The sequence below is a fragment of the Giraffa tippelskirchi genome, chromosome 7, assembly GCF_054371585.1.
Source record: "Giraffa tippelskirchi isolate mGirTip1 chromosome 7, T2T-mGirTip1v1.2.pri, whole genome shotgun sequence".
Classification (NCBI taxonomy): Eukaryota; Metazoa; Chordata; class Mammalia; order Artiodactyla; family Giraffidae; genus Giraffa; species Giraffa tippelskirchi.
Genome location: NC_137281.1, coordinates 65,135,334 through 65,197,413, shown reverse-complemented (window position 1 = coordinate 65,197,413; position 62,080 = coordinate 65,135,334). Strand labels below are relative to the sequence as shown.

The following is a 62,080-nucleotide window of genomic DNA, read 5'->3' as shown; positions in this document are numbered from 1 at the left end:
TTGGAGAGTTCTCATTTGTATGTCATTTGAACTAGCCTTTGATAGCTGAAAGGACGGTGTACGTCCTTTCAAGATATCATGTGCCAAACGAAGCCCTTTTGGCAAATGCCATCATTATCTCCAGGCAGGCATTGCTGTTTGAAGGGTGACATCTCAGCCAGAAGGCAGAGGCTGAGCTCCTCTTGTTGCACCAGCTCCCAAAAGAAGCCAAGAAAGGGAGCTGGAACAACAAACCACCCCAACGCCCAGGAAAGCGTTCTTCACGACAGAAGGCTAGAAAATGACCCAACAACCTTGTGGCCCAGAACCCCTCTAAAAAATCACTGTTCCATAAAAAAGAGAAACACATGGGAAGTTCCAAGGAGAGGCAATGCCCATGGCCAGTGTACTTTAGAGACGGCCTGACCGCTCCGGGGAAGACACGCACCGACGGAACCCCTTGGGAAACAGCAGTGATAGTCCTCACCGTCGTAAGGGTTTCCTCTGGGGACAACCTGCCCTGGGCACCACATGAGGGAGCAGACCGGCTTCTCTTCCTCTGCCCCCACACCATTCACTCATGAAGGCAGCTCAGGTGTTCTCATGCCCTGCCTGCCTGCCTGCCTGCCTGGCTCATCCGTGAGCTGTGCCCACCTCCAGGGCAGGACTCCACCTTCTCCTCTCTGTGTACCGTGAATCTGCACACAGTGGGCTTTCAGAACCTTAGGAGACTTGAGCCATTCCCACTGGAGCCAGAACCCTCCCCAGGAAGGAAAACAGCTCTGGAGTCATTTTGGCCCCAGCACTGGTTCCCAAACCCTGGCGGCTCCTACAGCCTCTACGGTGTGAAGAGGGAGGTCCCTTTTGACAGAGCTTTCCGGCTGTCAGATCTAAGCTGTTGTTTCCCTGTCAGCTGTGTCTCTTCCGTTGCAGCCAGGTGGGCCACGCTGCTCCAAAGGAGCTCACAAGCTGAGTTGCAAGGGAGGTATTGAGAGGACAGGGATGGCTACAACGTGCTGCAAACTGAGTGAGGGTCCCCACAATCCTCAGCAAAGGTCTGTGGTGTGCAAGTGGGGAGTAGAGGGCCCCCAAGTTCCAAAGGAAGGGAGGTACTCGGGAGCTGAAGCCCTTGGCTGCTGTGGTAGCAGCTGCAGATGGCAGCTCGTCCACAGTGCACTTCGAATGAGGTCATATGAGCGGGACTCTGGAAATGGCTCCGAAATCCAGAGAAAGGGGTCAGGGTATGTGGGAATCCGGCGGGGGTGGGGGGTGGATGAAGGAAGGTGTCCTTCCCCTCTCCAGTGCAATTTGGTTTGGTGAGTCTCAAAGCTACCAGATGGCACTTCCCAAGTCAGGCCCCCGCAGGAATCAGGGTGGGCTGCGTGCCTCGGCCCCTGCCACAGGGACAAGCCACACCACTGGCCTCCCTGAGCTCAAATGGCCGGATCTGGGGGTTCTGTCTGGGTGCACACCTCCTTGCTGTGGCCAAGTTCCCCCCTTCTCTGAGCACCAGCTTCATCCTCTCGAAGGAGGACATCGATTGCTACCTTGGCACGTTACTCTCTTCATCCTGTGAAGACTCATTAGGCTTATCCTACAATTACTAGCTGGCCCGAAGAGATATCTCCTGAATCCAGATTAAGCTGGAGTCTCCCAGGCTCATCTGGCATGTCTTCCCTGAAGTCTGCCAAAACCCACACCCTTGCATTTCCAGGGACTCCCCTTAGCCAGCTGGGCAGAAAACCCAGCATGCTTCAAACAAGCTGACAGACAAGCGGGAGAGGACTCACGGGCAGACGGCCTCCCTCAGGTCTCGGGTGGAGCTCTGGGACCACAGCAGCAACGGGCCATCCCAGCCCCTGGGCTCAGCAGCGCCCTCATTCTCAGGCCGGCGGCTCTGCCCTGAGGGGAGCAGGAAGGTCACCAACTGCCGCAGGCGGACCTCAAGCCCCTCCCACTGCTGGAGCCTGACCTCCCCCGGCCCCACCCCTTCCCCTACCCCAGCAGGACGAGAGCTCGTCTTCCCCTGGCTTCCAACGTGAGGCCCGGCCCTGGGCCCCAATTGGGCACTGCCCCAGTCCGGAGCCAATCACAGTGGCCAGGGAGGTGGAACGCACCGATTGGCCAGGGCCAGGTCATGTGACCATGCTCCCCAGGAAACTCAAATATTACCAAGATTCCCTAACAAACCAATGAACAAAATTATCCAGTAAACGCAAACCGTACTTTTTAATGAGGCCAATGTCACAGAAAAAAAAAAAAATGCTTCACAATGAACTGCTCAAGGAAGCTACTAAATAAACTTTCAGAAAAGTTAAGTCGTTTTTTTTTTTTTTTTTAATAGGGTGACGGAGAGCTATACCTTTCCCATCTATGTGAATTTAGGTTTAAACTAGATTTCCCTTGGCTATTATATAAGACAAAAAACCCCACATCACCCCCTTTCACTACCCCCACCCCCAAAAAGTGTTTTAGTCTATTGAGTTTTTGTGTCCTCAGTTGTGTCTGATTCACGGCAACTCACGAACTCTACACAGCCAGGCTCTTCCGTCCATGGAATTCAGGGCAATTTTTTTCTGTCACAGTAAATGCCCACCCTGGGTGATCCAAAGGCAAGGGCTCAGAGGCTCCTGAGAGAATAACTCCTTTCAGCTGAGCACAGAGCTGGCTCCTCACTGGGATGCCTGTGGCCTGGGGCTCCCAGAGGGGACAGCAGCACTCGCCCCACCGTGTGGTCACTGCTGCAAGTGCAGGCTGCTCCTCACTCCCCCTTGACAGTGTCCCTGAGGGCAGAACAGTGTGAATCTACTCAAGGTGGAAATGCAAACTCCGATGCAACCAAACTTCCCACAAGGTCTCCAAAACCACTCAGGAACAGGGAATTGGAAACTGCAGGGCATGACATGAATGGAGATGGAGACTTGACACCTTACACCGAGTTCACTTCCAGTTATCCCTAGACAAAGTTTCCATGAAAACTTGTCACAAATCTAGAAGAACAATGAGCAGAAACCGGACACGTGCTTTGAGTCTTCACACACAAAACTAAAAGGCAGTCCACAAAACAACCCAGAGAATACAGTGGACTTTGCAAAATCAAAGATATCTACCGTGGGAAAGACCTCATTACAAAAGCAAAAGACAGGTCATACATCGCGAGACGAATGAGTGGAAACACAAAGCTTCTCAAGGACGTGTCTCCAAACAGACAAAGAACACCAACACAACAAGCCTGTGAAAACTAGGGAAAGGTCTGAAGGGACGCCAGACTGAGGAAGACACACACAGAGTATCCCGGATGATGTCCAGCACTGAGGGCCTGAAGAAACAACAGTCTAGTTGCACTCCCTCAGGCCTGTGTGACCCTGGATGAGGCCTCTGTTTCCCGGTGGCTCTGAGAGATGGACAGGGAGGAAGGGGAAGAGAAATCACTTGCACTTCTAATACTCACAGCAAAGTCTTCCAATGAGAAGGGAATTATCACCCCCACTGACAATGCCATTCACTGAAGTGATACCCACGAGTCCATCTAACCCAGAAGGGAAGGAAGGACCTGTTCTCACAAAACGGCGAGAGATGGAAGAAAGAAGATCAAGCCCACACCAATCACTGGAAAAAGAAGCTGTGCTCAGGGCTTGAAAGAATTCCTATTGGGAAAATGATGTCACAGCCCCACAAGGCAATCCACAGCTTCGATGCTATTCCTCCCAAAATGCCAATGCATGTTCGCACCGAACAAAGAATTGCAAAAGGGGTTACGGAAACAGCAAAGAGCCTAAATTGTCAATACAATCCGACAAAAAAGCCCCGATAGGGACGTCCAAGGTTGTGTGAAAGGAAATTAGATGACCAAACTAGGATCCTCAGGAGAGTATCGGAGAAGGCGATGGCGACCCACTCCAGTACTCTTGCCTGGAAAATGCCCTGGACGGAGGAGCCTGGTAGGCTGCAGGCCATGGGGTCGCGCAGAGTCAGACACGACTGAAGTGACTTAGCCGCAGCGGCAGCAGCAGGACAGTATGCTATTGGGAATACAACAACACACACAGATCCAGATCGATGGAATAAAGTTGAGGGTCCAGAAACAAACCCCGGCATCCAAGGTCAACTCATCTCTGACACAGAAGGGGAGAATATCCAAATGGGAACAAGAAAGCCTCTTCAATCAATGTCCATGGGAAAACCAGACAGCTACATCTGAAGAACGCTATTGGTTTTGATCTCACACCACCTCAATATCGGGGAAAAACCTCACCCTAAAGACTGATGTCATGAGATAGCTAGAAAGAAGCGTAGGTCAAAGGCTCCTTAACATCAGAGTCTCCTTGCCATTTGCTGGGCGGAGGTAGAAATGGGTCTCTTGAAGTAAGGGAAAGAGGGAAACCAAGTACACCAATGGGTTTCCATCCAATGGAACCTCTTCACAACAGAGAAGCTAAGCATTCACAAATGCAAAAGATAGGAAACGGAACATGAGAGACTCCTTGCAAGTGGTGTATCTGAGAAGGGGTTCATATGGAAAGAGACGAAGAATGCACAGCACTCAGATTCCAAGAAACACCACCACCACCCTTGACCCTTCCCCCATGACCAACTCCGACCTAAAGCCTTTCTCTCCCTCTAACCTATCCCTAAAACATAACCCTCATCTAATCATATACATGTGCATTCCTAGCATCCATCCATCCACACACGAGAGAGAAAGAGGAAGACACAGACTGAATCGAGAAAGGAAAAGAGAGGGACACAGCCAGAGAGAGACACGGAACCAAAGAGAGGAAAGGAGTCGATGGTCCAGACTTTTCATCAATCTGTCTCGAAGGTAGAAGCAATGACAGCGCCCATCCACCCCAGAAGGGGGAAACGGACGGAAGGTTTGGAGAGGAAAAGACAAGAACGCAGGGAGCCATTAGAAGCTCAGCCACCCGCAGAAGCCGAGCTGGGACACTTGAACAGAATCTCAATGGAAACAGAGGACCAGAAAGTTGGCTACTCTTTTCTATCAGAGAGGGAGACCTTCGAGACTTCCTTTCGGTCCTCCAACTTGCATGCGGGGTCTCCAAACAGTCAGGAGGGGGAGTGCCTTTTCCTGGGTACCACGGCGCATCCAGGCCTCGTTCTGCCCCATTCTGTGCTGTGTCAGCCCTGGATGGAGTCTTTCTTTCTGAAGTCTCAGCGCACAAGCTCCACGTGATATCAGCCCCAGGTGGAAAGGCATGGAGCTGCTCGTAGGCCGACAGACCTAGGAAACAGATGGGAGAATGACCCCCACTCTGCAGATGGAGAGACCGGGGAAACCCTGAGGGGCATATGCTTGTCCAGGGCCACACCACTTATGAGAAGAAGGAGCCTGGTCTGAGAGCAGCGGGGTCCTTGGAGCTCAGGCCCTGGCTGCACCCAGGCCTCCCCAGGGCTGTGGGCTGGGCTGTGTGGCTGTCACTGTGCCTGCACATGGCCTAAGGGGGGTGGTCGAGCAGTCAGAAACCCAGAGATTCCCTTGCGAAGTTTTGGGGAAGGGACCTCAGCACGAACCCCAGGAAATGATGTCACCTGCCGGCAACAGAACCCAACAGAACCCGCAACCCGGGTATCCAGGCCTCCAGAGCGGAGAGGAGCCCCCAGCCAGATCACTTGCTGCCAGGATGTTCTGCTGTTTGCCCCTGCCCAGAGGCCGGGGCCTCAGGAGAGCTCACAGGCAGTGTGCGTGGGCACCCTGTCGACGTTGGCTCAGGGCACCCCCGAGAGGCCTCTGGCCCTTTGCCCGGAGAAACAGAAAGGTAACACGGGGAGCCCCAGGCGGGGCCAGGCCACCTCTCCCATGCCACCCGGAAACACCGGGTCCTTTGCCTGTGTGTGTGGATGCGGGTTTCTCAGGGTGTGTCTCCCTCAAGGAAGCCCAGGCGGATGTGGGGTCAGAAGCCTGCGGACAAGTTGTGTCCACACCCCAGGGGAGAGCAGGCTGGGTGGGATGGGGAGAGTGCGGGCAGCGCCGGCCGCCCAGGCTGACCTCACACCCTCAGGTGGGTCTCTTTCCTCCCGGGTGGGGATCTGAGCAGACACACGTCTCTGACCCTTCTGGGAAGAGAAGTTCGAGCAGGCAGAAGCAGCGGCTCCACTGGCCAGGCCCAGCTCGGAAAACTCCCAGCACGGCTGGCTGACGGTCACTGTCGTTGCAGAGCTTCCCACGTGATGAGGCCGAGGACGGGGACACCCCGTCCACCTCCCGGAGGGAGGGGTCGGAGCACCACCCCCCCGCCCGTGAGGCCCAGTGCAGGCTCCAGGTGAGCGTGCCCACGGAGGCATCAGCCCCACCGGGGGCGAAGCGGAGGCGGGGAAGGCCTGCTGCCGAGACACCGCCCAGGATACACCCGGCGGCCCAGTCTGAGGCTGCCACGGAGCTCAGCACACCCGGCTCCGACCCAGAGTCCCGAGAACCCCGGCCTCTGAGGCAGCAGGAGGACCTGGAGCCCAGCACGCCAGAGCACAGAGGTGAGGACGCTGGGGCTGGTGCACGGGAGTGTGTGGGGAGGGGGTGCTGAGCTACACACGGACGAGTCCCCGAAAGATGCTGCTGGGCCTGCAGCAAGCGCTGGCCTCACACCCCCATCCCCATCTTGCACACTTCAGTCCCAAAAGACATCTGACCCTGGGTATTCTTTGGGAATCTCTTGGAAGCTTTCTGTCCCGGGATACGCACATGCCAAGGCTGGCCTGTGGGCAAACTTTGCTTCTCCCCCAGCTCTAGCACTGGCCTCCAACTGGAACCAGGCTCTACTTCCCAGACCTGTCCCTACAGAGGTGGTGGCTCCAGGTGCAGGACCCAGGGATCCACCGAGGCCAGATGGAGAACCGAGACTTGTCCTCGCAGAGACACCAGGCCAGCTGGGTACTGGCCAGCACACCGGGCAGATCGGATCTCCGTGCCTGCAGGGCCCCCAGCCCCAGGCACTGATGTCCCACCCCCTCAGCCAGAACCTCCACCTCCACGTGCACCTGTACCTGCTCGGGCTTTGGCAGGAGAACCCGAGGCAGAGGAGGAGTCACCGCCTCGGCAGGGAGAGCCTGCCCTGGCTCCCGCGCAACACCCAGACGCCGACGATGACTCACTCGCCCCTGCAGGAAGAACGAGCCCCCGCTCTGGGCAGAGACCCAGAGCCCTTGCCGGAAACACCACGTCCAGGGGAGCGGTCGGCTCTGCAGCCTCCATCCCTGTCTGCTCACCGTGGACGCCGGCAACTCGGTCTGCCCCCAGGGGACATGGAGTTCCTTTCCCCTGAACTGCTTTGCATTTGGTTTGTTTCCACCTTTCTGGTGATGTTTTATTTTGTGTATGGTTTCCTGTATTTCTCTTGGTTAAGTTGGGATTAGTAAACTTTTTCATCATTGTTGCAATTTGGGAACACTGTTGTGTAACTCTGGTGATACTGTGTTACCATCCCACTTTGTAGTTTCAGACCCGTTCGATCTTTATGCCCCACCCCCCAACAAAGCCTGGATTCAAGGCAAGCACGCCCTGTTCATCCCTCCCCCCGATCCTGAACACAATTTCATCTTTTCTTTCTGCATTCCTTCCTATATTCTTGGTGTCCCCAATCAATGACTCTCAGTGAAATGACTGAAGGAGTTTTTTTCGGACTCTCCACCTACTGTAAGACTCCATTGGAGAGTTCTCATTTGTATGTCATTTGAACTAGCCTTTGATAGCTGAAAGGACGGTGTACGTCCTTTCAAGATATCATGTGCCAAACGAAGCCCTTTTGGCAAATGCCATCATTATCTCCAGGCAGGCATTGCTGTTTGAAGGGTGACATCTCAGCCAGAAGGCAGAGGCTGAGCTCCTCTTGTTGCACCAGCTCCCAAAAGAAGCCAAGAAAGGGAGCTGGAACAACAAACCACCCCAACGCCCAGGAAAGCGTTCTTCACGACAGAAGGCTAGAAAATGACCCAACAACCTTGTGGCCCAGAACCCCTCTAAAAAATCACTGTTCCATAAAAAAGAGAAACACATGGGAAGTTCCAAGGAGAGGCAATGCCCATGGCCAGTGTACTTTAGAGACGGCCTGACCGCTCCGGGGAAGACACGCACCGACGGAACCCCTTGGGAAACAGCAGTGATAGTCCTCACCGTCGTAAGGGTTTCCTCTGGGGACAACCTGCCCTGGGCACCACATGAGGGAGCAGACCGGCTTCTCTTCCTCTGCCCCCACACCATTCACTCATGAAGGCAGCTCAGGTGTTCTCATGCCCTGCCTGCCTGCCTGCCTGCCTGGCTCATCCGTGAGCTGTGCCCACCTCCAGGGCAGGACTCCACCTTCTCCTCTCTGTGTACCGTGAATCTGCACACAGTGGGCTTTCAGAACCTTAGGAGACTTGAGCCATTCCCACTGGAGCCAGAACCCTCCCCAGGAAGGAAAACAGCTGTGGAGTCATTTTGGCCCCAGCACTGGTTCCCAAACCCTGGCGGCTCCTACAGCCTCTACGGTGTGAAGAGGGAGGTCCCTTTTGACAGAGCTTTCCGGCTGTCAGATCTAAGCTGTTGTTTCCCTGTCAGCTGTGTCTCTTCCGTTGCAGCCAGGTGGGCCACGCTGCTCCAAAGGAGCTCACAAGCTGAGTTGCAAGGGAGGTATTGAGAGGACAGGGATGGCTACAACGTGCTGCAAACTGAGTGAGGGTCCCCACAATCCTCAGCAAAGGTCTGTGGTGTGCAAGTGGGGAGTAGAGGGCCCCCAAGTTCCAAAGGAAGGGAGGTACTCGGGAGCTAAAGCCCTTGGCTGCTGTGGTAGCAGCTGCACATGGCAGCTCGTCCACAGTGCACTTCGAATGAGGTCATATGAGCGGGACTCTGGAAATGGCTCCGAAATCCAGAGAAAGGGGTCAGGGTATGTGGGAATCCGGCGGGGGTGGGGGGTGGATGAAGGAAGGTGTCCTTCCTCTCTCCAGTGCAATTTGCTTTGGTGAGTCTCAAAGCTACCAGATGGCACTTCCCAAGTCAGGCCCCCGCAGGAATCAGGGTGGGCTGCGTGCCTCGGCCCCTGCCACAGGGACAAGCCACACCACTGGCCTCCCTGAGCTCAAATGGCCGGATCTGGGGGTTCTGTCTGGGTGCACACCTCCTTGCTGTGGCCAAGTTCCCCCCTTCTCTGAGCACCAGCTTCATCCTTTCGAAGGAGGACATCGATTGCTACCTTGGCACGTTACTCTCTTCATCCTGTGAAGACTCATTAGGCTTATCCTACAATTACTAGCTGGCCAGAAGAGATATCTCCTGAATCCAGATTAAGCTGGAGTCTCCCAGGCTCATCTGGCATGTCTTCCCTGAAGTCTGCCAAAACCCACACCCTTGCATTTCCAGGGACTCCCCTTAGCCAGCTGGGCAGAAAACCCAGCATGCTTCAAACAAGCTGACAGACAAGCGGGAGAGGACTCACGGGCAGACGGCCTCCCTCAGGTCTCGGGTGGAGCTCTGGGACCACAGCAGCAACGGGCCATCCCAGCCCCTGGGCTCAGCAGCGCCCTCATTCTCAGGCCGGCGGCTCTGCCCTGAGGGGAGCAGGAAGGTCACCAACTGCCGCAGGCGGACCTCAAGCCCCTCCCACTGCTGGAGCCTGACCTCCCCCGGCCCCACCCCTTCCCCTACCCCAGCAGGACGAGAGCTCGTCTTCCCCTGGCTTCCAACGTCAGGCCCGGCCCTGGGCCCCGATTGGGCACTGCCCCAGTCCGGAGCCAATCACAGTGGCCAGGGAGGTGGAACGCACCGATTGGCCAGGGCCAGGTCATGTGACCATGCTCCCCAGGAAACTCAAATATTACCAAGATTCCCTAACAAACCAATGAACAAAATTATCCAGTAAACGCAAACCGTACTTTTTAATGAGGCCAATGTCACAGAAAAAAAAAAAAATGCTTCACAATGAACTGCTCAAGGAAGCTACTAAATAAACTTTCAGAAAAGTTAAGTCTTTTTTTTTTTTTTTTTTAATAGGGTGACGGAGAGCTATACCTTTCCCATCTATGTGAACTTAGGTTTAAACTAGATTTCCCTTGGCTATTATATAAGACAAAAAACCCCACATCACCCCCTTTCACTCCCCCAACCCCCAAAAAGTGTTTTAGTCTATTGAGTTTTTGTGTCCTCAGTTGTGTCTGATTCACGGCAACTCACGAACTCTACACAGCCAGGCTCTTCCGTCCATGGAATTCAGGGCAATTTTTTTCTGTCACAGTAAATGCCCACCCTGGGTGATCCAAAGGCAAGGGCTCAGAGGCTCCTGAGAGAATAACTCCTTTCAGCTGAGCACAGAGCTGGCTCCTCACTGGGATGCCTGTGGCCTGGGGCTCCCAGAGGGGACAGCAGCACTCGCCCCACCGTGTGGTCACTGCTGCAAGTGCAGGCTGCTCCTCACTCCCCCTTGACAGTGTCCCTGAGGGCAGAACAGTGTGAATCTACTCAAGGTGGAAATGCAAACTCCGATGCAACCAAACTTCCCACAAGGTCTCCAAAACCACTCAGGAACAGGGAATTGGAAACTGCAGGGCATGACATGAATGGAGATGGAGACTTGACACCTTACACCGAGTTCACTTCCAGTTATCCCTAGACAAAGTTTCCATGAAAACTTGTCACAAATCTAGAAGAACAATGAGCAGAAACCGGACATGTGCTTTGAGTCTTCACACACAAAACTAAAAGGCAGTCCACAAAACAACCCAGAGAATACAGTGGACTTTGCAAAATCAAAGACATCTACCGTGGGAAAGACCTCATTACAAAAGCAAAAGACAGGTCATACATCGCGAGACGAATGAGTGGAAACACAAAGCTTCTCAAGGACGTGTCTCCAAACAGACAAAGAACACCAACACAACAAGCCTGTGAAAACTAGGGAAAGGTCTGAAGGGACGCCAGACTGAGGAAGACACACACAGAGTATCCCGGATGATGTCCAGCACTGAGGGCCTGAAGAAACAACAGTCTAGTTGCACTCCCTCAGGCCTGTGTGACCCTGGATGAGGCCTCTGTTTCCCGGTGGCTCTGAGAGATGGACAGGGAGGAAGGGGAAGAGAAATCACTTGCACTTCTAATACTCACAGCAAAGTCTTCCAATGAGAAGGGAATTATCACCCCCACTGACAATGCCATTCACTGAAGTGATACCCACGAGTCCATCTAACCCAGAAGGGAAGGAAGGACCTGTTCTCACAAAACGGCGAGAGATGGAAGAAAGAAGATCAAGCCCACACCAATCACTGGAAAGAGAAGCTGTGCTCAGGGCTTGAAAGAATTCCTATTGGGAAAATGATGTCACAGCCCCACAAGGCAATCCACAGCTTCGATGCTATTCCTCCCAAAATGCCAATGCATGTTCGCACCGAACAAAGAATTGCAAAAGGGGTTACGGAAACAGAAAAGAGCCTAAATTGTCAATACAATCCGACGAAAAAGCCCCGATACGGACGTCCAAGGTTGTGTGAAAGGAAATTAGACGACCAAACTAGGATCCTCAGGAGAGTATCGGAGAAGGCGATGGCGACCCACTCCAGTACTCTTGCCTGGAAAATGCCCTGGACGGAGGAGCCTGGTAGGATGCAGGCCATGGGGTCGCGCAGAGTCAGACACGACTGAAGTGACTTAGCCGCAGCGGCAGCAGCAGGACAGTATGCTATTGGGAATACAACAACACACACAGATCCAGATCGATGGAATAAAGTTGAGGGTCCAGAAACAAACCCCGGCATCCAAGGTCAACTCATCTCTGACACAGAAGGGGAGAATATCCAAATGGGAACAAGAAAGCCTCTTCAATCAATGTCCATGGGAAAACCAGACAGCTACATCTGAAGAACGCTATTGGTTTTGATCTCACACCACCTCAATATCGGGGAAAAACCTCACCCTAAAGACTGATGTCATGAGATAGCTAGAAAGAAGCGTAGGTCAAAGGCTCCTTAACATCAGAGTCTCCTTGCCATTTGCTGGGCGGAGGTAGAAATGGGTCTCTTCAAGTAAGGGAAAGAGGGAAACCAAGTACACCAATGGGTATCCATCCAATGGAACCTCTTCACAACAGAGAAGCTAAGCATTCACAAATGCAAAAGATAGGAAACGGAACATGAAAGACTCCTTGCAAGTGGTGTATCTGAGAAGGGGTTCATATGGAAAGAGACGAAGAATGCACAGCACTCAGATTCCAAGAAACACCACCACCACCCTTGACCCTTCCCCCATGACCAACTCCGACCTAAAGCCTTTCTCTCCCTCTAACCTATCCCTAAAACATAACCCTCATCTAATCATATACATGTGCATTCCTAGCATCCATCCATCCACACACGAGAGAGAAAGAGGAAGACACAGACTGAATCGAGAAAGGAAAAGAGAGGGACACAGCCAGAGAGAGACACGGAACCAAAGAGAGGAAAGGAGTCGATGGTCCAGACTTTTCATCAATCTGTCTCGAAGGTAGAAGCAATGACAGCGCCCATCCACCCCAGAAGGGGGAAACGGACGGAAGGTTTGGAGAGGAAAAGACAAGAACGCAGGGAGCCATTAGAAGCTCAGCCACCCGCAGAAGCCGAGCTGGGACACTTGAACAGAATCTCAATGGAAACAGAGGACCAGAAAGTTGGCTACTCTTTTCTATCAGAGAGGGAGACCTTCGAGTCTTCCTTTCGGTCCTCCAACTTGCATGCGGGGTCTCCAAACAGTCAGGAGGGGGAGTGCCTTTTCCTGGGTACCACGGCGCATCCAGGCCTCGTTCTGCCCCATTCTGTGCTGTGTCAGCCCTGGATGGAGTCTTTCTTTCTGAAGTCTCAGCGCACAAGCTCCACGTGATATCAGCCCCAGGTGGAAAGGCATGGAGCTGCTCGTAGGCCGACAGACCTAGGAAACAGATGGGAGAATGACCCCCACTCTGCAGATGGAGAGACCGGGGAAACCCTGAGGGGCATATGCTTGTCCAGGGCCACACCACTTATGAGAAGAAGGAGCCTGGTCTGAGAGCAGCGGGGTCCTCGGAGCTCAGGCCCTGGCTGCACCCAGGCCTCCCCAGGGCTGTGGGCTGGGCTGTGTGGCTGTCACTGTGCCTGCACATGGCCTAAGGGGGGTGGTCGAGCAGTCAGAAACCCAGAGATTCCCTTGCGAAGTTTTGGGGAAGGGACCTCAGCACGAACCCCAGGAAATGATGTCACCTGCTGGCAACAGAACCCAACAGAACCCGCAACCCGGGTATCCAGGCCTCCAGAGCGGAGAGGAGCCCCCAGCCAGATCACTTGCTGCCAGGATGTTCTGCTGCTTGCCCCTGCCCAGAGGCCGGGGCCTCAGGAGAGCTCACAGGCAGTGTGCGTGGGCACCCTGTCGACGTTGGCTCAGGGCACCCCCGAGAGGCCTCTGGCCCTTTGCCCGGAGAAACAGAAAGGTAACACGGGGAGCCCCAGGCGGGGCCAGGCCACCTCTCCCATGCCACCCGGAAACACCGGGTCCTTTGCCTGTGTGTGTGGATGCGGGTTTCTCGGGGTGTGTCTCCCTCAAGGAAGCCCAGGCGGATGTGGGGTCAGAAGCCTGCAGACAAGTTGTGTCCACACCCCAGGGGAGAGCAGGCTGGGTGGGATGGGGAGAGTGCGGGCAGCGCCGGCCGCCCAGGCTGACCTCACACCCTCAGGTGGGTCTCTTTCCTCCCGGGTGGGGATCTGAGCAGACACACGTCTCTGACCCTTCTGGGAAGAGAAGTTCGAGCAGGCAGAAGCAGCGGCTCCACTGGCCAGGTCCAGCTCGGAAAACTCCCAGCACGGCTGGCTGACGGTCACTGTCGTTGCAGAGCTTCCCACGTGATGAGGCCGAGGACGGGGACACCCCGTCCACCTCCCGGAGGGAGGGGTCGGAGCACCACCCCCCCGCCCGTGAGGCCCAGTGCAGGCTCCAGGTGAGCGTGCCCACGGAGGCATCAGCCCCACCGGGGGCGAAGCGGAGGCGGGGAAGGCCTGCTGCCGAGACACCGCCCAGGATACACCCGGCGGCCCAGTCTGAGGCTGCCACGGAGCTCAGCACACCCGGCTCCGACCCAGAGTCCCGAGAACCCCGGCCTCTGAGGCAGCAGGAGGACCTGGAGCCCAGCACGCCAGAGCACAGAGGTGAGGACGCTGGGGCTGGTGCACGGGAGTGTGTGGGGAGGGGGTGCTGAGCTACACACGGACGAGTCCCCGAAAGATGCTGCTGGGCCTGCAGCAAGCGCTGGCCTCACACCCCCACCCCCATCTTGCACACTTCAGTCCCAAAAGACATCCGACCCTGGGTATTCTTTGGGAATCTCTTGGAAGCTTTCTGTCCCGGGATACGCACATGCCAAGGCTGGCCTGTGGGCAAACTTTGCTTCTCCCCCAGCTCTAGCACTGGCCTCCAACTGGAACCAGGCTCTACTTCCCAGACCTGTCCCTACAGAGGTGGTGGCTCCAGGTGCAGGACCCAGGGATCCACCGAGGCCAGATGGAGAACCGAGACTTGCCCTCGCAGAGACACCAGGCCAGCTGGGTACTGGCCAGCACACCGGGCAGATCGGATCTCCGTGCCTGCAGGGCCCCCAGCCCCAGGCACTGATGTCCCACCCCCTCAGCCAGAACCTCCACCTCCACGTGCACCTGTACCTGCTCGGGCTTTGGCAGGAGAACCCGAGGCAGAGGAGGAGTCACCGCCTCGGCAGGGAGAGCCTGCCCTGGCTCCCGCGCAACACCCAGACGCCGACGATGACTCACTCGCCCCTGCAGGAAGAACGAGCCCCCACTCTGGGCAGAGACCCAGAGCCCTTGCCGGAAACACCACGTCCAGGGGAGCGGTCGGCTCTGCAGCCTCCATCCCTGTCTGCTCACCGTGGACGCCGGCAACTCGGTCTGCCCCCAGGGGACATGGAGTTCCTTTCCCCTGAACTGCTTTGCATTTGGTTTGTTTCCACCTTTCTGGTGATGTTTTATTTTGTGTATGGTTTCCTGTATTTCTCTTGGTTAAGTTGGGATTAGTAAACTTTTTCATCATTGTTGCAATTTGGGAACACTGTTGTGTAACTCTGGTGATACTGTGTTACCATCCCACTTTGTAGTTTCAGACCCGTTCGATCTTTATGCCCCACCCCCCAACAAAGCCTGGATTCAAGGCAAGCACGCCCTGTTCATCCCTCCCCCCGATCCTGAACACAATTTCATCTTTTCTTTCTGCATTCCTTCCTATATTCTTGGTGTCCCCAATCAATGACTCTCAGTGAAATGACTGAAGGAGTTTTTTTCGGACTCTCCACCTACTGTAAGACTCCATTGGAGAGTTCTCATTTGTATGTCATTTGAACTAGCCTTTGATAGCTGAAAGGACGGTGTACGTCCTTTCAAGATATCATGTGCCAAACGAAGCCCTTTTGGCAAATGCCATCATTATCTCCAGGCAGGCATTGCTGTTTGAAGGGTGACATCTCAGCCAGAAGGCAGAGGCTGAGCTCCTCTTGTTGCACCAGCTCCCAAAAGAAGCCAAGAAAGGGAGCTGGAACAACAAACCACCCCAACGCCCAGGAAAGCGTTCTTCACGACAGAAGGCTAGAAAATGACCCAACAACCTTGTGGCCCAGAACCCCTCTAAAAAATCACTGTTCCATAAAAAAGAGAAACACATGGGAAGTTCCAAGGAGAGGCAATGCCCATGGCCAGTGTACTTTAGAGACGGCCTGACCGCTCCGGGGAAGACACGCACCGACGGAACCCCTTGGGAAACAGCAGTGATAGTCCTCACCGTCGTAAGGGTTTCCTCTGGGGACAACCTGCCCTGGGCACCACATGAGGGAGCAGACCGGCTTCTCTTCCTCTGCCCCCACACCATTCACTCATGAAGGCAGCTCAGGTGTTCTCATGCCCTGCCTGCCTGCCTGCCTGCCTGGCTCATCCGTGAGCTGTGCCCACCTCCAGGGCAGGACTCCACCTTCTCCTCTCTGTGTACCGTGAATCTGCACACAGTGGGCTTTCAGAACCTTAGGAGACTTGAGCCATTCCCACTGGAGCCAGAACCCTCCCCAGGAAGGAAAACAGCTGTGGAGTCATTTTGGCCCCAGCACTGGTTCCCAAACCCTGGCGGCTCCTACAGCCTCTACGGTGTGAAGAGGGAGGTCCCTTTTGACAGAGCTTTCCGGCTGTCAGATCTAAGCTGTTGTTTCCCTGTCAGCTGTGTCTCTTCCGTTGCAGCCAGGTGGGCCACGCTGCTCCAAAGGAGCTCACAAGCTGAGTTGCAAGGGAGGTATTGAGAGGACAGGGATGGCTACAACGTGCTGCAAACTGAGTGAGGGTCCCCACAATCCTCAGCAAAGGTCTGTGGTGTGCAAGTGGGGAGTAGAGGGCCCCCAAGTTCCAAAGGAAGGGAGGTACTCGGGAGCTAAAGCCCTTGGCTGCTGTGGTAGCAGCTGCACATGGCAGCTCGTCCACAGTGCACTTCGAATGAGGTCATATGAGCGGGACTCTGGAAATGGCTCCGAAATCCAGAGAAAGGGGTCAGGGTATGTGGGAATCCGGCGGGGGTGGGGGGTGGATGAAGGAAGGTGTCCTTCCTCTCTCCAGTGCAATTTGGTTTGGTGAGTCTCAAAGCTACCAGATGGCACTTCCCAAGTCAGGCCCCCGCAGGAATCAGGGTGGGCTGCGTGCCTCGGCCCCTGCCACAGGGACAAGCCACACCACTGGCCTCCCTGAGCTCAAATGGCCGGACCTGGGGGTTCTGTCTGGGTGCACACCTCCTTGCTGTGGCCAAGTTCCCCCCTTCTCTGAGCACCAGCTTCATCCTCTCGAAGGAGGACATCGATTGCTACCTTGGCACGTTACTCTCTTCATCCTGTGAAGACTCATTAGGCTTATCCTACAATTACTAGCTGGCCCGAAGAGATATCTCCTGAATCCAGATTAAGCTGGAGTCTCCCAGGCTCATCTGGCATGTCTTCCCTGAAGTCTGCCAAAACCCACACCCTTGCATTTCCAGGGACTCCCCTTAGCCAGCTGGGCAGAAAACCCAGCATGCTTCAAACAAGCTGACAGACAAGCGGGAGAGGACTCACGGGCAGACGGCCTCCCTCAGGTCTCGGGTGGAGCTCTGGGACCACAGCAGCAACGGGCCATCCCAGCCCCTGGGCTCAGCAGCGCCCTCATTCTCAGGCCGGCGGCTCTGCCCTGAGGGGAGCAGGAAGGTCACCAACTGCCGCAGGCGGACCTCAAGCCCCTCCCACTGCTGGAGCCTGACCTCCCCCGGCCCCACCCCTTCCCCTACCCCAGCAGGACGAGAGCTCGTCTTCCCCTGGCTTCCAACGTGAGGCCCGGCCCTGGGCCCCGATTGGGCACTGCCCCAGTCCGGAGCCAATCACAGTGGCCAGGGAGGTGGAACGCACCGATTGGCCAGGGCCAGGTCATGTGACCATGCTCCCCAGGAAACTCAAATATTACCAAGATTCCCTAACAAACCAATGAACAAAATTATCCAGTAAACGCAAACCGTACTTTTTAATGAGGCCAATGTCACAGAAAAAAAAAAAAAATGCTTCACAATGAACTGCTCAAGGAAGCTACTAAATAAACTTTCAGAAAAGTTAAGTCGTTTTTTTTTTTTTTTTTTAATAGGGTGACGGAGAGCTATACCTTTCCCATCTATGTGAACTTAGGTTTAAACTAGATTTCCCTTGGCTATTATATAAGACAAAAAACCCCACATCACCCCCTTTCACTCCCCCAACCCCCAAAAAGTGTTTTAGTCTATTGAGTTTTTGTGTCCTCAGTTGTGTCTGATTCACGGCAACTCACGAACTCTACACAGCCAGGCTCTTCCGTCCATGGAATTCAGGGCAATTTTTTTCTGTCACAGTAAATGCCCACCCTGGGTGATCCAAAGGCAAGGGCTCAGAGGCTCCTGAGAGAATAACTCCTTTCAGCTGAGCACAGAGCTGGCTCCTCACTGGGATGCCTGTGGCCTGGGGCTCCCAGAGGGGACAGCAGCACTCGCCCCACCGTGTGGTCACTGCTGCAAGTGCAGGCTGCTCCTCACTCCCCCTTGACAGTGTCCCTGAGGGCAGAACAGTGTGAATCTACTCAAGGTGGAAATGCAAACTCCGATGCAACCAAACTTCCCACAAGGTCTCCAAAACCACTCAGGAACAGGGAATTGGAAACTGCAGGGCATGACATGAATGGAGATGGAGACTTGACACCTTACACCGAGTTCACTTCCAGTTATCCCTAGACAAAGTTTCCATGAAAACTTGTCACAAATCTAGAAGAACAATGAGCAGAAACCGGACACGTGCTTTGAGTCTTCACACACAAAACTAAAAGGCAGTCCACAAAACAACCCAGAGAATACAGTGGACTTTGCAAAATCAAAGACATCTACCGTGGGAAAGACCTCATTACAAAAGCAAAAGACAGGTCATACATCGCGAGACGAATGAGTGGAAACACAAAGCTTCTCAAGGACGTGTCTCCAAACAGACAAAGAACACCAACACAACAAGCCTGTGAAAACTAGGGAAAGGTCTGAAGGGACGCCAGACTGAGGAAGACACACACAGAGGATCCCGGATGATGTCCAGCACTGAGGGCCTGAAGAAACAACAGTCTAGTTGCACTCCCTCAGGCCTGTGTGACCCTGGATGAGGCCTCTGTTTCCCGGTGGCTCTGAGAGATGGACAGGGAGGAAGGGGAAGAGAAATCACTTGCACTTCTAATACTCACAGCAAAGTCTTCCAATGAGAAGGGAATTATCACCCCCACTGACAATGCCATTCACTGAAGTGATACCCACGAGTCCATCTAACCCAGAAGGGAAGGAAGGACCTGTTCTCACAAAACGGCGAGAGATGGAAGAAAGAAGATCAAGCCCACACCAATCACTGGAAAGAGAAGCTGTGCTCAGGGCTTGAAAGAATTCCTATTGGGGAAATGATGTCACAGCCCCACAAGGCAATCCACAGCTTCGATGCTATTCCTCCCAAAATGCCAATGCATGTTCGCACCGAACAAAGAATTGCAAAAGGGGTTACGGAAACAGAAAAGAGCCTAAATTGTCAATACAATCCGACGAAAAAGCCCCGATACGGACGTCCAAGGTTGTGTGAAAGGAAATTAGACGACCAAACTAGGATCCTCAGGAGAGTATCGGAGAAGGCGATGGCGACCCACTCCAGTACTCTTGCCTGGAAAATGCCCTGGACGGAGGAGCCTGGTAGGCTGCAGGCCATGGGGTCGCGCAGAGTCAGACACGACTGAAGTGACTTAGCCGCAGCGGCAGCAGCAGGACAGTACGCTATTGGGAATACAACAACACACACAGATCCAGATCGATGGAATAAAGTTGAGGGTCCAGAAACAAACCCCGGCATCCAAGGTCAACTCATCTCTGACACAGAAGGGGAGAATATCCAAATGGGAACAAGAAAGCCTCTTCAATCAATGTCCATGGGAAAACCAGACAGCTACATCTGAAGAACGCTATTGGTTTTGATCTCACACCACCTCAATATCGGGGAAAAACCTCACCCTAAAGACTGATGTCATGAGATAGCTAGAAAGAAGCGTAGGTCAAAGGCTCCTTAACATCAGAGTCTCCTTGCCATTTGCTGGGCGGAGGTAGAAATGGGTCTCTTCAAGTAAGGGAAAGAGGGAAACCAAGTACACCAATGGGTATCCATCCAATGGAACCTCTTCACAACAGAGAAGCTAAGCATTCACAAATGCAAAAGATAGGAAACGGAACATGAAAGACTCCTTGCAAGTGGTGTATCTGAGAAGGGGTTCATATGGAAAGAGACGAAGAATGCACAGCACTCAGATTCCAAGAAACACCACCACCACCCTTGACCCTTCCCCCATGACCAACTCCGACCTAAAGCCTTTCTCTCCCTCTAACCTATCCCTAAAACATAACCCTCATCTAATCATATACATGTGCATTCCTAGCATCCATCCATCCACACACGAGAGAGAAAGAGGAAGACACAGACTGAATCGAGAAAGGAAAAGAGAGGGACACAGCCAGAGAGAGACACGGAACCAAAGAGAGGAAAGGAGTCGATGGTCCAGACTTTTCATCAATCTGTCTCGAAGGTAGAAGCAATGACAGCGCCCATCCACCCCAGAAGGGGGAAACGGACGGAAGGTTTGGAGAGGAAAAGACAAGAACGCAGGGAGCCATTAGAAGCTCAGCCACCCGCAGAAGCCGAGCTGGGACACTTGAACAGAATCTCAATGGAAACAGAGGACCAGAAAGTTGGCTACTCTTTTCTATCAGAGAGGGAGACCTTCGAGTCTTCCTTTCGGTCCTCCAACTTGCATGCGGGGTCTCCAAACAGTCAGGAGGGGGAGTGCCTTTTCCTGGGTACCACGGCGCATCCAGGCCTCGTTCTGCCCCATTCTGTGCTGTGTCAGCCCTGGATGGAGTCTTTCTTTCTGAAGTCTCAGCGCACAAGCTCCACGTGATATCAGCCCCAGGTGGAAAGGCATGGAGCTGCTCGTAGGCCGACAGACCTAGGAAACAGATGGGAGAATGACCCCCACTCTGCAGATGGAGAGACCGGGGAAACCCTGAGGGGCATATGCTTGTCCAGGGCCACACCACTTATGAGAAGAAGGAGCCTGGTCTGAGAGCAGCGGGGTCCTCGGAGCTCAGGCCCTGGCTGCACCCAGGCCTCCCCAGGGCTGTGGGCTGGGCTGTGTGGCTGTCACTGTGCCTGCACATGGCCTAAGGGGGGTGGTCGAGCAGTCAGAAACCCAGAGATTCCCTTGCGAAGTTTTGGGGAAGGGACCTCAGCACGAACCCCAGGAAATGATGTCACCTGCTGGCAACAGAACCCAACAGAACCCGCAACCCGGGTATCCAGGCCTCCAGAGCGGAGAGGAGCCCCCAGCCAGATCACTTGCTGCCAGGATGTTCTGCTGCTTGCCCCTGCCCAGAGGCCGGGGCCTCAGGAGAGCTCACAGGCAGTGTGCGTGGGCACCCTGTCGACGTTGGCTCAGGGCACCCCCGAGAGGCCTCTGGCCCTTTGCCCGGAGAAACAGAAAGGTAACACGGGGAGCCCCAGGCGGGGCCAGGCCACCTCTCCCATGCCACCCGGAAACACCGGGTCCTTTGCCTGTGTGTGTGGATGCGGGTTTCTCGGGGTGTGTCTCCCTCAAGGAAGCCCAGGCGGATGTGGGGTCAGAAGCCTGCAGACAAGTTGTGTCCACACCCCAGGGGAGAGCAGGCTGGGTGGGATGGGGAGAGTGCGGGCAGCGCCGGCCGCCCAGGCTGACCTCACACCCTCAGGTGGGTCTCTTTCCTCCCGGGTGGGGATCTGAGCAGACACACGTCTCTGACCCTTCTGGGAAGAGAAGTTCGAGCAGGCAGAAGCAGCGGCTCCACTGGCCAGGCCCAGCTCGGAAAACTCCCAGCACGGCTGGCTGACGGTCACTGTCGTTGCAGAGCTTCCCACGTGATGAGGCCGAGGACGGGGACACCCCGTCCACCTCCCGGAGGGAGGGGTCGGAGCACCACCCCCCCGCCCGTGAGGCCCAGTGCAGGCTCCAGGTGAGCGTGCCCACGGAGGCATCAGCCCCACCGGGGGCGAAGCGGAGGCGGGGAAGGCCTGCTGCCGAGACACCGCCCAGGATACACCCGGCGGCCCAGTCTGAGGCTGCCACGGAGCTCAGCACACCCGGCTCCGACCCAGAGTCCCGAGAACCCCGGCCTCTGAGGCAGCAGGAGGACCTGGAGCCCAGCACGCCAGAGCACAGAGGTGAGGACGCTGGGGCTGGTGCACGGGAGTGTGTGGGGAGGGGGTGCTGAGCTACACACGGACGAGTCCCCGAAAGATGCTGCTGGGCCTGCAGCAAGCGCTGGCCTCACACCCCCACCCCCATCTTGCACACTTCAGTCCCAAAAGACATCCGACCCTGGGTATTCTTTGGGAATCTCTTGGAAGCTTTCTGTCCCGGGATACGCACATGCCAAGGCTGGCCTGTGGGCAAACTTTGCTTCTCCCCCAGCTCTAGCACTGGCCTCCAACTGGAACCAGGCTCTACTTCCCAGACCTGTCCCTACAGAGGTGGTGGCTCCAGGTGCAGGACCCAGGGATCCACCGAGGCCAGATGGAGAACCGAGACTTGCCCTCGCAGAGACACCAGGCCAGCTGGGTACTGGCCAGCACACCGGGCAGATCGGATCTCCGTGCCTGCAGGGCCCCCAGCCCCAGGCACTGATGTCCCACCCCCTCAGCCAGAACCTCCACCTCCACGTGCACCTGTACCTGCTCGGGCTTTGGCAGGAGAACCCGAGGCAGAGGAGGAGTCACCGCCTCGGCAGGGAGAGCCTGCCCTGGCTCCCGCGCAACACCCAGACGCCGACGATGACTCACTCGCCCCTGCAGGAAGAACGAGCCCCCGCTCTGGGCAGAGACCCAGAGCCCTTGCCGGAAACACCACGTCCAGGGGAGCGGTCGGCTCTGCAGCCTCCATCCCTGTCTGCTCACCGTGGACGCCGGCAACTCGGTCTGCCCCCAGGGGACATGGAGTTCCTTTCCCCTGAACTGCTTTGCATTTGGTTTGTTTCCACCTTTCTGGTGATGTTTTATTTTGTGTATGGTTTCCTGTATTTCTCTTGGTTAAGTTGGGATTAGTAAACTTTGTCATCATTGTTGCAATTTGGGAACACTGTTGTGTAACTCTGGTGATACTGTGTTACCATCCCAATTTGTAGTTTCAGACCCGTTCGATCTTTATGCCCCACCCCCCAACAAAGCCTGGATTCAAGGCAAGCACGCCCTGTTCATCCCTCCCCCCGATCCTGAACACAATTTCATCTTTTCTTTCTGCATTCCTTCCTATATTCTTGGTGTCCCCAATCAATGACTCTCAGTGAAATGACTGAAGGAGTTTTTTTCGGACTCTCCACCTACTGTAAGACTCCATTGGAGAGTTCTCATTTGTATGTCATTTGAACTAGCCTTTGATAGCTGAAAGGACGGTGTACGTCCTTTCAAGATATCATGTGCCAAACGAAGCCCTTTTGGCAAATGCCATCATTATCTCCAGGCAGGCATTGCTGTTTGAAGGGTGACATCTCAGCCAGAAGGCAGAGGCTGAGCTCCTCTTGTTGCACCAGCTCCCAAAAGAAGCCAAGAAAGGGAGCTGGAACAACAAACCACCCCAACGCCCAGGAAAGCGTTCTTCACGACAGAAGGCTAGAAAATGACCCAACAACCTTGTGGCCCAGAACCCCTCTAAAAAATCACTGTTCCATAAAAAAGAGAAACACATGGGAAGTTCCAAGGAGAGGCAATGCCCATGGCCAGTGTACTTTAGAGACGGCCTGACCGCTCCGGGGAAGACACGCACCGACGGAACCCCTTGGGAAACAGCAGTGATAGTCCTCACCGTCGTAAGGGTTTCCTCTGGGGACAACCTGCCCTGGGCACCACATGAGGGAGCAGACCGGCTTCTCTTCCTCTGCCCCCACACCATTCACTCATGAAGGCAGCTCAGGTGTTCTCATGCCCTGCCTGCCTGCCTGCCTGCCTGGCTCATCCGTGAGCTGTGCCCACCTCCAGGGCAGGACTCCACCTTCTCCTCTCTGTGTACCGTGAATCTGCACACAGTGGGCTTTCAGAACCTTAGGAGACTTGAGCCATTCCCACTGGAGCCAGAACCCTCCCCAGGAAGGAAAACAGCTGTGGAGTCATTTTGGCCCCAGCACTGGTTCCCAAACCCTGGCGGCTCCTACAGCCTCTACGGTGTGAAGAGGGAGGTCCCTTTTGACAGAGCTTTCCGGCTGTCAGATCTAAGCTGTTGTTTCCCTGTCAGCTGTGTCTCTTCCGTTGCAGCCAGGTGGGCCACGCTGCTCCAAAGGAGCTCACAAGCTGAGTTGCAAGGGAGGTATTGAGAGGACAGGGATGGCTACAACGTGCTGCAAACTGAGTGAGGGTCCCCACAATCCTCAGCAAAGGTCTGTGGTGTGCAAGTGGGGAGTAGAGGGCCCCCAAGTTCCAAAGGAAGGGAGGTACTCGGGAGCTAAAGCCCTTGGCTGCTGTGGTAGCAGCTGCACATGGCAGCTCGTCCACAGTGCACTTCGAATGAGGTCATATGAGCGGGACTCTGGAAATGGCTCCGAAATCCAGAGAAAGGGGTCAGGGTATGTGGGAATCCGGCGGGGGTGGGGGGTGGATGAAGGAAGGTGTCCTTCCTCTCTCCAGTGCAATTTGGTTTGGTGAGTCTCAAAGCTACCAGATGGCACTTCCCAAGTCAGGCCCCCGCAGGAATCAGGGTGGGCTGCGTGCCTCGGCCCCTGCCACAGGGACAAGCCACACCACTGGCCTCCCTGAGCTCAAATGGCCGGACCTGGGGGTTCTGTCTGGGTGCACACCTCCTTGCTGTGGCCAAGTTCCCCCCTTCTCTGAGCACCAGCTTCATCCTCTCGAAGGAGGACATCGATTGCTACCTTGGCACGTTACTCTCTTCATCCTGTGAAGACTCATTAGGCTTATCCTACAATTACTAGCTGGCCCGAAGAGATATCTCCTGAATCCAGATTAAGCTGGAGTCTCCCAGGCTCATCTGGCATGTCTTCCCTGAAGTCTGCCAAAACCCACACCCTTGCATTTCCAGGGACTCCCCTTAGCCAGCTGGGCAGAAAACCCAGCATGCTTCAAACAAGCTGACAGACAAGCGGGAGAGGACTCACGGGCAGACGGCCTCCCTCAGGTCTCGGGTGGAGCTCTGGGACCACAGCAGCAACGGGCCATCCCAGCCCCTGGGCTCAGCAGCGCCCTCATTCTCAGGCCGGCGGCTCTGCCCTGAGGGGAGCAGGAAGGTCACCAACTGCCGCAGGCGGACCTCAAGCCCCTCCCACTGCTGGAGCCTGACCTCCCCCGGCCCCACCCCTTCCCCTACCCAACAGGACGAGAGCTCGTCTTCCCCTGGCTTCCAACGTGAGGCCCGGCCCTGGGCCCCGATTGGGCACTGCCCCAGTCGGGAGCCAATCACAGTGGCCAGGGAGGTGGAACGCACCGATTGGCCAGGGCCAGGTCATGTGACCATGCTCCCCAGGAAACTCAAATATTACCAAGATTCCCTAACAAACCAATGAACAAAATTATCCAGTAAACGCAAACCGTACTTTTTAATGAGGCCAATGTCACAGAAAAAAAAAAAAATGCTTCACAATGAACTGCTCAAGGAAGCTACTAAATAAACTTTCAGAAAAGTTAAGTCGTTGTTTTTTTTTTTTTTAATAGGGTGACGGAGAGCTATACCTTTCCAATCTATGTGAATTTAGGTTTAAACTAGATTTCCCTTGGCTATTATATAAGACAAAAAACCCCACATCACCCCCTTTCACTCCCCCCACCCCCAAAAAGTGTTTTAGTCTATTGAGTTTTTGTGTCCTCAGTTGTGTCTGATTCACGGCAACTCACGAACTCTACACAGCCAGGCTCTTCCGTCCATGGAATTCAGGGCAATTTTTTTCTGTCACAGTAAATGCCCACCCTGGGTGATCCAAAGGCAAGGGCTCAGAGGCTCCTGAGAGACTAACTCCTTTCAGCTGAGCACAGAGCTGGCTCCTCACTGGGATGCCTGTGGCCTGGGGCTCCCAGAGGGAACAGCAGCACTCGCCCCACCGTGTGGTCACTGCTGCAAGTGCAGGCTGCTCCTCACTCCCCCTTGACAGTGTCCCTGAGGGCAGAACAGTGTGAATCTACTCAAGGTGGAAATGCAAACTCCGATGCAACCAAACTTCCCACAAGGTCTCCAAAACCACTCAGGAACAGGGAATTGGAAACTGCAGGGCATGACATGAATGGAGATGGAGACTTGACACCTTACACCGAGTTCACTTCCAGTTATCCCTAGACAAAGTTTCCATGAAAACTTGTCACAAATCTAGAAGAACAATGAGCAGAAACCGGACACGTGCTTTGAGTCTTCACACACAAAACTAAAAGGCAGTCCACAAAACAACCCAGAGAATACAGTGGACTTTGCAAAATCAAAGATATCTACCGTGGGAAAGACCTCATTACAAAAGCAAAAGACAGGTCATACATCGCGAGACGAATGAGTGGAAACACAAAGCTTCTCAAGGACGTGTCTCCAAACAGACAAAGAACACCAACACAACAAGCCTGTGAAAACTAGGGAAAGGTCTGAAGGGACGCCAGACTGAGGAAGACACACACAGAGTATCCCGGATGATGTCCAGCACTGAGGGCCTGAAGAAACAACAGTCTGGTTGCACTCCCTCAGGCCTGTGTGACCCTGGATGAGGCCTCTGTTTCCCGGTGGCTCTGAGAGATGGACAGGGAGGAAGGGGAAGAGAAATCACTTGCACTTCTAATACTCACAGCAAAGTCTTCCAATGAGAAGGGAATTATCACCCCCACTGACAATGCCATTCACTGAAGTGATACCCACGAGTCCATCTAACCCAGAAGGGAAGGAAGGACCTGTTCTCACAAAACGGCGAGAGATGGAAGAAAGAAGATCAAGCCCACACCAATCACTGGAAAGAGAAGCTGTGCTCAGGGCTTGAAAGAATTCCTATTGGGGAAATGATGTCACAGCCCCACAAGGCAATCCACAGCTTCGATGCTATTCCTCCCAAAATGCCAATGCATGTTCGCACCGAACAAAGAATTGCAAAAGGGGTTACGGAAACAGAAAAGAGCCTAAATTGTCAATACAATCCGACGAAAAAGCCCCGATACGGACGTCCAAGGTTGTGTGAAAGGAAATTAGACGACCAAACTAGGATCCTCAGGAGAGTATCGGAGAAGGCGATGGCGACCCACTCCAGTACTCTTGCCTGGAAAATGCCCTGGACGGAGGAGCCTGGTAGGCTGCAGGCCATGGGGTCGCGCAGAGTCAGACACGACTGAAGTGACTTAGCCGCAGCGGCAGCAGCAGGACAGTACGCTATTGGGAATACAACAACACACACAGATCCAGATCGATGGAATAAAGTTGAGGGTCCAGAAACAAACCCCGGCATCCAAGGTCAACTCATCTCTGACACAGAAGGGGAGAATATCCAAATGGGAACAAGAAAGCCTCTTCAATCAATGTCCATGGGAAAACCAGACAGCTACATCTGAAGAACGCTATTGGTTTTGATCTCACACCACCTCAATATCGGGGAAAAACCTCACCCTAAAGACTGATGTCATGAGATAGCTAGAAAGAAGCGTAGGTCAAAGGCTCCTTAACATCAGAGTCTCCTTGCCATTTGCTGGGCGGAGGTAGAAATGGGTCTCTTCAAGTAAGGGAAAGAGGGAAACCAAGTACACCAATGGGTATCCATCCAATGGAACCTCTTCACAACAGAGAAGCTAAGCATTCACAAATGCAAAAGATAGGAAACGGAACATGAAAGACTCCTTGCAAGTGGTGTATCTGAGAAGGGGTTCATATGGAAAGAGACGAAGAATGCACAGCACTCAGATTCCAAGAAACACCACCACCACCCTTGACCCTTCCCCCATGACCAACTCCGACCTAAAGCCTTTCTCTCCCTCTAACCTATCCCTAAAACATAACCCTCATCTAATCATATACATGTGCATTCCTAGCATCCATCCATCCACACACGAGAGAGAAAGAGGAAGACACAGACTGAATCGAGAAAGGAAAAGAGAGGGACACAGCCAGAGAGAGACACGGAACCAAAGAGAGGAAAGGAGTCGATGGTCCAGACTTTTCATCAATCTGTCTCGAAGGTAGAAGCAATGACAGCGCCCATCCACCCCAGAAGGGGGAAACGGACGGAAGGTTTGGAGAGGAAAAGACAAGAACGCAGGGAGCCATTAGAAGCTCAGCCACCCGCAGAAGCCGAGCTGGGACACTTGAACAGAATCTCAATGGAAACAGAGGACCAGAAAGTTGGCTACTCTTTTCTATCAGAGAGGGAGACCTTCGAGTCTTCCTTTCGGTCCTCCAACTTGCATGCGGGGTCTCCAAACAGTCAGGAGGGGGAGTGCCTTTTCCTGGGTACCACGGCGCATCCAGGCCTCGTTCTGCCCCATTCTGTGCTGTGTCAGCCCTGGATGGAGTCTTTCTTTCTGAAGTCTCAGCGCACAAGCTCCACGTGATATCAGCCCCAGGTGGAAAGGCATGGAGCTGCTCGTAGGCCGACAGACCTAGGAAACAGATGGGAGAATGACCCCCACTCTGCAGATGGAGAGACCGGGGAAACCCTGAGGGGCATATGCTTGTCCAGGGCCACACCACTTATGAGAAGAAGGAGCCTGGTCTGAGAGCAGCGGGGTCCTCGGAGCTCAGGCCCTGGCTGCACCCAGGCCTCCCCAGGGCTGTGGGCTGGGCTGTGTGGCTGTCACTGTGCCTGCACATGGCCTAAGGGGGGTGGTCGAGCAGTCAGAAACCCAGAGATTCCCTTGCGAAGTTTTGGGGAAGGGACCTCAGCACGAACCCCAGGAAATGATGTCACCTGCTGGCAACAGAACCCAACAGAACCCGCAACCCGGGTATCCAGGCCTCCAGAGCGGAGAGGAGCCCCCAGCCAGATCACTTGCTGCCAGGATGTTCTGCTGCTTGCCCCTGCCCAGAGGCCGGGGCCTCAGGAGAGCTCACAGGCAGTGTGCGTGGGCACCCTGTCGACGTTGGCTCAGGGCACCCCCGAGAGGCCTCTGGCCCTTTGCCCGGAGAAACAGAAAGGTAACACGGGGAGCCCCAGGCGGGGCCAGGCCACCTCTCCCATGCCACCCGGAAACACCGGGTCCTTTGCCTGTGTGTGTGGATGCGGGTTTCTCGGGGTGTGTCTCCCTCAAGGAAGCCCAGGCGGATGTGGGGTCAGAAGCCTGCAGACAAGTTGTGTCCACACCCCAGGGGAGAGCAGGCTGGGTGGGATGGGGAGAGTGCGGGCAGCGCCGGCCGCCCAGGCTGACCTCACACCCTCAGGTGGGTCTCTTTCCTCCCGGGTGGGGATCTGAGCAGACACACGTCTCTGACCCTTCTGGGAAGAGAAGTTCGAGCAGGCAGAAGCAGCGGCTCCACTGGCCAGGCCCAGCTCGGAAAACTCCCAGCACGGCTGGCTGACGGTCACTGTCGTTGCAGAGCTTCCCACGTGATGAGGCCGAGGACGGGGACACCCCGTCCACCTCCCGGAGGGAGGGGTCGGAGCACCACCCCCCCGCCCGTGAGGCCCAGTGCAGGCTCCAGGTGAGCGTGCCCACGGAGGCATCAGCCCCACCGGGGGCGAAGCGGAGGCGGGGAAGGCCTGCTGCCGAGACACCGCCCAGGATACACCCGGCGGCCCAGTCTGAGGCTGCCACGGAGCTCAGCACACCCGGCTCCGACCCAGAGTCCCGAGAACCCCGGCCTCTGAGGCAGCAGGAGGACCTGGAGCCCAGCACGCCAGAGCACAGAGGTGAGGACGCTGGGGCTGGTGCACGGGAGTGTGTGGGGAGGGGGTGCTGAGCTACACACGGACGAGTCCCCGAAAGATGCTGCTGGGCCTGCAGCAAGCGCTGGCCTCACACCCCCACCCCCATCTTGCACACTTCAGTCCCAAAAGACATCCGACCCTGGGTATTCTTTGGGAATCTCTTGGAAGCTTTCTGTCCCGGGATACGCACATGCCAAGGCTGGCCTGTGGGCAAACTTTGCTTCTCCCCCAGCTCTAGCACTGGCCTCCAACTGGAACCAGGCTCTACTTCCCAGACCTGTCCCTACAGAGGTGGTGGCTCCAGGTGCAGGACCCAGGGATCCACCGAGGCCAGATGGAGAACCGAGACTTGCCCTCGCAGAGACACCAGGCCAGCTGGGTACTGGCCAGCACACCGGGCAGATCGGATCTCCGTGCCTGCAGGGCCCCCAGCCCCAGGCACTGATGTCCCACCCCCTCAGCCAGAACCTCCACCTCCACGTGCACCTGTACCTGCTCGGGCTTTGGCAGGAGAACCCGAGGCAGAGGAGGAGTCACCGCCTCGGCAGGGAGAGCCTGCCCTGGCTCCCGCGCAACACCCAGACGCCGACGATGACTCACTCGCCCCTGCAGGAAGAACGAGCCCCCGCTCTGGGCAGAGACCCAGAGCCCTTGCCGGAAACACCACGTCCAGGGGAGCGGTCGGCTCTGCAGCCTCCATCCCTGTCTGCTCACCGTGGACGCCGGCAACTCGGTCTGCCCCCAGGGGACATGGAGTTCCTTTCCCCTGAACTGCTTTGCATTTGGTTTGTTTCCACCTTTCTGGTGATGTTTTATTTTGTGTATGGTTTCCTGTATTTCTCTTGGTTAAGTTGGGATTAGTAAACTTTGTCATCATTGTTGCAATTTGGGAACACTGTTGTGTAACTCTGGTGATACTGTGTTACCATCCCAATTTGTAGTTTCAGACCCGTTCGATCTTTATGCCCCACCCCCCAACAAAGCCTGGATTCAAGGCAAGCACGCCCTGTTCATCCCTCCCCCCGATCCTGAACACAATTTCATCTTTTCTTTCTGCATTCCTTCCTATATTCTTGGTGTCCCCAATCAATGACTCTCAGTGAAATGACTGAAGGAGTTTTTTTCGGACTCTCCACCTACTGTAAGACTCCATTGGAGAGTTCTCATTTGTATGTCATTTGAACTAGCCTTTGATAGCTGAAAGGACGGTGTACGTCCTTTCAAGATATCATGTGCCAAACGAAGCCCTTTTGGCAAATGCCATCATTATCTCCAGGCAGGCATTGCTGTTTGAAGGGTGACATCTCAGCCAGAAGGCAGAGGCTGAGCTCCTCTTGTTGCACCAGCTCCCAAAAGAAGCCAAGAAAGGGAGCTGGAACAACAAACCACCCCAACGCCCAGGAAAGCGTTCTTCACGACAGAAGGCTAGAAAATGACCCAACAACCTTGTGGCCCAGAACCCCTCTAAAAAATCACTGTTCCATAAAAAAGAGAAACACATGGGAAGTTCCAAGGAGAGGCAATGCCCATGGCCAGTGTACTTTAGAGACGGCCTGACCGCTCCGGGGAAGACACGCACCGACGGAACCCCTTGGGAAACAGCAGTGATAGTCCTCACCGTCGTAAGGGTTTCCTCTGGGGACAACCTGCCCTGGGCACCACATGAGGGAGCAGACCGGCTTCTCTTCCTCTGCCCCCACACCATTCACTCATGAAGGCAGCTCAGGTGTTCTCATGCCCTGCCTGCCTGCCTGCCTGCCTGGCTCATCCGTGAGCTGTGCCCACCTCCAGGGCAGGACTCCACCTTCTCCTCTCTGTGTACCGTGAATCTGCACACAGTGGGCTTTCAGAACCTTAGGAGACTTGAGCCATTCCCACTGGAGCCAGAACCCTCCCCAGGAAGGAAAACAGCTGTGGAGTCATTTTGGCCCCAGCACTGGTTCCCAAACCCTGGCGGCTCCTACAGCCTCTACGGTGTGAAGAGGGAGGTCCCTTTTGACAGAGCTTTCCGGCTGTCAGATCTAAGCTGTTGTTTCCCTGTCAGCTGTGTCTCTTCCGTTGCAGCCAGGTGGGCCACGCTGCTCCAAAGGAGCTCACAAGCTGAGTTGCAAGGGAGGTATTGAGAGGACAGGGATGGCTACAACGTGCTGCAAACTGAGTGAGGGTCCCCACAATCCTCAGCAAAGGTCTGTGGTGTGCAAGTGGGGAGTAGAGGGCCCCCAAGTTCCAAAGGAAGGGAGGTACTCGGGAGCTAAAGCCCTTGGCTGCTGTGGTAGCAGCTGCACATGGCAGCTCGTCCACAGTGCACTTCGAATGAGGTCATATGAGCGGGACTCTGGAAATGGCTCCGAAATCCAGAGAAAGGGGTCAGGGTATGTGGGAATCCGGCGGGGGTGGGGGGTGGATGAAGGAAGGTGTCCTTCCTCTCTCCAGTGCAATTTGGTTTGGTGAGTCTCAAAGCTACCAGATGGCACTTCCCAAGTCAGGCCCCCGCAGGAATCAGGGTGGGCTGCGTGCCTCGGCCCCTGCCACAGGGACAAGCCACACCACTGGCCTCCCTGAGCTCAAATGGCCGGACCTGGGGGTTCTGTCTGGGTGCACACCTCCTTGCTGTGGCCAAGTTCCCCCCTTCTCTGAGCACCAGCTTCATCCTCTCGAAGGAGGACATCGATTGCTACCTTGGCACGTTACTCTCTTCATCCTGTGAAGACTCATTAGGCTTATCCTACAATTACTAGCTGGCCCGAAGAGATATCTCCTGAATCCAGATTAAGCTGGAGTCTCCCAGGCTCATCTGGCATGTCTTCCCTGAAGTCTGCCAAAACCCACACCCTTGCATTTCCAGGGACTCCCCTTAGCCAGCTGGGCAGAAAACCCAGCATGCTTCAAACAAGCTGACAGACAAGCGGGAGAGGACTCACGGGCAGACGGCCTCCCTCAGGTCTCGGGTGGAGCTCTGGGACCACAGCAGCAACGGGCCATCCCAGCCCCTGGGCTCAGCAGCGCCCTCATTCTCAGGCCGGCGGCTCTGCCCTGAGGGGAGCAGGAAGGTCACCAACTGCCGCAGGCGGACCTCAAGCCCCTCCCACTGCTGGAGCCTGACCTCCCCCGGCCCCACCCCTTCCCCTACCCAACAGGACGAGAGCTCGTCTTCCCCTGGCTTCCAACGTGAGGCCCGGCCCTGGGCCCCGATTGGGCACTGCCCCAGTCGGGAGCCAATCACAGTGGCCAGGGAGGTGGAACGCACCGATTGGCCAGGGCCAGGTCATGTGACCATGCTCCCCAGGAAACTCAAATATTACCAAGATTCCCTAACAAACCAATGAACAAAATTATCCAGTAAACGCAAACCGTACTTTTTAATGAGGCCAATGTCACAGAAAAAAAAAAAAATGCTTCACAATGAACTGCTCAAGGAAGCTACTAAATAAACTTTCAGAAAAGTTAAGTCGTTGTTTTTTTTTTTTTTAATAGGGTGACGGAGAGCTATACCTTTCCAATCTATGTGAATTTAGGTTTAAACTAGATTTCCCTTGGCTATTATATAAGACAAAAAACCCCACATCACCCCCTTTCACTCCCCCCACCCCCAAAAAGTGTTTTAGTCTATTGAGTTTTTGTGTCCTCAGTTGTGTCTGATTCACGGCAACTCACGAACTCTACACAGCCAGGCTCTTCCGTCCATGGAATTCAGGGCAATTTTTTTCTGTCACAGTAAATGCCCACCCTGGGTGATCCAAAGGCAAGGGCTCAGAGGCTCCTGAGAGACTAACTCCTTTCAGCTGAGCACAGAGCTGGCTCCTCACTGGGATGCCTGTGGCCTGGGGCTCCCAGAGGGAACAGCAGCACTCGCCCCACCGTGTGGTCACTGCTGCAAGTGCAGGCTGCTCCTCACTCCCCCTTGACAGTGTCCCTGAGGGCAGAACAGTGTGAATCTACTCAAGGTGGAAATGCAAACTCCGATGCAACCAAACTTCCCACAAGGTCTCCAAAACCACTCAGGAACAGGGAATTGGAAACTGCAGGGCATGACATGAATGGAGATGGAGACTTGACACCTTACACCGAGTTCACTTCCAGTTATCCCTAGACAAAGTTTCCATGAAAACTTGTCACAAATCTAGAAGAACAATGAGCAGAAACCGGACACGTGCTTTGAGTCTTCACACACAAAACTAAAAGGCAGTCCACAAAACAACCCAGAGAATACAGTGGACTTTGCAAAATCAAAGATATCTACCGTGGGAAAGACCTCATTACAAAAGCAAAAGACAGGTCATACATCGCGAGACGAATGAGTGGAAACACAAAGCTTCTCAAGGACGTGTCTCCAAACAGACAAAGAACACCAACACAACAAGCCTGTGAAAACTAGGGAAAGGTCTGAAGGGACGCCAGACTGAGGAAGACACACACAGAGTATCCCGGATGATGTCCAGCACTGAGGGCCTGAAGAAACAACAGTCTGGTTGCACTCCCTCAGGCCTGTGTGACCCTGGATGAGGCCTCTGTTTCCCGGTGGCTCTGAGAGATGGACAGGGAGGAAGGGGAAGAGAAATCACTTGCACTTCTAATACTCACAGCAAAGTCTTCCAATGAGAAGGGAATTATCACCCCCACTGACAATGCCATTCACTGAAGTGATACCCACGAGTCCATCTAACCCAGAAGGGAAGGAAGGACCTGTTCTCACAAAACGGCGAGAGATGGAAGAAAGAAGATCAAGCCCACACCAATCACTGGAAAGAGAAGCTGTGCTCAGGGCTTGAAAGAATTCCTATTGGGGAAATGATGTCACAGCCCCACAAGGCAATCCACAGCTTCGATGCTATTCCTCCCAAAATGCCAATGCATGTTCGCACCGAACAAAGAATTGCAAAAGGGGTTACGGAAACAGAAAAGAGCCTAAATTGTCAATACAATCCGACGAAAAAGCCCCGATACGGACGTCCAAGGTTGTGTGAAAGGAAATTAGACGACCAAACTAGGATCCTCAGGAGAGTATCGGAGAAGGCGATGGCGACCCACTCCAGTACTCTTGCCTGGAAAATGCCCTGGACGGAGGAGCCTGGTAGGCTGCAGGCCATGGGGTCGCGCAGAGTCAGACACGACTGAAGTGACTTAGCCGCAGCGGCAGCAGCAGGACAGTACGCTATTGGGAATACAACAACACACACAGATCCAGATCGATGGAATAAAGTTGAGGGTCCAGAAACAAACCCCGGCATCCAAGGTCAACTCATCTCTGACACAGAAGGGGAGAATATCCAAATGGGAACAAGAAAGCCTCTTCAATCAATGTCCATGGGAAAACCAGACAGCTACATCTGAAGAACGCTATTGGTTTTGATCTCACACCACCTCAATATCGGGGAAAAACCTCACCCTAAAGACTGATGTCATGAGATAGCTAGAAAGAAGCGTAGGTCAAAGGCTCCTTAACATCAGAGTCTCCTTGCCATTTGCTGGGCGGAGGTAGAAATGGGTCTCTTCAAGTAAGGGAAAGAGGGAAACCAAGTACACCAATGGGTATCCATCCAATGGAACCTCTTCACAACAGAGAAGCTAAGCATTCACAAATGCAAAAGATAGGAAACGGAACATGAGAGACTCCTTGCAAGTGGTGTATCTGAGAAGGGGTTCATATGGAAAGAGACGAAGAATGCACAGCACTCAGATTCCAAGAAACACCACCACCACCCTTGACCCTTCCCCCATGACCAACTCCGACCTAAAGCCTTTCTCTCCCTCTAACCTATCCCTAAAATATAACCCTCATCTAATCATATACATGTGCATTCCTAGCATCCATCCATCCACACACGAGAGAGAAAGAGGAAGACACAGACTGAATCGAGAAAGGAAAAGAGAGGGACACAGCCAGAGAGAGACACGGAACCAAAGAGAGGAAAGGAGTCGATGGTCCAGACTTTTCATCAATCTGTCTCGAAGGTAGAAGCAATGACAGCGCCCATCCACCCCAGAAGGGGGAAACGGATGGAAGGTTTGGAGAGGAAAAGACAAGAACGCAGGGAGCCATTAGAAGCTCAGCCACCCGCAGAAGCCGAGCTGGGACACTTGAACAGAATCTCAATGGAAACAGAGGACCAGAAAGTTGGCTACTCTTTTCTATCAGAGAGGGAGACCTTCGAGACTTCCTTTCGGTCCTCCAACTTGCATGCGGGGTCTCCAAACAGTCAGGAGGGGGAGTGCCTTTTCCTGGGTACCACGGCGCATCCAGGCCTCGTTCTGCCCCATTCTGTGCTGTGTCAGCCCTGGATGGAGTCTTTCTTTCTGAAGTCTCAGCGCACAAGCTCCACGTGATATCAGCCCCAGGTGGAAAGGCATGGAGCTGCTCGTAGGCCGACAGACCTAGGAAACAGATGGGAGAATGACCCCCACTCTGCAGATGGAGAGACCGGGGAAACCCTGAGGGGCATATGCTTGTCCAGGGCCACACCACTTATGAGAAGAAGGAGCCTGGTCTGAGAGCAGCGGGGTCCTCGGAGCTCAGGCCCTGGCTGCACCCAGGCCTCCCCAGGGCTGTGGGCTGGGCTGTGTGGCTGTCACTGTGCCTGCACATGGCCTAAGGGGGGTGGTCGAGCAGTCAGAAACCCAGAGATTCCCTTGCGAAGTTTTGGGGAAGGGACCTCAGCACGAACCCCAGGAAATGATGTCACCTGCCGGCAACAGAACCCAACAGAACCCGCAACCCGGGTATCCAGGCCTCCAGAGCGGAGAGGAGCCCCCAGCCATATCACTTGCTGCCAGGATGTTCTGCTGCTTGCCCCTGCCCAGAGGCCGGGGCCTCAGGAGAGCTCACAGGCAGTGTGCGTGGGCACCCTGTCGACGTTGGCTCAGGGCACCCCCGAGAGGCCTCTGGCCCTTTGCCCGGAGAAACAGAAAGGTAACACGGGGAGCCCCAGGCGGGGCCAGGCCACCTCTCCCATGCCACCCGGAAACAGCGGGTCCTTTGCCTGTGTGTGTGGATGCGGGTTTCTCGGGGTGTGTCTCCCTCAAGGAAGCCCAGGCGGATGTGGGGTCAGAAGCCTGCGGAGAAGTTGTGTCCACACCCCAGGGGAGAGCAGGCTGGGTGGGATGGGGAGAGTGCGGGCAGCGCCGGCCGCCCAGGCTGACCTCACACCCTCAGGTGGGTCTCTTTCCTCCCGGGTGGGGATCTGAGCAGACACACGTCTCTGACCCTTCTGGGAAGAGAAGTTCGAGCAGGCAGAAGCAGCGGCTCCACTGGCCAGGCCCAGCTCGGAAAACTCCCAGCACGGCTGGCTGACGGTCACTGTCGTTGCAGAGCTTCCCACGTGATGAGGCCGAGGACGGGGACACCCCGTCCACCTCCCGGAGGGAGGGGTCGGAGCACCACCCCCCCGCCCGTGAGGCCCAGTGCAGGCTCCAGGTGAGCGTGCCCACGGAGGCATCAGCCCCACCGGGGGCGAAGCGGAGGCGGGGAAGGCCTGCTGCCGAGACACCGCCCAGGATACACCCGGCGGCCCAGTCTGAGGCTGCCACGGAGCTCAGCACACCCGGCTCCGACCCAGAGTCCCGAGAACCCCGGCCTCTGAGGCAGCAGGAGGACCTGGAGCCCAGCACGCCAGAGCACAGAGGTGAGGACGCTGGGGCTGGTGCACGGGAGTGTGTGGGGAGGGGGTGCTGAGCTACACACGGACGAGTCCCCGAAAGATGCTGCTGGGCCTGCAGCAAGCGCTGGCCTCACACCCCCACCCCCATCTTGCACACTTCAGTCCCAAAAGACATCCGACCCTGGGTATTCTTTGGGAATCTCTTGGAAGCTTTCTGTCCCGGGATACGCACATGCCAAGGCTGGCCTGTGGGCAAACTTTGCTTCTCCCCCAGCTCTAGCACTGGCCTCCAACTGGAACCAGGCTCTACTTCCCAGACCTGTCCCTACAGAGGTGGTGGCTCCAGGTGCAGGACCCAGGGATCCACCGAGGCCAGATGGAGAACCGAGACTTGCCCTCGCAGAGACACCAGGCCAGCTGGGTACTGGCCAGCACACCGGGCAGATCGGATCTCCGTGCCTGCAGGGCCCCCAGCCCCAGGCACTGACGTCCCACCCCCTCAGCCATAACCTCCACCTCCACGTGCACCTGTACCTGCTCGGGCTTTGGCAGGAGAACCCGAGGCAGAGGAGGAGTCACCGCCTCGGCAGGGGGAGCCTGCCCTGGCTCCCGCGCAACACCCAGACGCCGACGATGACTCACTCGCCCCTGCAGGAAGAACGAGCCCCCGCTCTGGGCAGAGACCCAGAGCCCTTGCCGGAAACACCACGTCCAGGGGAGCGGTCGGCTCTGCAGCCTCCATCCCTGTCTGCTCACCGTGGACGCCGGCAACTCGGTCTGCCCCCAGGGGACATGGAGTTCCTTTCCCCTGAACTGCTTTGCATTTGGTTTGTTTCCACCTTTCTGGTGATGTTTTATTTTGTGTATGTTTTCCTGTATTTCTCTTGGTTAAGTTGGGATTAGTAAACTTTGTCATCATTGTTGCAATTTGGGAACACTGTTGTGTAACTCTGGTGATACTGTGTTACCATCCCACTTTGTAGTTTCAGACCCGTTCGATCTTTATGCCCCACCCCCCAACAAAGCCTGGATTCAAGGCAAGCACGCCCTGTTCATCCCTCCCCCCGATCCTGAACACAATTTCATCTTTTCTTTCTGCATTCCTTCCTATATTCTTGGTGTCCCCAATCAATGACTCTCAGTGAAATGACTGAAGGAGTTTTTTTCGGACTCTCCACCTACTGTAAGACTCCATTGGAGAGTTCTCATTTGTATGTCATTTGAACTAGCCTTTGATAGCTGAAAGGACGGTGTACGTCCTTTCAAGATATCATGTGCCAAACGAAGCCCTTTTGGCAAATGCCATCATTATCTCCAGGCAGGCATTGCTGTTTGAAGGGTGACATCTCAGCCAGAAGGCAGAGGCTGAGCTCCTCTTGTTGCACCAGCTCCCAAAAGAAGCCAAGAAAGGGAGCTGGAACAACAAACCACCCCAACGCCCAGGAAAGCGTTCTTCACGACAGAAGGCTAGAAAATGACCCAACAACCTTGTGGCCCAGAACCCCTCTAAAAAATCACTGTTCCATAAAAAAGAGAAACACATGGGAAGTTCCAAGGAGAGGCAATGCCCATGGCCAGTGTACTTTAGAGACGGCCTGACCGCTCCGGGGAAGACACGCACCGACGGAACCCCTTGGGAAACAGCAGTGATAGTCCTCACCGTCGTAAGGGTTTCCTCTGGGGACAACCTGCCCTGGGCACCACATGAGGGAGCAGACCGGCTTCTCTTCCTCTGCCCCCACACCATTCACTCATGAAGGCAGCTCAGGTGTTCTCATGCCCTGCCTGCCTGCCTGCCTGCCTGGCTCATCCGTGAGCTGTGCCCACCTCCAGGGCAGGACTCCACCTTCTCCTCTCTGTGTACCGTGAATCTGCACACAGTGGGCTTTCAGAACCTTAGGAGACTTGAGCCATTCCCACTGGAGCCAGAACCCTCCCCAGGAAGGAAAACAGCTGTGGAGTCATTTTGGCCCCAGCACTGGTTCCCAAACCCTGGCGGCTCCTACAGCCTCTACGGTGTGAAGAGGGAGGTCCCTTTTGACAGAGCTTTCCGGCTGTCAGATCTAAGCTGTTGTTTCCCTGTCAGCTGTGTCTCTTCCGTTGCAGCCAGGTGGGCCACGCTGCTCCAAAGGAGCTCACAAGCTGAGTTGCAAGGGAGGTATTGAGAGGACAGGGATGGCTACAACGTGCTGCAAACTGAGTGAGGGTCCCCACAATCCTCAGCAAAGGTCTGTGGTGTGCAAGTGGGGAGTAGAGGGCCCCCAAGTTCCAAAGGAAGGGAGGTACTCGGGAGCTAAAGCCCTTGGCTGCTGTGGTAGCAGCTGCACATGGCAGCTCGTCCACAGTGCACTTCGAATGAGGTCATATGAGCGGGACTCTGGAAATGGCTCCGAAATCCAGAGAAAGGGGTCAGGGTATGTGGGAATCCGGCGGGGGTGGGGGGTGGATGAAGGAAGGTGTCCTTCCTCTCTCCAGTGCAATTTGCTTTGGTGAGTCTCAAAGCTACCAGATGGCACTTCCCAAGTCAGGCCCCCGCAGGAATCAGGGTGGGCTGCGTGCCTCGGCCCCTGCCACAGGGACAAGCCACACCACTGGCCTCCCTGAGCTCAAATGGCCGGACCTGGGGGTTCTGTCTGGGTGCACACCTCCTTGCTGTGGCCAAGTTCCCCCCTTCTCTGAGCACCAGCTTCATCCTCTCGAAGGAGGACATCGATTGCTACCTTGGCACGTTACTCTCTTCATCCTGTGAAGACTCATTAGGCTTATCCTACAATTACTAGCTGGCCCGAAGAGATATCTCCTGAATCCAGATTAAGCTGGAGTCTCCCAGGCTCATCTGGCATGTCTTCCCTGAAGTCTGCCAAAACCCACACCCTTGCATTTCCAGGGACTCCCCTTAGCCAGCTGGGCAGAAAACCCAGCATGCTTCAAACAAGCTGACAGACAAGCGGGAGAGGACTCACGGGCAGACGGCCTCCCTCAGGTCTCGGGTGGAGCTCTGGGACCACAGCAGCAACGGGCCATCCCAGCCCCTGGGCTCAGCAGCGCCCTCATTCTCAGGCCGGCGGCTCTGCCCTGAGGGGAGCAGGAAGGTCACCAACTGCCGCAGGCGGACCTCAAGCCCCTCCCACTGCTGGAGCCTGACCTCCCCCGGCCCCACCCCTTCCCCTACCCCAGCAGGACGAGAGCTCGTCTTCCCCTGGCTTCCAACGTGAGGCCCGGCCCTGGGCCCCGATTGGGCACTGCCCCAGTCCGGAGCCAATCACAGTGGCCAGGGAGGTGGAACGCACCGATTGGCCAGGGCCAGGTCATGTGACCATGCTCCCCAGGAAACTCAAATATTACCAAGATTCCCTAACAAACCAATGAACAAAATTATCCAGTAAACGCAAACCGTACTTTTTAATGAGGCCAATGTCACAGAAAAAAAAAAAAAAGCTTCACAATGAACTGCTCAAGGAAGCTACTAAATAAACTTTCAGAAAAGTTAAGTCGTTTTTTTTTTTTTTTTTTTAATAGGGTGACGGAGAGCTATACCTTTCCCATCTATGTGAACTTAGGTTTAAACTAGATTTCCCTTGGCTATTATATAAGACAAAAAACCCCACATCACCCCCTTTCACTCCCCCAACCCCCAAAAAGTGTTTTAGTCTATTGAGTTTTTGTGTCCTCAGTTGTGTCTGATTCACGGCAACTCACGAACTCTACACAGCCAGGCTCTTCCGTCCATGGAATTCAGGGCAATTTTTTTCTGTCACAGTAAATGCCCACCCTGGGTGATCCAAAGGCAAGGGCTCAGAGGCTCCTGAGAGAATAACTCCTTTCAGCTGAGCACAGAGCTGGCTCCTCACTGGGATGCCTGTGGCCTGGGGCTCCCAGAGGGGACAGCAGCACTCGCCCCACCGTGTGGTCACTGCTGCAAGTGCAGGCTGCTCCTCACTCCCCCTTGACAGTGTCCCTGAGGGCAGAACAGTGTGAATCTACTCAAGGTGGAAATGCAAACTCCGATGCAACCAAACTTCCCACAAGGTCTCCAAAACCACTCAGGAACAGGGAATTGGAAACTGCAGGGCATGACATGAATGGAGATGGAGACTTGACACCTTACACCGAGTTCACTTCCAGTTATCCCTAGACAAAGTTTCCATGAAAACTTGTCACAAATCTAGAAGAACAATGAGCAGAAACCGGACACGTGCTTTGAGTCTTCACACACAAAACTAAAAGGCAGTCCACAAAACAACCCAGAGAATACAGTGGACTTTGCAAAATCAAAGACATCTACCGTGGGAAAGACCTCATTACAAAAGCAAAAGACAGGTCATACATCGCGAGACGAATGAGTGGAAACACAAAGCTTCTCAAGGACGTGTCTCCAAACAGACAAAGAACACCAACACAACAAGCCTGTGAAAACTAGGGAAAGGTCTGAAGGGACGCCAGACTGAGGAAGACACACACAGAGGATCCCGGATGATGTCCAGCACTGAGGGCCTGAAGAAACAACAGTCTAGTTGCACTCCCTCAGGCCTGTGTGACCCTGGATGAGGCCTCTGTTTCCCGGTGGCTCTGAGAGATGGACAGGGAGGAAGGGGAAGAGAAATCACTTGCACTTCTAATACTCACAGCAAAGTCTTCCAATGAGAAGGGAATTATCACCCCCACTGACAATGCCATTCACTGAAGTGATACCCACGAGTCCATCTAACCCAGAAGGGAAGGAAGGACCTGTTCTCACAAAACGGCGAGAGATGGAAGAAAGAAGATCAAGCCCACACCAATCACTGGAAAGAGAAGCTGTGCTCAGGGCTTGAAAGAATTCCTATTGGGAAAATGATGTCACAGCCCCACAAGGCAATCCACAGCTTCGATGCTATTCCTCCCAAAATGCCAATGCATGTTCGCACCGAACAAAGAATTGCAAAAGGGGTTACGGAAACAGAAAAGAGCCTAAATTGTCAATACAATCCGACGAAAAAGCCCCGATACGGACGTCCAAGGTTGTGTGAAAGGAAATTAGACGACCAAACTAGGATCCTCAGGAGAGTATCGGAGAAGGCGATGGCGACCCACTCCAGTACTCTTGCCTGGAAAATGCCCTGGACGGAGGAGCCTGGTAGGCTGCAGGCCATGGGGTCGCGCAGAGTCAGACACGACTGAAGTGACTTAGCCGCAGCGGCAGCAGCAGGACAGTATGCTATTGGGAATACAACAACACACACAGATCCAGATCGATGGAATAAAGTTGAGGGTCCAGAAACAAACCCCGGCATCCAAGGTCAACTCATCTCTGACACAGAAGGGGAGAATATCCAAATGGGAACAAGAAAGCCTCTTCAATCAATGTCCATGGGAAAACCAGACAGCTACATCTGAAGAACGCTATTGGTTTTGATCTCACACCACCTCAATATCGGGGAAAAACCTCACCCTAAAGACTGATGTCATGAGATAGCTAGAAAGAAGCGTAGGTCAAAGGCTCCTTAACATCAGAGTCTCCTTGCCATTTGCTGGGCGGAGGTAGAAATGGGTCTCTTCAAGTAAGGGAAAGAGGGAAACCAAGTACACCAATGGGTTTCCATCCAATGGAACCTCTTCACAACAGAGAAGCTAAGCATTCACAAATGCAAAAGATAGGAAACGGAACATGAGAGACTCCTTGCAAGTGGTGTATCTGAGAAGGGGTTCATATGGAAAGAGACGAAGAATGCACAGCACTCAGATTCCAAGAAACACCACCACCACCCTTGACCCTTCCCCCATGACCAACTCCGACCTAAAGCCTTTCTCTCCCTCTAACCTATCCCTAAAACATAACCCTCATCTAATCATATACATGTGCATTCCTAGCATCCATCCATCCACACACGAGAGAGAAAGAGGAAGACACAGACTGAATCGAGAAAGGAAAAGAGAGGGACACAGCCAGAGAGAGACACGGAACCAAAGAGAGGAAAGGAGTCGATGGTCCAGACTTTTCATCAATCTGTCTCGAAGGTAGAAGCAATGACAGCGCCCATCCACCCCAGAAGGGGGAAACGGACGGAAGGTTTGGAGAGGAAAAGACAAGAACGCAGGGAGCCATTAGAAGCTCAGCCACCCGCAGAAGCCGAGCTGGGACACTTGAACAGAATCTCAATGGAAACAGAGAACCAGAAAGTTGGCTACTCTTTTCTATCAGAGAGGGAGACCTTCGAGACTTCCTTTCGGTCCTCCAACTTGCATGCGGGGTCTCCAAACAGTCAGGAGGGGGAGTGCCTTTTCCTGGGTACCACGGCGCATCCAGGCCTCGTTCTGCCCCATTCTGTGCTGTGTCAGCCCTGGATGGAGTCTTTCTTTCTGAAGTCTCAGCGCACAAGCTCCACGTGATATCAGCCCCAGGTGGAAAGGCATGGAGCTGCTCGTAGGCCGACAGACCTAGGAAACAGATGGGAGAATGACCCCCACTCTGCAGATGGAGAGACCGGGGAAACCCTGAGGGGCATATGCTTGTCCAGGGCCACACCACTTATGAGAAGAAGGAGCCTGGTCTGAGAGCAGCGGGGTCCTCGGAGCTCAGGCCCTGGCTGCACCCAGGCCTCCCCAGGGCTGTGGGCTGGGCTGTGTGGCTGTCACTGTGCCTGCACATGGCCTAAGGGGGGTGGTCGAGCAGTCAGAAACCCAGAGATTCCCTTGCGAAGTTTTGGGGAAGGGACCTCAGCACGAACCCCAGGAAATGATGTCACCTGCCGGCAACAGAACCCAACAGAACCCGCAACCCGGGTATCCAGGCCTCCAGAGCGGAGAGGAGCCCCCAGCCAGATCACTTGCTGCCGGGATGTTCTGCTGTTTGCCCCTGCCCAGAGGCCGGGGCCTCAGGAGAGCTCACAGGCAGTGTGCGTGGGCACCCTGTCGACGTTGGCTCAGGGCACCCCCGAGAGGCCTCTGGCCCTTTGCCCGGAGAAACAGAAAGGTAACACGGGGAGCCCCAGGCGGGGCCAGGCCACCTCTCCCATGCCACCCGGAAACACCGGGTCCTTTGCCTGTGTGTGTGGATGCGGGTTTCTCGGGGTGTGTCTCCCTCAAGGAAGCCCAGGCGGATGTGGGGTCAGAAGCCTGTGGACAAGTTGTGTCCACACCCCAGGGGAGAGCAGGCTGGGTGGGATGGGGAGAGTGCGGGCAGCGCCGGCCGCCCAGGCTGACCTCACACCCTCAGGTGGGTCTCTTTCCTCCCGGGTGGGGATCTGAGCAGACACACGTCTCTGACCCTTCTGGGAAGAGAAGTTCGAGCAGGCAGAAGCAGCGGCTCCACTGGCCAGGCCCAGCTCGGAAAACTCCCAGCATGGCTGGCTGACGGTCACTGTCGTTGCAGAGCTTCCCACGTGATGAGGCCGAGGACGGGGACACCCCGTCCACCTCCCGGAGGGAGGGGTCGGAGCACCACCCCCCCGCCCGTGAGGCCCAGTGCAGGCTCCAGGTGAGCGTGCCCACGGAGGCATCAGCCCCACCGGGGGCGAAGCGGAGGCGGGGAAGGCCTGCTGCCGAGACACCGCCCAGGATACACCCGGCGGCCCAGTCTGAGGCTGCCACGGAGCTCAGCACACCCGGCTCCGACCCAGAGTCCCGAGAACCCCGGCCTCTGAGGCAGCAGGAGGACCTGGAGCCCAGCACGCCAGAGCACAGAGGTGAGGACGCTGGGGCTGGTGCACGGGAGTGTGTGGGGAGGGGGTGCTGAGCTACACACGGACGAGTCCCCGAAAGATGCTGCTGGGCCTGCAGCAAGCGCTGGCCTCACACCCCCACCCCCATCTTGCACACTTCAGTCCCAAAAGACATCCGACCCTGGGTATTCTTTGGGAATCTCTTGGAAGCTTTCTGTCCCGGGATACGCACATGCCAAGGCTGGCCTGTGGGCAAACTTTGCTTCTCCCCCAGCTCTAGCACTGGCCTCCAACTGGAACCAGGCTCTACTTCCCAGACCTGTCCCTACAGAGGTGGTGGCTCCAGGTGCAGGACCCAGGGATCCACCGAGGCCAGATGGAGAACCGAGACTTGCCCTCGCAGAGACACCAGGCCAGCTGGGTACTGGCCAGCACACCGGGCAGATCGGATCTCCGTGCCTGCAGGGCCCCCAGCCCCAGGCACTGATGTCCCACCCCCTCAGCCAGAACCTCCACCTCCACGTGCACCTGTACCTGCTCGGGCTTTGGCAGGAGAACCCGAGGCAGAGGAGGAGTCACCGCCTCGGCAGGGAGAGCCTGCCCTGGCTCCCGCGCAACACCCAGACGCCGACGATGACTCACTCGCCCCTGCAGGAAGAACGAGCCCCCGCTCTGGGCAGAGACCCAGAGCCCTTGCCGGAAACACCACGTCCAGGGGAGCGGTCGGCTCTGCAGCCTCCATCCCTGTCTGCTCACCGTGGACGCCGGCAACTCGGTCTGCCCCCAGGGGACATGGAGTTCCTTTCCCCTGAACTGCTTTGCATTTGGTTTGTTTCCACCTTTCTGGTGATGTTTTATTTTGTGTATGGTTTCCTGTATTTCTCTTGGTTAAGTTGGGATTAGTAAACTTTTTCATCATTGTTGCAATTTGGGAACACTGTTGTGTAACTCTGGTGATACTGTGTTACCATCCCACTTTGTAGTTTCAGACCCGTTCGATCTTTATGCCCCACCCCCCAACAAAGCCTGGATTCAAGGCAAGCACGCCCTGTTCATCCCTCCCCCCGATCCTGAACACAATTTCATCTTTTCTTTCTGCATTCCTTCCTATATTCTTGGTGTCCCCAATCAATGACTCTCAGTGAAATGACTGAAGGAGTTTTTTTCGGACTCTCCACCTACTCTAAGACTCCATTGGAGAGTTCTCATTTGTATGTCATTTGAACTAGCCTTTGATAGCTGAAAGGACGGTGTACGTCCTTTCAAGATATCATGTGCCAAACGAAGCCCTTTTGGCAAATGCCATCATTATCTCCAGGCAGGCATTGCTGTTTGAAGGGTGACATCTCAGCCAGAAGGCAGAGGCTGAGCTCCTCTTGTTGCACCAGCTCCCAAAAGAAGCCAAGAAAGGGAGCTGGAACAACAAACCACCCCAACGCCCAGGAAAGCGTTCTTCATGACAGAAGGCTAGAAAATGACCCAACAACCTTGTGGCCCAGAACCCCTCTAAAAAATCACTGTTCCATAAAAAAGAGAAACACATGGGAAGTTCCAAGGAGAGGCAATGCCCATGGCCAGTGTACTTTAGAGACGGCCTGACCGCTCCGGGGAAGACACGCACCGACGGAACCCCTTGGGAAACAGCAGTGATAGTCCTCACCGTCGTAAGGGTTTCCTCTGGGGACAACCTGCCCTGGGCACCACATGAGGGAGCAGACCGGCTTCTCTTCCTCTGCCCCCACACCATTCACTCATGAAGGCAGCTCAGGTGTTCTCATGCCCTGCCTGCCTGCCTGCCTGCCTGGCTCATCCGTGAGCTGTGCCCACCTCCAGGGCAGGACTCCACCTTCTCCTCTCTGCGTACCGTGAATCTGCACACAGTGGGCTTTCAGAACCTTAGGAGACTTGAGCCATTCCCACTGGAGCCAGAACCCTCCCCAGGAAGGAAAACAGCTGTGGAGTCATTTTGGCCCCAGCACTGGTTCCCAAACCCTGGCGGCTCCTACAGCCTCTACGGTGTGAAGAGGGAGGTCCCTTTTGACAGAGCTTTCCGGCTGTCAGATCTAAGCTGTTGTTTCCCTGTCAGCTGTGTCTCTTCCGTTGCAGCCAGGTGGGCCACGCTGCTCCAAAGGAGCTCACAAGCTGAGTTGCAAGGGAGGTATTGAGAGGACAGGGATGGCTACAACGTGCTGCAAACTGAGTGAGGGTCCCCACAATCCTCAGCAAAGGTCTGTGGTGTGCAAGTGGGGAGTAGAGGGCCCCCAAGTTCCAAAGGAAGGGAGGTACTCGGGAGCTGAAGCCCTTGGCTGCTGTGGTAGCAGCTGCACATGGCAGCTCGTCCACAGTGCACTTCGAATGAGGTCATATGAGCGGGACTCTGGAAATGGCTCCGAAATCCAGAGAAAGGGGTCAGGGTATGTGGGAATCCGGCGGGGGTGGGGGGTGGATGAAGGAAGGTGTCCTTCCTCTCTCCAGTGCAATTTGGTTTGGTGAGTCTCAAAGCTACCAGATGGCACTTCCCAAGTCAGGCCCCCGCAGGAATCAGGGTGGGCTGCGTGCCTCGGCCCCTGCCACAGGGACAAGCCACACCACTGGCCTCCCTGAGCTCAAATGGCCGGATCTGGGGGTTCTGTCTGGGTGCACACCTCCTTGCTGTGGCCAAGTTCCCCCCTTCTCTGAGCACCAGCTTCATCCTCTCGAAGGAGGACATCGATTGCTACCTTGGCACGTTACTCTCTTCATCCTGTGTAGACTCATTAGGCTTATCCTACAATTACTAGCTGGCCCGAAGAGATATCTCCTGAATCCAGATTAAGCTGGAGTCTCCCAGGCTCATCTGGCATGTCTTCCCTGAAGTCTGCCAAAACCCACACCCTTGCATTTCCAGGGACTCCCCTTAGCCAGCTGGGCAGAAAACCCAGCATGCTTCAAACAAGCTGACAGACAAGCGGGAGAGGACTCACGGGCAGACGGCCTCCCTCAGGTCTCGGGTGGAGCTCTGGGACCACAGCAGCAACGGGCCATCCCAGCCCCTGGGCTCAGCAGCGCCCTCATTCTCAGGCCGGCGGCTCTGCCCTGAGGGGAGCAGGAAGGTCACCAACTGCCGCAGGCGGACCTCAAGCCCCTCCCACTGCTGGAGCCTGACCTCCCCCGGCCCCACCCCTTCCCCTACCCCAGCAGGACGAGAGCTCGTCTTCCCCTGGCTTCCAACGTGAGGCCCGGCCCTGGGCCCCGATTGGGCACTGCCCCAGTCCGGAGGCAATCACAGTGGCCAGGGAGGTAGAACGCACCGATTGGCCAGGGCCAGGTCATGTGACCATGCTCCCCAGGAAACTCAAATATTACCAAGATTCCCTAACAAACCAATGAACAAAATTATCCAGTAAACGCAAACCGTACTTTTTAATGAGGCCAATGTCACAGAAAAAAAAAAAAAAGCTTCACAATGAACTGCTCAAGGAAGCTACTAAATAAACTTTCAGAAAATTAAGTCGTTTTTTTTTTTTTTTTAATAGGGTGACGGAGAGCTATACCTTTCCCATCTATGTGAATTTAGGTTTAAACTAGATTTCCCTTGGCTATTATATAAGACAAAAAACCCCACATCACCCCCTTTCACTCCCCCCACCCCCAAAAAGTGTTTTAGTCTATTGAGTTTTTGTGTCCTCAGTTGTGTCTGATTCACGGCAACTCACGAACTCTACACAGCCAGGCTCTTCCGTCCATGGAATTCAGGGCAATTTTTTTCTGTCACAGTAAATGCCCACCCTGGGTGATCCAAAGGCAAGGGCTCAGAGGCTCCTGAGAGAATAACTCCTTTCAGCTGAGCACAGAGCTGGCTCCTCACTGGGATGCCTGTGGCCTGGGGCTCCCAGAGGGGACAGCAGCACTCGCCCCACCGTGTGGTCACTGCTGCAAGTGCAGGCTGCTCCTCACTCCACCTTGACAGTGTCCCTGAGGGCAGAACAGTGTGAATCTACTCAAGGTGGAAATGCAAACTCCGATGCAACCAAACTTCCCACAAGGTCTCCAAAACCACTCAGGAACAGGGAATTGGAAACTGCAGGGCATGACATGAATGGAGATGGAGACTTGACACCTTACACCGAGTTCACTTCCAGTTATCCCTAGACAAAGTTTCCATGAAAACTTGTCACAAATCTAGAAGAACAATGAGCAGAAACCGGACACGTGCTTTGAGTCTTCACACACAAAACTAAAAGGCAGTCCACAAAACAACCCAGAGAATACAGTGGACTTTGCAAAATCAAAGATATCTACCGTGGGAAAGACCTCATTACAAAAGCAAAAGACAGGTCATACCTCGCGAGACGAATGAGTGGAAACACAAAGCTTCTCAAGGACGTGTCTCCAAACAGACAAAGAACACCAACACAACAAGCCTGTGAAAACTAGGGAAAGGTCTGAAGGGACGCCAGACTGAGGAAGACACACACAGAGTATCTCGGATGATGTCCAGCACTGAGGGCCTGAAGAAACAACAGTCTAGTTGCACTCCCTCAGGCCTGTGTGACCCTGGATGAGGCCTCTGTTTCCCGGTGGCTCTGAGAGATGGACAGGGAGGAAGGGGAAGAGAAATCACTTGCACTTGTAATACTCACAGCAAAGTCTTCCAATGAGAAGGGAATTATCACCCCCACTGACAATGCCATTCACTGAAGTGATACCCACGAGTCCATCTAACCCAGAAGGGAAGGAAGGACCTGTTCTCACAAAACGGCGAGAGATGGAAGAAAGAAGATCAAGCCCACACCAATCACTGGAAAGAGAAGCTGTGCTCAGGGCTTGAAAGAATTCCTATTGGGAAAATGTTGTCACAGCCCCACAAGGCAATCCACAGCTTCGATGCTATTCCTCCCAAAATGCCAATGCATGTTCGCACCGAACAAAGAATTGCAAAAGGGGTTACGGAAACAGAAAAGAGCCTAAATTGTCAATACAATCCGACGAAAAAGCCCCGATACGGACGTCCAAGGTTGTGTGAAAGGAAATTAGACGACCAAACTAGGATCCTCAGGAGAGTATCGGAGAAGGCGATGGCGACCCACTCCAGTACTCTTGCCTGGAAAATGCCCTGGACGGAGGAGCCTGGTAGGCTGCAGGCCATGGGGTCGCGCAGAGTCAGACACGACTGAAGTGACTTAGCCGCAGCGGCAGCAGCAGGACAGTATGCTATTGGGAATACAACAACACACACAGATCCAGATCGATGGAATAAAGTTGAGGGTCCAGAAACAAACCCCGGCATCCAAGGTCAACTCATCTCTGACACAGAAGGGGAGAATATCCAAATGGGAACAAGAAAGCCTCTTCAATCAATGTCCATGGGAAAACCAGACAGCTACATCTGAAGAACGCTATTGGTTTTGATCTCACACCACCTCAATATCGGGGAAAAACCTCACCCTAAAGACTGATGTCATGAGATAGCTAGAAAGAAGCGTAGGTCAAAGGCTCCTTAACATCAGAGTCTCCTTGCCATTTGCTGGGCGGAGGTAGAAATGGGTCTCTTCAAGTAAGGGAAAGAGGGAAACCAAGTACACCAATGGGTTTCCATCCAATGGAACCTCTTCACAACAGAGAAGCTAAGCATTCACAAATGCAAAAGATAGGAAATGGAACATGAGAGACTCCTTGCAAGTGGTGTATCTGAGAAGGGGTTCATATGGAAAGAGACGAAGAATGCACAGCACTCAGATTCCAAGAAACACCACCACCACCCTTGACCCTTCCCCCATGACCAACTCCGACCTAAAGCCTTTCTCTCCCTCTAACCTATCCCTAAAACATAACCCTCATCTAATCATATACATGTGCATTCCTAGCATCCATCCATCCACACACGAGAGAGAAAGAGGAAGACACAGACTGAATCGAGAAAGGAAAAGAGAGGGACACAGCCAGAGAGAGACACGGAACCAAAGAGAGGAAAGGAGTCGATGGTCCAGACTTTTCATCAATCTGTCTCGAAGGTAGAAGCAATGACAGCGCCCATCCACCCCAGAAGGGGGAAACGGACGGAAGGTTTGGAGAGGAAAAGACAAGAACGCAGGGAGCCATTAGAAGCTCAGCCACCCGCAGAAGCCGAGCTGGGACACTTGAACAGAATCTCAATGGAAACAGAGGACCAGAAAGTTGGCTACTCTTTTCTATCAGAGAGGGAGACCTTCGAGTCTTCCTTTCGGTCCTCCAACTTGCATGCGGGGTCTCAAAACAGTCAGGAGGGGGAGTGCCTTTTCCTGGGTACCACGGTGCATCCAGGCCTCGTTCTGCCCCATTCTGTGCTGTGTCAGCCCTGGATGGAGTCTTTCTTTCTGAAGTCTCAGCGCACAATCTCCACGTGATATCGGCACCAGGTGGAAAGGCATGGAGCTGCTCGTAGGCGGACAGACCTAGGAAACAGATGGGAGAATGACCCCCACTCTGCAGATGGAGAGACCGGGGAAACCCTGAGGGGCATATGCTTGTCCAGGGCCACACCACTTATGAGAAGAAGGAGCCTGGTCTGAGAGCAGCGGGGTCCTCGGAGCTCAGGCCCTGGCTGCACCCAGGCCTCCCCAGGGCTGTGGGCTGGGCTGTGTGGCTGTCACTGTGCCTGCACATGGCCTAAGGGGGGTGGTCGAGCAGTCAGAAACCCAGAGATTCCCTTGCGAAGTTTTGGGGAAGGGACCTCAGCACGAACCCCAGGAAATGATGTCACCTGCCGGCAACAGAACCCAACAGAACCCGCAACCCGGGTATCCAGGCCTCCAGAGCGGAGAGGAGCCCCCAGCCAGATCACTTGCTGCCGGGATGTTCTGCTGTTTGCCCCTGCCCAGAGGCCGGGGCCTCAGGAGAGCTCACAGGCAGTGTGCGTGGGCACCCTGTCGACGTTGGCTCAGGGCACCCCCGAGAGGCCTCTGGCCCTTTGCCCGGAGAAACAGAAAGGTAACACGGGGAGCCCCAGGCGGCGCCAGGCCACCTCTCCCATGCCACCCGGAAACACCGGGTCCTTTGCCTGTGTGTGTGGATGCGGGTTTCTCGGGGTGTGTCTCCCTCAAGGAAGCCCAGGCGGAGGTGGGGTCAGAAGCCTGCGGACAAGTTGTGTCCACACCCCAGGGGAGAGCAGGCTGGGTGGGATGGGGAGAGTGCGGGCAGCGCCGGCCGCCCAGGCTGACCTCACACCCTCAGGTGGGTCTCTTTCCTCCCGGGTGGGGATCTGAGCAGACACACGTCTCTGACCCTTCTGGGAAGAGAAGTTCGAGCAGGCAGAAGCAGCGGCTCCACTGGCCAGGCCCAGCTCGGAAAACTCCCAGCACGGCTGGCTGACGGTCACTGTCGTTGCAGAGCTTCCCACGTGATGAGGCCGAGGACGGGGACACCCCGTCCACCTCCCGGAGGGAGGGGTCGGAGCACCACCCCCCCGCCCGTGAGGCCCAGTGCAGGCTCCAGGTGAGCGTGCCCACGGAGGCATCAGCCCCACCGGGGGCGAAGCGGAGGCGGGGAAGGCCTGCTGCCGAGACACCGCCCAGGATACACCCGGCGGCCCAGTCTGAGGCTGCCACGGAGCTCAGCACACCCGGCTCCGACCCAGAGTCCCGAGAACCCCGGCCTCTGAGGCAGCAGGAGGACCTGGAGCCCAGCACGCCAGAGCACAGAGGTGAGGACGCTGGGGCTAGTGCACGGGAGTGTGTGGGGAGGGGGTGCTGAGCTACACACGGACGAGTCCCCGAAAGATGCTGCTGGGCCTGCAGCAAGCGCTGGCCTCACACCCCCACCCCCATCTTGCACACTTCAGTCCCAAAAGACATCCGACCCTGGGTATTCTTTGGGAATCTCTTGGAAGCTTTCTGTCCCGGGATACGCACATGCCAAGGCTGGCCTGTGGGCAAACTTTGCTTCTCCCCCAGCTCTAGCACTGGCCTCCAACTGGAACCAGGCTCTACTTCCCAGACCTGTCCCTACAGAGGTGGTGGCTCCAGGTGCAGGACCCAGGGATCCACCGAGGCCAGATGGAGAACCGAGACTTGCCCTCGCAGAGACACCAGGCCAGCTGGGTACTGGCCAGCACACCGGGCAGATCGGATCTCCGTGCCTGCAGGGCCCCCAGCCCCAGGCACTTATGTCCCACCCCCTCAGCCAGAACCTCCACCTCCACGTGCACCTGTACCTGCTCGGGCTTTGGCAGGAGAACCCGAGGCAGAGGAGGAGTCACCGCCTCGGCAGGGAGAGCCTGCCCTGGCTCCCGCGCAACACCCAGACGCCGACGATGACTCACTCGCCCCTGCAGGAAGAACGAGCCCCCGCTCTGGGCAGAGACCCAGAGCCCTTGCCGGAAACACCACGTCCAGGGGAGCGGTCGGCTCTGCAGCCTCCATCCCTGTCTGCTCACCGTGGACGCCGGCAACTCGGTCTGCCCCCAGGGGACATGGAGTTCCTTTCCCCTGAACTGCTTTGCATTTGGTTTGTTTCCACCTTTCTGGTGATGTTTTATTTTGTGTATGGTTTCCTGTATTTCTCTTGGTTAAGTTGGGATTAGTAAACTTTTTCATCATTGTTGCAATTTGGGAACACTGTTGTGTAACTCTGGTGATACTGTGTTACCATCCCACTTTGTAGTTTCAGACCCGTTCGATCTTTATGCCCCACCCCCCAACAAAGCCTGGATTCAAGGCAAGCACGCCCTGTTCATCCCTCCCCCCGATCCTGAACACAATTTCATCTTTTCTTTCTGCATTCCTTCCTATATTCTTGGTGTCCCCAATCAATGACTCTCAGTGAAATGACTGAAGGAGTTTTTTTCGGACTCTCCACCTACTGTAAGACTCCATTGGAGAGTTCTCATTTGTATGTCATTTGAACTAGCCTTTGATAGCTGAAAGGACGGTGTACGTCCTTTCAAGATATCATGTGCCAAACGAAGCCCTTTTGGCAAATGCCATCATTATCTCCAGGCAGGCATTGCTGTTTGAAGGGTGACATCTCAGCCAGAAGGCAGAGGCTGAGCTCCTCTTGTTGCACCAGCTCCCAAAAGAAGCCAAGAAAGGGAGCTGGAACAACAAACCACCCCAACGCCCAGGAAAGCGTTCTTCACGACAGAAGGCTAGAAAATGACCCAACAACCTTGTGGCCCAGAACCCCTCTAAAAAATCACTGTTCCATAAAAAAGAGAAACACATGGGAAGTTCCAAGGAGAGGCAATGCCCATGGCCAGTGTACTTTAGAGACGGCCTGACCGCTCCGGGGAAGACACGCACCGACGGAACCCCTTGGGAAACAGCAGTGATAGTCCTCACCGTCGTAAGGGTTTCCTCTGGGGACAACCTGCCCTGGGCACCACATGAGGGAGCAGACCGGCTTCTCTTCCTCTGCCCCCACAGCATTCACTCATGAAGGCAGCTCAGGTGTTCTCATGCTCTGCCTGCCTGCCTGCCTGCCTGGCTCATCCGTGAGCTGTGCCCACCTCCAGGGCAGGACTCCACCTTCTCCTCTCTGTGTACCGTGAATCTGCACACAGTGGGCTTTCAGAACCTTAGGAGACTTGAGCCATTCCCACTGGAGCCAGAACCCTCCCCAGGAAGGAAAACAGCTCTGGAGTCATTTTGGCCCCAGCACTGGTTCCCAAACCCTGGCGGCTCCTACAGCCTCTACGGTGTGAAGAGGGAGGTCCCTTTTGACAGAGCTTTCCGGCTGTCAGATCTAAGCTGTTGTTTCCCTGTCAGCTGTGTCTCTTCCGTTGCAGCCAGGTGGGCCACGCTGCTCCAAAGGAGCTCACAAGCTGAGTTGCAAGGGAGGTATTGAGAGGACAGGGATGGCTACAACGTGCTGCAAACTGAGTGAGGGTCCCCACAATCCTCAGCAAAGGTCTGTGGTGTGCAAGTGGGGAGTAGAGGGCCCCCAAGTTCCAAAGGAAGGGAGGTACTCGGGAGCTAAAGCCCTTGGCTGCTGTGGTAGCAGCTGCACATGGCAGCTCGTCCACAGTGCACTTCGAATGAGGTCATATGAGCGGGACTCTGGAAATGGCTCCGAAATCCAGAGAAAGGGGTCAGGGTATGTGGGAATCCGGCGGGGGTGGGGGGTGGATGAAGGAAGGTGTCCTTCCTCTCTCCAGTGCAATTTGCTTTGGTGAGTCTCAAAGCTACCAGATGGCACTTCCCAAGTCAGGCCCCCGCAGGAATCAGGGTGGGCTGCGTGCCTCGGCCCCTGCCACAGGGACAAGCCACACCACTGGCCTCCCTGAGCTCAAATGGCCGGACCTGGGGGTTCTGTCTGGGTGCACACCTCCTTGCTGTGGCCAAGTTCCCCCCTTCTCTGAGCACCAGCTTCATCCTCTCGAAGGAGGACATCGATTGCTACCTTGGCACGTTACTCTCTTCATCCTGTGAAGACTCATTAGGCTTATCCTACAATTACTAGCTGGCCCGAAGAGATATCTCCTGAATCCAGATTAAGCTGGAGTCTCCCAGGCTCATCTGGCATGTCTTCCCTGAAGTCTGCCAAAACCCACACCCTTGCATTTCCAGGGACTCCCCTTAGCCAGCTGGGCAGAAAACCCAGCATGCTTCAAACAAGCTGACAGACAAGCGGGAGAGGACTCACGGGCAGACGGCCTCCCTCAGGTCTCGGGTGGAGCTCTGGGACCACAGCAGCAACGGGCCATCCCAGCCCCTGGGCTCAGCAGCGCCCTCATTCTCAGGCCGGCGGCTCTGCCCTGAGGGGAGCAGGAAGGTCACCAACTGCCGCAGGCGGACCTCAAGCCCCTCCCACTGCTGGAGCCTGACCTCCCCCGGCCCCACCCCTTCCCCTACCCCAGCAGGACGAGAGCTCGTCTTCCCCTGGCTTCCAACGTGAGGCCCGGCCCTGGGCCCCGATTGGGCACTGCCCCAGTCCGGAGCCAATCACAGTGGCCAGGGAGGTGGAACGCACCGATTGGCCAGGGCCAGGTCATGTGACCATGCTCCCCAGGAAACTCAAATATTACCAAGATTCCCTAACAAACCAATGAACAAAATTATCCAGTAAACGCAAACCGTACTTTTTAATGAGGCCAATGTCACAGAAAAAAAAAAAAATGCTTCACAATGAACTGCTCAAGGAAGCTACTAAATAAACTTTCAGAAAAGTTAAGTCGTTTTTTTTTTTTTTTAATAGGGTGACGGAGAGCTATACCTTTCCCATCTATGTGAATTTAGGTTTAAACTAGATTTCCCTTGGCTATTATATAAGACAAAAAACCCCACATCACCCCCTTTCACTCCCCCCACCCCCAAAAAGTGTTTTAGTCTATTGAGTTTTTGTGTCCTCAGTTGTGTCTGATTCACGGCAACTCACGAACTCTACACAGCCAGGCTCTTCCGTCCATGGAATTCAGGGCAATTTTTTTCTGTCACAGTAAATGCCCACCCTGGGTGATTCAAAGGCAAGGGCTCAGAGGCTCCTGAGAGACTAACTCCTTTCAGCTGAGCACAGAGCTGGCTCCTCACTGGGATGCCTGTGGCCTGGGGCTCCCAGAGGGGACAGCAGCACTCGCCCCACCGTGTGGTCACTGCTGCAAGTGCAGGCTGCTCCTCACTCCCCCTTGACAGTGTCCCTGAGGGCAGAACAGTGTGAATCTACTCAAGGTGGAAATGCAAACTCCGATGCAACCAAACTTCCCACAAGGTCTCCAAAACCACTCAGGAACAGGGAATTGGAAACTGCAGGGCATGACATGAATGGAGATGGAGACTTGACACCTTACACCGAGTTCACTTCCAGTTATCCCTAGACAAAGTTTCCATGAAAACTTGTCACAAATCTAGAAGAACAATGAGCAGAAACCGGACACGTGCTTTGAGTCTTCACACACAAAACTAAAAGGCAGTCCACAAAACAACCCAGAGAATACACTGGACTTTGCAAAATCAAAGATATCTACCGTGGGAAAGACCTCATTACAAAAGCAAAAGACAGGTCATACATCGCGAGACGAATGAGTGGAAACACAAAGCTTCTCAAGGACGTGTCTCCAAACAGACAAAGAACACCAACACAACAAGCCTGTGAAAACTAGGGAAGGTCTGAAGGGACGCCAGACTGAGGAAGACACACACAGAGTATCCCGGATGATGTCCAGCACTGAGGGCCTGAAGAAACAACAGTCTGGTTGCACTCCCTCAGGCCTGTGTGACCCTGGATGAGGCCTCTGTTTCCCGGTGGCTCTGAGAGATGGACAGGGAGGAAGGGGAAGAGAAATCACTTGCACTTCTAATACTCACAGCAAAGTCTTCCAATGAGAAGGGAATTATCACCCCCACTGACAATGCCATTCACTGAAGTGATACCCACGAGTCCATCTAACCCAGAAGGGAAGGAAGGACCTGTTCTCACAAAACGGCGAGAGATGGAAGAAAGAAGATCAAGCCCACACCAATCACTGGAAAGAGAAGCTGTGCTCAGGGCTTGAAAGAATTCCTATTGGGAAAATGATGTCACAGCCCCACAAGGCAATCCACAGCTTCGATGCTATTCCTCCCAAAATGCCAATGCATGTTCGCACCGAACAAAGAATTGCAAAAGGGGTTACGGAAACAGAAAAGAGCCTAAATTGTCAATACAATCCGACGAAAAAGCCCCGATACGGACGTCCAAGGTTGTGTGAAAGGAAATTAGACGACCAAACTAGGATCCTCAGGAGAGTATCGGAGAAGGCGATGGCGACCCACTCCAGTACTCTTGCCTGGAAAATGCCCTGGACGGAGGAGCCTGGTAGGCTGCAGGCCATGGGGTCGCGCAGAGTCAGACACGACTGAAGTGACTTAGCCGCAGCGGCAGCAGCAGGACAGTATGCTATTGGGAATACAACAACACACACAGATCCAGATCGATGGAATAAAGTTGAGGGTCCAGAAACAAACCCCGGCATCCAAGGTCAACTCATCTCTGACACAGAAGGGGAGAATATCCAAATGGGAACAAGAAAGCCTCTTCAATCAATGTCCATGGGAAAACCAGACAGCTACATCTGAAGAACGCTATTGGTTTTGATCTCACACCACCTCAATATCGGGGAAAAACCTCACCCTAAAGACTGATGTCATGAGATAGCTAGAAAGAAGCGTAGGTCAAAGGCTCCTTAACATCAGAGTCTCCTTGCCATTTGCTGGGCGGAGGTAGAAATGGGTCTCTTCAAGTAAGGGAAAGAGGGAAACCAAGTACACCAATGGGTATCCATCCAATGGAACCTCTTCACAACAGAGAAGCTAAGCATTCACAAATGCAAAAGATAGGAAACGGAACATGAGAGACTCCTTGCAAGTGGTGTATCTGAGAAGGGGTTCATATGGAAAGAGACGAAGAATGCACAGCACTCAGATTCCAAGAAACACCACCACCACCCTTGACCCTTCCCCCATGACCAACTCCGACCTAAAGCCTTTCTCTCCCTCTAACCTATCCCTAAAACATAACCCTCATCTAATCATATACATGTGCATTCCTAGCATCCATCCATCCACACACGAGAGAGAAAGAGGAAGACACAGACTGAATCGAAAAAGGAAAAGAGAGGGACACAGCCAGAGAGAGACACGGAACCAAAGAGAGGAAAGGAGTCGATGGTCCAGACTTTTCATCAATCTGTCTCGAAGGTCCAAGCAATGTCAGCGCCCATCCACCCCAGAAGGGGGAAAAGGACGGAAGGTTTGGAGAGGAAAAGACAAGAACACAGGGAGCCATTAGAAGCTCAGCCACCCGCAGAAGCCGAGCTGGGACACTTGAACAGAATCTCAATGGAAACAGAGGACCAGAAAGTTGGCTACTCTTTTGTATCAGAGAGGGAGACCTTCGAGTCTTCCTTTCGGTCCTCCAACTTGCATGCGGGGTCTCCAAACAGTCAGGAGGGGGAGTGCCTTTTCCTGGGTACCACGGCGCATCCAGGCCTCATTCTGCCCCATTCTGTGCTGTGTCAGCCCTGGATGGAGTCTTTCTTTCTGAAGTCTCAGCGCACAAGCTCCACGTGATATCGGCCCCAGGTGGAAAGGCATGGAGCTGCTCGTAGGCCGACAGACCTAGGAAACAGATGGGAGAATGACCCCCACTCTGCAGATGGAGAGACCGGGGAAACCCTGAGGGGCATATGCTTGTCCAGGGCCACACCACTTATGAGAAGAAGGAGCCTGGTCTGAGAGCAGCGGGGTCCTCGGAGCTCAGGCCCTGGCTGCACCCAGGCCTCCCCAGGGCTGTGGGCTGGGCTGTGTGGCTGTCACTGTGCCTGCACATGGCCTAAGGGGGGTGGTCGAGCAGTCAGAAACCCAGAGATTCCCTTGCGAAGTTTTGGGGAAGGGACCTCAGCACGAACCCCAGGAAATGATGTCACCTGCCGGCAACAGAACCCAACAGAACCCACAACCCGGGTATCCAGGCCTCCAGAGCGGAGAGGAGCCCCCAGCCAGATCACTTGCTGCCAGGATGTTCTGCTGTTTGCCCCTGCCCAGAGGCCGGGGCCTCAGGAGAGCTCACAGGCAGTGTGCGTGGGCACCCTGTCGACCTTGGCTCAGGGCACCCCCGAGAGGCCTCTGGCCCTTTGCCCGGAGAAACAGAAAGGTAACACGGGGAGCCCCAGGCGGGGCCAGGCCACCTCTCCCATGCCACCCGGAAACAGCGGGTCCTTTGCCTGTGTGTGTGGATGCGGGTTTCTCGGGGTGTGTCTCCCTCAAGGAAGCCCAGGCGGATGTGGGTTCAGAAGCCTGCGGACAAGTTGTGTCCACACCCCAGGGGAGAGCAGGCTGGGTGGGATGGGGAGAGTGCGGGCAGCGCCGGCCGCCCAGGCTGACCTCACACCCTCAGGTGGGTCTCTTTCCTCCCGGGTGGGGATCTGAGCAGACACACGTCTCTGACCCTTCTGGGAAGAGAAGTTCGAGCAGGCAGAAGCAGCGGCTCCACTGGCCAGGCCCAGCTCGGAAAACTCCCAGCACGGCTGGCTGACGGTCACTGTCGTTGCAGAGCTTCCCACGTGATGAGGCCGAGGACGGGGACACCCCGTCCACCTCCCGGAGGGAGGGGTCGGAGCACCACCCCCCCGCCCGTGAGGCCCAGTGCAGGCTCCAGGTGAGCGTGCCCACGGAGGCATCAGCCCCACCGGGGGCGAAGCGGAGGCGGGGAAGGCCTGCTGCCGAGACACCGCCCAGGATACACCCGGCGGCCCAGTCTGAGGCTGCCACGGAGCTCAGCACACCCGGCTCCGACCCAGAGTCCCGAGAACCCCGGCCTCTGAGGCAGCAGGAGGACCTGGAGCCCAGCACGCCAGAGCACAGAGGTGAGGACGCTGGGGCTGGTGCACGGGAGTGTGTGGGGAGGGGGTGCTGAGCTACACACGGACGAGTCCCCGAAAGATGCTGCTGGGCCTGCAGCAAGCGCTGGCCTCACACCCCCACCCCCATCTTGCACACTTCAGTCCCAAAAGACATCCGACCCTGGGTACTCTTTGGGAATCTCTTGGAAGCTTTCTGTCCCGGGATACGCACATGCCAAGGCTGGCCTGTGGGCAAACTTTGCTTCTCCCCCAGCTCTAGCACTGGCCTCCAACTGGAACCAGGCTCTACTTCCCAGACCTGTCCCTACAGAGGTGGTGGCTCCAGGTGCAGGACCCAGGGATCCACCGAGGCCAGATGGAGAACCGAGACTTGCCCTCGCAGAGACACCAGGCCAGCTGGGTACTGGCCAGCACACCGGGCAGATCGGATCTCCGTGCCTGCAGGGCCCCCAGCCCCAGGCACTGATGTCCCACCCCCTCAGCCAGAACCTCCACCTCCACGTGCACCTGTACCTGCTCGGGCTTTGGCAGGAGAACCCGAGGCAGAGGAGGAGTCACCGCCTCGGCAGGGAGAGCCTGCCCTGGCTCCCGCGCAACACCCAGACGCCGACGATGACTCACTCGCCCCTGCAGGAAGAACGAGCCCCCGCTCTGGGCAGAGACCCAGAGCCCTTGCCGGAAACACCACGTCCAGGGGAGCGGTCGGCTCTGCAGCCTCCATCCCTGTCTGCTCACCGTGGACGCCGGCAACTCGGTCTGCCCCCAGGGGACATGGAGTTCCTTTCCCCTGAACTGCTTTGCATTTGGTTTGTTTCCACCTTTCTGGTGATGTTTTATTTTGTGTATGGTTTCCTGTATTTCTCTTGGTTAAGTTGGGATTAGTAAACTTTTTCATCATTGTTGCAATTTGGGAACACTGTTGTGTAACTCTGGTGATACTGTGTTACCATCCCAATTTGTAGTTTCAGACCCGTTCGATCTTTATGCCCCACCCCCCAACAAAGCCTGGATTCAAGGCAAGCACGCCCTGTTCATCCCTCCCCCCGATCCTGAACACAATTTCATCTTTTCTTTCTGCATTCCTTCCTATATTCTTGGTGTCCCCAATCAATGACTCTCAGTGAAATGACTGAAGGAGTTTTTTTCGGACTCTCCACCTACTGTAAGACTCCATTGGAGAGTTCTCATTTGTATGTCATTTGAACTAGCCTTTGATAGCTGAAAGGACGGTGTACGTCCTTTCAAGATATCATGTGCCAAACGAAGCCCTTTTGGCAAATGCCATCATTATCTCCAGGCAGGCATTGCTGTTTGAAGGGTGACATCTCAGCCAGAAGGCAGAGGCTGAGCTCCTCTTGTTGCACCAGCTCCCAAAAGAAGCCAAGAAAGGGAGCTGGAACAACAAACCACCCCAACGCCCAGGAAAGCGTTCTTCACGACAGAAGGCTAGAAAATGACCCAACAACCTTGTGGCCCAGAACCCCTCTAAAAAATCACTGTTCCATAAAAAAGAGAAACACATGGGAAGTTCCAAGGAGAGGCAATGCCCATGGCCAGTGTACTTTAGAGACGGCCTGACCGCTCCGGGGAAGACACGCACCGACGGAACCCCTTGGGAAACAGCAGTGATAGTCCTCACCGTCGTAAGGGTTTCCTCTGGGGACAACCTGCCCTGGGCACCACATGAGGGAGCAGACCGGCTTCTCTTCCTCTGCCCCCACACCATTCACTCATGAAGGCAGCTCAGGTGTTCTCATGCCCTGCCTGCCTGCCTGCCTGCCTGGCTCATCCGTGAGCTGTGCCCACCTCCAGGGCAGGACTCCACCTTCTCCTCTCTGTGTACCGTGAATCTGCACACAGTGGGCTTTCAGAACCTTAGGAGACTTGAGCCATTCCCACTGGAGCCAGAACCCTCCCCAGGAAGGAAAACAGCTGTGGAGTCATTTTGGCCCCAGCACTGGTTCCCAAACCCTGGCGGCTCCTACAGCCTCTACGGTGTGAAGAGGGAGGTCCCTTTTGACAGAGCTTTCCGGCTGTCAGATCTAAGCTGTTGTTTCCCTGTCAGCTGTGTCTCTTCCGTTGCAGCCAGGTGGGCCACGCTGCTCCAAAGGAGCTCACAAGCTGAGTTGCAAGGGAGGTATTGAGAGGACAG

The 62,080-nt window shown here is 55.0% G+C and overlaps 5 protein-coding genes and 1 long non-coding RNA gene across 7 annotated transcripts; all 6 read left to right on the top strand.

The window, feature by feature from the left end:
• The first annotated feature begins 19,598 nt into the window (after positions 1 to 19,598).
• LOC145514068 (uncharacterized) lies at positions 19,599 to 24,906 on the top strand. Its single transcript, XM_081511145.1, has 3 exons — positions 19,599 to 21,034; positions 21,434 to 21,746; positions 21,997 to 24,906. The coding sequence occupies exons 1-3, from the start codon at positions 20,798 to 20,800 to the stop codon at positions 22,623 to 22,625; spliced, it is 1,179 nt and encodes a 392-aa protein (XP_081367271.1). The 5' UTR covers positions 19,599 to 20,797; the 3' UTR covers positions 22,626 to 24,906.
• A 2,329-nt stretch (positions 24,907 to 27,235) lies between these two features.
• LOC145514069 (uncharacterized) lies at positions 27,236 to 32,543 on the top strand. Its single transcript, XM_081511147.1, has 3 exons — positions 27,236 to 28,671; positions 29,071 to 29,383; positions 29,634 to 32,543. The coding sequence occupies exons 1-3, from the start codon at positions 28,435 to 28,437 to the stop codon at positions 30,260 to 30,262; spliced, it is 1,179 nt and encodes a 392-aa protein (XP_081367273.1). The 5' UTR covers positions 27,236 to 28,434; the 3' UTR covers positions 30,263 to 32,543.
• A 3,557-nt stretch (positions 32,544 to 36,100) lies between these two features.
• LOC145514070 (uncharacterized) lies at positions 36,101 to 37,923 on the top strand. The gene is made up of 2 exons (XR_014059833.1): positions 36,101 to 36,308; positions 36,708 to 37,923. It is a non-coding gene; the product is annotated as an uncharacterized LOC145514070 (long non-coding RNA).
• Positions 37,924 to 43,778: 5,855 nt separating this feature from the next.
• On the top strand, positions 43,779 to 45,571 carry LOC145514058 (uncharacterized). 2 transcript variants are annotated; one of them, XM_081511134.1, is made up of 3 exons: positions 43,779 to 43,948; positions 44,348 to 44,660; positions 44,911 to 45,571. In XM_081511134.1, the coding sequence occupies exons 1-3, from the start codon at positions 43,814 to 43,816 to the stop codon at positions 45,537 to 45,539; spliced, it is 1,077 nt and encodes a 358-aa protein (XP_081367260.1). In that variant the 5' UTR covers positions 43,779 to 43,813; the 3' UTR covers positions 45,540 to 45,571. The 2 variants fall into 2 exon arrangements, with proteins under 2 accessions (XP_081367260.1, XP_081367261.1); XM_081511135.1 differs by having other exon boundaries at positions 44,968 to 45,563.
• Positions 45,572 to 51,414: 5,843 nt separating this feature from the next.
• Positions 51,415 to 53,199, top strand: LOC145514065 (uncharacterized). Its single transcript, XM_081511144.1, has 3 exons — positions 51,415 to 51,584; positions 51,984 to 52,296; positions 52,547 to 53,199. The coding sequence occupies exons 1-3, from the start codon at positions 51,450 to 51,452 to the stop codon at positions 53,173 to 53,175; spliced, it is 1,077 nt and encodes a 358-aa protein (XP_081367270.1). The 5' UTR covers positions 51,415 to 51,449; the 3' UTR covers positions 53,176 to 53,199.
• A 5,074-nt stretch (positions 53,200 to 58,273) lies between these two features.
• Positions 58,274 to 60,834, top strand: LOC145513753 (uncharacterized). Its single transcript, XM_081510733.1, has 3 exons — positions 58,274 to 58,279; positions 59,619 to 59,931; positions 60,182 to 60,834. The coding sequence occupies exons 1-3, from the start codon at positions 58,274 to 58,276 to the stop codon at positions 60,808 to 60,810; spliced, it is 948 nt and encodes a 315-aa protein (XP_081366859.1). The 3' UTR covers positions 60,811 to 60,834.
• Positions 60,835 to 62,080: the final 1,246 nt, after the last annotated feature.

What these genes read in the sequence shown, in the direction of transcription:
- LOC145514065 (XM_081511144.1), top strand. Translation starts at nt 51,450, where the DNA reads ATGTTCTGCTGTTTGCCCCTGCCCAGAGGCCGGGGCCTCAGGAGAGCT. An exon ending in TTGCCCGGAGAAACAGAAAG is followed by an intron (nt 51,585 to 51,983) that starts GTAACACGGGGA and finishes CTGTCGTTGCAG; the next exon opens with AGCTTCCCACGTGATGAGGC. An exon ending in CAGCACGCCAGAGCACAGAG is followed by an intron (nt 52,297 to 52,546) that starts GTGAGGACGCTG and finishes CTTCTCCCCCAG; the next exon opens with CTCTAGCACTGGCCTCCAAC.
- LOC145514058 (XM_081511134.1), top strand. Translation starts at nt 43,814, where the DNA reads ATGTTCTGCTGTTTGCCCCTGCCCAGAGGCCGGGGCCTCAGGAGAGCT. An exon ending in TTGCCCGGAGAAACAGAAAG is followed by an intron (nt 43,949 to 44,347) that starts GTAACACGGGGA and finishes CTGTCGTTGCAG; the next exon opens with AGCTTCCCACGTGATGAGGC. An exon ending in CAGCACGCCAGAGCACAGAG is followed by an intron (nt 44,661 to 44,910) that starts GTGAGGACGCTG and finishes CTTCTCCCCCAG; the next exon opens with CTCTAGCACTGGCCTCCAAC.
- LOC145513753 (XM_081510733.1), top strand. An exon ending in CAGCACGCCAGAGCACAGAG is followed by an intron (nt 59,932 to 60,181) that starts GTGAGGACGCTG and finishes CTTCTCCCCCAG; the next exon opens with CTCTAGCACTGGCCTCCAAC.
- LOC145514068 (XM_081511145.1), top strand. Translation starts at nt 20,798, where the DNA reads ATGATGTCACCTGCTGGCAACAGAACCCAACAGAACCCGCAACCCGGG. An exon ending in TTGCCCGGAGAAACAGAAAG is followed by an intron (nt 21,035 to 21,433) that starts GTAACACGGGGA and finishes CTGTCGTTGCAG; the next exon opens with AGCTTCCCACGTGATGAGGC. An exon ending in CAGCACGCCAGAGCACAGAG is followed by an intron (nt 21,747 to 21,996) that starts GTGAGGACGCTG and finishes CTTCTCCCCCAG; the next exon opens with CTCTAGCACTGGCCTCCAAC.
- LOC145514069 (XM_081511147.1), top strand. Translation starts at nt 28,435, where the DNA reads ATGATGTCACCTGCTGGCAACAGAACCCAACAGAACCCGCAACCCGGG. An exon ending in TTGCCCGGAGAAACAGAAAG is followed by an intron (nt 28,672 to 29,070) that starts GTAACACGGGGA and finishes CTGTCGTTGCAG; the next exon opens with AGCTTCCCACGTGATGAGGC. An exon ending in CAGCACGCCAGAGCACAGAG is followed by an intron (nt 29,384 to 29,633) that starts GTGAGGACGCTG and finishes CTTCTCCCCCAG; the next exon opens with CTCTAGCACTGGCCTCCAAC.